The sequence below is a fragment of the Cynocephalus volans genome, chromosome 15 (genome assembly GCF_027409185.1).
Source record: "Cynocephalus volans isolate mCynVol1 chromosome 15, mCynVol1.pri, whole genome shotgun sequence".
NCBI classification, from domain to species: Eukaryota; Metazoa; Chordata; class Mammalia; order Dermoptera; family Cynocephalidae; genus Cynocephalus; species Cynocephalus volans.
The window spans coordinates 56036891-56108979 of record NC_084474.1 but is presented as its reverse complement, the minus strand read 5'-3'; the positions used below and the strand labels follow the sequence as shown (position 1 = coordinate 56108979).

The window sequence follows — 72089 nt, the reverse complement described above, 5'->3', positions numbered from 1 at the left end:
GAGGTGTCCAAACGCTCAGGTCTTGGCAGGCAGGAAGCAGTGCAGGCACTGCTACCCATAAGGGTCCAAACTAGCAAAGGGTGGTGGTGGGGGGGGGGACAGCAGGAAGTTCTCGCAGGGAATTTGGAGCAGAGGTCCAGGCAGGGGAACATAAAGGCGGAGAGAACTAAACCTGGAAATGGAGGACTTAAGTCATACACCACAGAGTACCAGCAAGATCTTAAGCCCTGAGACAGCGAGGGATGGCTTTCAGGACAACTTGAGGTCCGCTGGTGGGTTAACAGCAGAAGACAGCCCTGGATGGGATGAAATCAATTTGGGATGGGTGATCTAGCAGGAGATTTAGGAGGAGTTTAAAGAGGACTCGGGTGAGGCCGGGAGGCTTACAACCTGGCTTTTGTGTGGGCAGCATTTTACTGAGACGTAGTCTCCACTGAAGGCCCAAGATTCTGCTGCTATGGGCATAACTTTGCTAAATCTGGTACCTGAGAGGCTGGCCAGAGTGAACAGGGCTCCAGGTATTAGTTTGTGGGTATGGTTTTAGGGTCAAAGTGAGTTCCCAGTGGGGAAGACCAAAACTGAAGTCCATTCGCCAGAGGATGGGGGAGAGAAAGGCTGAAGCCCGGGAGGCTCTCAGGAGCCTATGGGAGCAACTAGCTCTGGACCCTTCCTACAAGGAGGGGGCGTCCCACTGTCTCACCTCTCGTGGGCAGGATCACCTCAGAAGCCAGGTGGGGCTCAGGGCCTGCAACTGAAAGGGACAGACGACTATGAGGTATGGGAGAAGATTCCATTGGTAACTGGAACACCAGTAGGATGGATGAGGTGGCTTATCTGCTAAATAAAGGAGACTGGATTACACCCCAAGAGGAAGGGAAGCTCCAGTGGAAATAACCACCCAAACCATGATGCTGTCTCTCATCTGACCGAGCGACACTGCTGCCCAAGAGCTCCTGTTGTCACTTGCCTTCCAACTGGCAGGATGCTCTCGGACAGTGACACCAGCCAGGGTTAGGCCTGAGCTTACAAGGCCACTGTGATCACCATGATTTATATGGGTACCACCAGGGCTACTCCTCCATACAGGCCTTCACGTGGTTGTCCCCATCGCCCGTGGCCCCACCCTTCCTGGCTTCCTCCACTTCTTTAGCAATCCCTACTGATAGGCTCCAACATGCCTCAGCCAGAAAGTTGTCATCTTTTTCCTGGGAACACCTCTCAAGAAATAACCATGATGGGATATGACGAAATTACACTTGTGAGGAAGATGATGTGTAACCAAGTCGGACTGTGGCACATGGGATCAAAGACAATGGAGGTCTGTGCTGCGATGCGGCAGGAGAATGCAGATGAGGAGGGAGAACTGGGTCCAAGAGGCAGTGGGAAACAACAAACAGACTTTAGTGACCACATGCGAGTGGAGATAAAGGGCTGAGAACAAAAGATGTCTCCAATGTGTCTGGATCAGTGTCACCAATCCATGGATCCAGCCTACAGCAAGCCTGGGTCCAGCCACAACCCCCTTTCTAGAAATGTGGAGATGCCTTCAACAGAAATGTCTGGAATCCAGTGTGATTGGCAAGTTCCACTCCACTTTTGACCTACAGAGTCTGGGGTGATGGCAGATCCTCTCCATGGGGGTGTCTTGCTGGCCTCGTTCACCTGGAGCCTATGGGGAAGTCTGAGCAGGGAGATGTTGATTTGAGAGACCTGGGTATAAAGGTAATCACAGGAAGTCACAAGATGGGATGATTTCTCTGAGAGACAAAGCAGAAAGAGAAAGAAAGAGGAACAGAGGACCTTAGGAGGGCACTCATAATTACAATGATGAGGTGACAAAAAAACTGGGGTGTCTCTGATTATGAGACAGATAGCCACCTCCAGTTGGACAAATTCCCATGGACCATCATGCAGTTTCTAGAGATGCTACCTTTGATTCCCTTCTTTTCCCTTTGTCCCTGCTTCACCTCCAAACCCAAAGTGCACATCACACCATGGGGCACACGCAAAATTCCAAATGCACGCCTAAATCAACTTGACTTCTTGGGAGGGACCAGCCCCAGCTGGAGTGGGGTGGAGGCTACAGGACCCTTATGTCAAGGGCCGAAACTCCAAGTCTGGCCCTGTTTTCCATTAACAATACTTGTATCAGTAAGGCAAATGTATCTGAATGGGATCCAAAGAACCCATCCAAAGACTAATATCATGTGATTGATATTGAGCTGGTAGCTCTGAAATGTATTTGTGCTCAGGGAAGATGTTTGCTAATGTTTGGCTTTTAGTTCTCCTGGAGCCTGGGGATAATGAATAACAGCATGGACAATAAATTTTAAAACCAACAAAATAAAGACTCAAAGACCGCTAATGCAGACCAGTGCTAGGACATGGCGTGTGTTACTAAGGCAGCAGTGATTACTCCTTGGTGAGCAGATTCTATTATCTACTCCTTAGAAACAGTAGGTGGCTGTCTGTTGATTGTGTTAGTTCCGGAGTTATAAAATTCTCAATACTTCACTTGCAAAGATGACAGATGGGGCAATAGGAAATTAGGGGAGGATAGAACTGGGAGGAAGAGGAATGGGGTCTGTGGCAGGGGCTGTTGGCTTTCAATCAAAATGCATCCTCTACTTCTCGCTGGGTGAGAGCTAGGCAATATTTTCCAGCCTCTCTTGGCAATCGGCTGCAAAACTGAATTCCAGTCAGTGGAGCATGTGGAGCTTTAGAGACAGCAGCAGCATGCCTCCTCCATGTCCTTGTTCCCCTTCCATTGGCTCAGGGCCCTTGGGGGATGATGGAGCCACAGCTGAAGAAGCCTGGGCCACTGAGTCCCCATGCAGCATAGAGCCACCTGCCAACCTCGATCACCCACCCTGGAGTGTTAGTGATCTAGAAATAAACTTCTCCTGAGTTTGAGTCAATACTTTTTGGGGCCCATTTGTTACTGTCATTCAGCCTATCCTAACTAAAGCAAGACCAACCCAGCTTGCCCACCACAGGAATTCTGGAATGGGAAGGAGGTGTACAGAAACTTTGCTTTTTGTGAGTTCACTCCTAGGGTTCCTGGGAGAAAAAGTGAAAAGGACACCAGAGCCGGTAGTCAAGACCTGAGATGCTAGAATCAGGGTCCCTGAACAGAGCAGGGAGGGGGGAGCTGTCCCTCTTGTGAGGTGGGAGAAGAGGCTGGGTGAGCAGGGCTTTTCTTGGGCCATACCTGTGTCATGAGGAGGAGAGACTTTGAGCATGATATGCCATTCAAAATGTTCTCTGGAAACTTGGGTCTTTTTCTTTCATGGAGGGCACCAGAAATGAATCAAATAAACCAGTCAACCACAACAGGCTTCCTTTGAGTAGCTTGGTAAGAATGGAAAACAGGGGTGGGATGGGGAGGGGGTGATGGGGAAGGGAAAGAAGCTGTCAGCTTCTGGAGTACCAGGAGCCTAAGACACCAGGGGCTCCTCTGGAAGCTGGTGGGAAGAGCTGGGGCAGGACTGAGGTGATGGCACCACTGTGATGTGAATCCAGAGATCCTCAGTGGTACAGGGAGTGTGAGGCCCCAAGGCACAGGGTGTGAGGACCTTGATGGCAGCAACGAGCTCATCTGGGAGCTCATGAGAAAGGCCTGGAATCCAGGGACTCGCCTGAGATTCAACTCATGCCTTTGATTATCTCTTCTAAGTCTGTGGCATGGGAAAGTAAATCCGGTAGTGCACTTAAATAGGTGTGAAATCAGTATGTTAATGACATTCTAGTGATGCTCATGGGTTCACACCTGCAAAGATTAAGACTTAGTGGAGAGACATTGTCAAACTGGAGGGAAAACAAGATAATTTTCTCCAAAATACTCACTCAATAAATGTTGCTTAGGCATTACAAAGTCAGATAAAGCTTGCTTCCTGCCATGTCTAGTTGATAAAATATGTGTGATATTCCCAATTAGAGGTTATGTGTGTTGAGAAGGGGTGGGGTGGGGGGGCTAGAGAGAAATTGGTAAAGGGCCACAAAAATGTTTACATTGTGTAATGATAAAATAAAAAAATTAAAAATCCACCAAGATAGAAACAAACAACAACAAAAAGGAGGTATGTATGTTGAGAAGAGGAAGGAGCAATTCTCCTTCAGGGAAGAGAAAGAAATGAATGTATCAAAATTCAGAAATCTAATAATGTGTGTGCAGTGAGTTCAATTATATTCCAAAATTATCCCAAAATTTTACTTTCATATTTTATTGACATTCTAAAATATTTAGCTTGATATAAATAAGATCTTTGTGTACACTCAGCAGGAACTGGATTTAACTGGTTTTAAATCCCATACAATCATTTTCCTGCCTTGGAGAAGGTATGGACCAGGCTGTTTGCATAGAATCCCAGCTTGGTGGGTCTGAGAGCAGATCTGCTGCAGCCAAGAGTGGGGAAGGACAGAGAGGCCTAGTGGAAGGGACAGGAGGGGACTCTGGACTTCAGAGTACTTTTGTACCCTTTTACTTAGGCAGTCTCTTGTTCTTATTGGGAGGACTGCAAATCCCTAGAACAAACAATCATGCTAAAACACTCCAGAGTAAAATTTACTTAAAATACTATTTGCAAAGCTAAACGTAGTCTCACCATACAATCCAACAGTCACACTCCTTAATGTTTACTCAAATGATCTGAAAACTTAACCTCATAGAAAAGCCTGCACATAAATATTTATAATAGCTTTATTCATAATTGCTAAAACATGAGGACATTAAAGATGTCCTTTAAAAGGTGAATGGGTAAATAAATTGTGGTACAGCCAGATAAAGGAATATTATTCAGTGATAAAAAGAAAGGAGCTATCAAGCCACAAAAAGACCTTACATGCATACTGCTAAGTGAAAGAAGCCAGCTGCAAAAGACTACATACATACATGACTATATGGCATTCTGGAAAAGACAAAACTATAGAGACAGTGAAAGATCAGTGGTTGCCAGGGCTTAGGAGGGAGGGAAGGATGAATAAATAGGTGGAGCACAGAGGATTTTTAGGCCAGTGAAACTATTCTGTATGTAAGTATATAATGGTGGATACATGTCATTCGACATTTGTTAAAACCCACAGAATGTACAACGCCAAGAGTGAACCTTAATGTAAACCACGAACTTCAGTCAATGATAACGTATCAATCTTGGTTCATCAATTACAACATATGTACCACACTAACACACAAAGGAAAGTCATCCTGATTATTTCTATTTTGTTGGTGCTAACGGGAGTGCTAACATGGGTCTGCACCGTCTGGCAAAGGCGAGGTGGTGGGAAGCCAGTCCCAGACTGCTGACCTGCTGGGAAGCCAGGTAGGTTTGCATTCTGGAGCTTGGCCAATTCAGCAGCCCAAGCTCTGGCTGTGGGTCCTCAGTCCCCTGCCCTTGCCTGCCCTGGCAGGAGGCGAGTGAGAGGAGGCAGGACTGACACAGTGGGCGGAGTGATGGGGAAGCTCACAGGCTCTAGGGGCAGCAGATCTGGGCTGGAGTCCCAGGCCTCCCCTTACTCATCTGTGAAATGGGGCAATGATAGTACCTACTTCACTGGAGATTCTTGGCGGGGATAAATGAGATGTTAGTTATAAGGCATTGTGCTCAATGTGCCTGGTGCACTGGAAAAGTTTAATGAATGTTACCAATTTATTATTATTATCCCTTCCTCATCCTTTTTTTTAAACAAGGAATAAATCAAAGGGGAGAATATATATTAAAAACATCTAATAGAGGTAAGGCATAGTTTACAAGCAAGAAGTGGCAGTTTTATGATCACAGTGCCATGTGATATTGTGCACAGTCATGACATAGCACAGGACAGATACAGATGCTCAAATAACCCACGGATAAATTCCCGCTGGGTTCTGTTCACCAAGGTTGCAGTTCTAAAAGAAAAAAAAAACGGAAAAAGAAAAATCTGCTGATAAAACAGCTCCCAGAAAATCCCATTTGGGTTTGCATTCTGTTACTTGGCTTCGATGGAGCAGCAATCTCTTGGGCTGCACTTCTGGAGCTGTGCTCCGGGGCACAGTCATCTCCTTCCCTGGCTGGCTTCCACACTCTCTTTAGTGGGAGCATCTTCTGTGAGATGACAGTAGACAGATGACTGCTTTTAATTCTCACAATGGGGGCCTAGCAGGCTATGGCAGCCCAGGAAGGGGATTACAGGCCTCCCCGGGTGACCAGCTGTACTGGTTATTAGCGGATTTGGATACCAGCAGGCTCTCCCTGGGGGCAGAAATGACCTCGGATCTCTGGATAGTTGGGCGTGGTGTCTTCGATACTTCTGGTTTTGCATTGTTGGGGTGCAGGAAGCAGAACTGGAGAAGACTGAGCTGGAATTCCTGTTGTTGTGGAGGTTGTGTCCATGCCCCAGGAGTCCCTTTTAAAAACTGGTCCAAGGAGGGATAACTGGGGGAAGCAGCTCTGGTCCCACATATAGAACCTGTCTGGTAGTTTGTGCACAGTCAACATCTCTGGAGTGTTCCTTCCAAACAATGCATGGGGCCCCAGTGTGTGACATGTTAACTACACGCTGACTTGGCTTGTACTGTAAATATGTACTTGGTGAATGGGCCATTAGGTATTTAGCTCTTACGTTGCTCTGCTAAGGACTTGCAAAGAGAGTTCATGGGGAAAGCAGCTCCCTCCACCACAGGTAACATAGGAATGTACTATGACTCACACTGGACAGGTAAGACCAAGGTCCCACCCCACCCCCAGCACTTTTGTGACTTTCCTGTGAGCAGAGGGAAGCAAGAAGGGAAACAAGCCTTAGTTAACTTCAGGGATGACAAAGCCCAGATCTGTTTAGAGCCATTGCTTCTCTGAACACTCCTTGGATGGGGGCTATTCTAGGAGCTGCAGAACTCAACGTGAAAATAGTAAAAACAGTGGCTAATGTTTAGTAGTGCTTACGACATGCCGGGTGTCACAACCATCTCTGCAGGAGAGTTAGCAGGTACACTCTGGTATTGGCTGGCATCCATTTAATAGGTTAGTGCCACAGCTGGTGAATAAATGTTCTCAATATCAGCCCTGGGTAGTAGCATTTGTCCCCATTTTACTGATCAGGAAATCAAGGCAGAGAGAGGGTACCAGACTTGCCCGAGATTACACAGCCTGGTATGTGGCAGAGCCTTGGATTCAAAGCCAGCCTGTCTGATGCCAGACCTTAGCACTTAGCCTTTGCCTCCATGGCAGCCTCGACTTACCCTTGGAGGACTGGCCAGTGAGCAGGACTCTGGCACAGATGACATGAGGAAAGAGTTGAACAAACATGCCCCTGAGTGAACACCTGGGCAAGTGTGCTGTCTTCTTTGCACAGAGATGGGCCTCCTGTGCTTCCCACGCCTCTTGCAGTCTTACCATGGCTGGGGTGAGATTGGGGGCTGGGGGTGTGGTTCACTGTCTTTACAGGAGTCCCATGGGGGTAGGGCACCAGTTCTTCAACAAGAAAAGACTAGTAGGCCTAAGGAGAGAGAGGGGTTTTGTTGGGAAGGAGGGAACCAAGAGAAATGAGGTAAGAGGGCTGTCAGCCCCAAGGCTTGTCCTCTTGGAAAAAAGAGTGAAGTCTGTGAATCACCTTCCTCTAGGGTCCTGAGGCTTGGATTTATCTGACGCATTCTTCCACATGCTTATTACGTGTGGAACATTGAGTATTTCTCATGAATTATCTCGTTTAAAGCTGAAACAACCCAGTCTGGATGAGTTACTACTATTATGCCCATTTTAATAGATAAGGAAAGTGAGGCTAAGAGAAGTTCAGGGACACACTGCTAGTGAGTGGCAGAGCTAGAACACACACCAGATCTGACTCTTGTCTAAGCCTGTGATGTTTGTGATCATTATTCTATATTGCTCACCTTTGGAGAATTTCAAAAACAGAGAGGGCATGATTTGGTCTGTAGCTTTCAGACAAATTTATATTTATTTAGCACCTGCTGTGAACCAGGAACATCCATTCATTTATTCAGCTGGTTTAGTAAGCCTTTCTGTGGGCCAAGTCAGGTGCTGGGCACACACTGTTGCAGGAGATCAGCAGTGGTCCCTGCCTCTTAGACCTTGCAGTGGGGGTGCGACGGGAGGGGGTTGGAGGGGGAGGAGATGGTGGGAAGACTGGTTCACAGTACCGAGCCAAACACTGTGTTCAGTGCTAAGTGACTATATCATTTAAACCCCCCAATAGAACTCAGGTAGATATTCTTATTTTCTCTGTTTTACAGATAGGGAAATTACAACCTGGGAAAGATAGGCAATCCATGCAAGTTCTCATAGCCAGTACATGGTGGAGCTGGGATTTGAACTCAAGTATCTGACTCCAAAGCGTTTACTTTTATTTATTTTATTTATTTTTAAAAAGATGACCAGTAAGGGGATCTTAACCCTTGACTTGGTGTTGTCAGCACCACGCTCACCCAGTGAGTCAACCGGCCATCCCTATATGGGATCCAAACCCGTGGCCTTGGCGTTATCAGAACCACACTCACCTGAGTGAGCCATGGGCCAGCCCAAAGTGTTTACTTTTATTTGCTGCCTAATTTGAGTATTACCCCTTTTGCATGTAATATTAACCTCCATACCTGCTGGGTTGCCATTTTCAGCCCCATTGAACTGATAGGGAGGCCAAGGCTCAGAGAGGGGCAGCCACCTGCCCTAGGTCTCTCTGGGATGGAGCGGGGATCTGAACCCAGGTACTCCGATGCCAGGTCCACAGTGTGCTTGGTACACCTAGGAACTCTCCCAAGCCTCCTGGCTGGGCCTCATTCTGAGCAGTAGTGTAACGTATATTGTGTTCTGCTAAAGCGTGCAGGGCTGGGATCCGAACATATCTTGAAGCACTTTAGGAAGAGGGGTAGGCAGAGGAAATGAAGTAGGGGTGGGGAGTACAGAAAAGCCCTTGACCAGAGAAGGTGACTTTGGAGGCATTAGTGCTGTTCACCTGTGCTCCATTCCCGTGTTGTTCCCTGTGACTGTCATCATTTCTATATGAGAAGAGAGCGGCTGCTGACTCACCATGAAAGGAAACAGCATAGGTCCTGAAACTTCCTGTTTGTCTGGTATCGGCAAAGATATCTGTGTTACGCGAATACCCTCACTCCCCCAAAACGCAGGTGCATATACACACGTGCACACACGTGCACACACACTGCTTGGCCCTGTGCAGTCTCCTTTGCATCCAGTAAATTGAAACATGATTCCACTAACGTGGTAGCCAGAACACTGGGGAACCTGCTGTAAGAATTTCTGATCATTGAAATAGCAGCTTTTGCATTAGATTCAAGGAGCTTAAGCAGATGTTTCTTCCAGGTACGTCCTTTCTCTGGCTCCTGGCTCAGGGCTGGTTAGGTGCTGCCTGGCAGAGCTGGGAGTCAGGACTGCAGACATGTGAGGGGACCTCTTCCAGCCCAGGGACTCCATCTTCTGACTGTGCTATACGCGGCTCCCAGGCCAAAAGAGAGTCCAGATAATGAAAGACTCTGATTGTCTCTTGTTGGTTTATTGTGACCTTTTGGCAGGCCTTTCTTTCTTTCAAAATAAGTTCAGGTTTGAGCCCAAGACTGCAGCTTGCACAGAACAATGACCTCTGGCACAGGCCTGAGACCCAACCCACACTGCTGGCTGCTGGCTGCCTTTGCGCTGCCTTTTTACAAAAGCTGAATGTAAGCTTCGGTTTTAGTAGGTGAAAGTGAAAACAACATGTGACTTCTAGAAAATTCTCATAGATTCAAAAGAATTGTTTTTTGTAATGAGTTAAGTAGCATTCTTGCAACAGCTGAGTGCTTTTCTCGCATTCAGTGTTGCCTGAATTTGGGGAAATGGTTACAAATCGCTGCAAGAGAATTTGTTAGCTATATTTACATTTTTTTAAAAATTACATTTCATTCTTTAGTCTCTTGCTGCCCCCACCCTAAAATCCTCACCTGGGCAGTGGGAGGCCTTTCTTCCCCCAATTTAGAAAGTGATGAAGCTGAGTTTCCAGCAGGGGAGTGATTGCCTGGCTCAGAGCTGGGCTGTCAAATTCTAGGCCAGTGTCTTCCCCATTCCCACAGGGAGTGGCCAGGGGAGAGGGCATGGGCTGGGGCAGGTCAGCCTGAGTGGAAATCTTGGCTCTGCTATTTACCAGCTGTGTAACCTTGAGCAAGTTACTTACCCTTGCCAAGCCTCAGTTTCCTCATCTGTGGAATGGGGTTATCATGGGGATGAAAGGACCTGGAGCTCAGGTCAGGGTCCATAATGGGAGGTGTCCTGATGATAACATATGATTGAGATGCTTACTGCTATTTCTGATAAAGCCTCAATCACTGCACCAGATCAATGGCACCTGTGGGATATTCAAAGTGTGTTCCTAGAACCTGTCTTTGAGGCATCCCTTGCTTTAGGGAGATCTATGGGGAAAAGGGTAGGATGAATAGTGAAAAATTTTGTGAGAAAAATTCTCTCCACCCCTTTTTAGGCAACTGAGAATGGCCAGCTTCAACTCCTATGCTGACCGGTGAACTTGTCTCTTTGCAGGCTCAGGCTCTGAGAGAATGAGGAGTCAGCCTTGTACTTCTCCAGTCCTGTGGATTTGAGACAAACCCGTAGAAAAATGTAAATCAATGCCCTAATTCATAACCCACACGAGGCAACTAAAGACAGATGCAGCCCATGTAGAACTGAACATGTATTGTGTACCACAGAATGCCTGTGTCATGCTGAGTGCGGTGGAGACTTATCATACATAACAGCTGATGTTTGTGAAGTCCCTACTGTGCACCAGGCACTGGGCTGGGTGCTTTGCAAATAGGGTTTCATTTAATCCTCCCAGGAGCCCCCCAGGCAGATTTGAATCCTCACTAGACCCATCACCTCCAAAATGTCTCTTGAATCTGTTCTCTCCTCCCTTGCCACGTCCAGCCATCTCATCCAGACACTGTTTTCTCTGCCTCAGCCACTGCAGTGGCATTCTAACTTGTCCCCCTCCCCACACCCCCACAGTTGGCGCTTTACAAGCCAATCTGCCCAGAACAGTCAGAGCAGTAGTTATAAAACACACGTCAATTCACCTGCTCATTGCTGCCTCCCACTTAACCAAGGGGGAGAAGACAGGTTCCCCACCATGGCCCAGAGGCCTCCCCTGACTGCTCTGTTCATTCATTCCCTCGTTCATCCATTCATTTAGCACACACGAGCTGAAGCCCTATTACACGCCAGGCTCTACTCTAGGCACTGGGGACACAGCAGTGACAAAACAGACAAAACCCCTGATCTCATGGAACTAAGTTTCATCAGATGAGAGGGGAGAGACCATCAGCATCCAAGATTACAAGATGGTAGATGGTAAAACTGGGAAGAGACCAGAGCAGGGAAGGGAACTAGGGGTGCAGGAAGTGGGTGGGCTTTAGGGAGGGTGACATTGAGGTAGTGACACTTGAACAAGGACCAGAAGGAAGTGAGAGAGGGAGTCATGGGGACTTCTGGGGAAAATTGTTCCTGGCAGAAAGAGCAGCAGTTGTGCTGTGAGGGGGGAACATACCAAGATGCTTGGGGTATTTTTGAGGTACACTCCATCTCCTGTTTGTCACTGTCAGATTTTTTCATCATAGTATTTCCTCAATTTATAATGATGCATTTATTAGATTATGGTGTGCTTTTGCCCAAAGGCTATCAGTTCGGTACAATCAGTGACATGTCTCTCTTGTTGGCAACTGTCTCGTTCATGTCTAGCATTAAAGAAAAATACGTCATTCAATACCACTTATTGGAGAATGGCAAGGCAGACTTCATTCAAGGTGAGACCATTGTGATGGGTGTAGGGACCACTGCAATGGGATTTTTCAGTAGGGCAGAGAAATTGGGCGCAACTCCAAACACAGCATAGGCAAGTGGCAATTTCTCACCAAGGAGCAGGGTGGGGTCAGTGGATGGTGTAGGAGAGAAAAGTGGTATCTTTTCTTTACCCAATGCAAGGTTCATGGCTAAGACCCCTATAACAAAAGACATTAGCAAGAGAAAAGCATACAAATGTATTTCTTTTTTTTCTTTCTTTTTTTTTTTTGCAAATTTATTTAATACAAGTTTTACATGACATGGGAGTCTTCAGAAATGAAGAACCAAAGAAACAGGGAAAACTGTATTTTTATGAATGGTCACGAAGAAGTGTGATTGGATAAAAGGAGGTATAATCTAATGGTAATAAACTGGGGGGAATTTAGCAAGGCCTGTTTGTTCAGATTCTTCTTGACATCTCTGTGTCTTCATTCCTTTCCTCCGGGTATAGGGAAAACTCCCTCTGGAATGAAGGTCTTATAACCTAACTTAGAGGAAGGTCAGAAAATTCTTTTAGGGCCTACTTAAGGGGAGAATGGCAGGAGAAGTTCAGAGAGAACTTCCTGCTTCTGCTGCCTCCTCATATGCCAAGGGGCCATATTTTGGGATAGTGCATCCTGAGCCCCATCAATGGAAAGTTACTAAGAGAAACATCAGAAGCAAGGGAGGATTCTGACGAAACCGACCTAACAGGATTCTTGCTGAAGCCAGGCCAGGGTGATCAGACATCAGCTGGGGATTAGTGGGGGATGATATTGAGGGTGGGAGGTTCTGTTTAAATGGACTTAGCAGGATTCTTGCTAAAATCAGACAATGCAGACAGAACACAAGAGTCCAAACATCAGGCCTAGATGAAACAGAGTTCAAAGGACCCTGAGTAGAATTTGGTCAATGACAGAATTTTTGTCACAGCTCAGGCCTGTCATCTCCAAGGTGCTCAATAAATTTGTGTTAGATGAGGCAATGAACCTGGCAACTGGCTCATGTGATCATCCCTTTGGAAGCTTCAAGAAAATAACAGCAGCCCCTGTGAAGGGAGTGAAGTTCTACCTGAGCTGGTGGTGATGTGTACGGTCGGGGTGGGGGTGAGTCACTGTGAACTGGGCATTAAGTGGCCCTACCGTATGCACAGGCCGGCGACCTTAGGGCTAGCCAGCCATTCTGCTGGTTTGTGGAATAAAAGGGTAGCCATGCCTCCTTACTAGCTCTGACTACCTTGTAGTGCTACTACAAGGACTCCCTGTTTTAAGAAGACCTCCTCCCATGGTTCACGTCCCTGGGATGGGATACAACCTTCTAATAGGGCAGACTGAGTCTCCTGGGAGCCCTCTTGTTCCAGCACCTCTCGCATCCTGTCCAGGAGGGCAGTTCTGACTTGTATACACATATCACTCCACTCTCCCAGCCACTGGTATGAAAAACCTGAGAAGCAAATTCTACTTTATGGGAATTTCTTGCAGACCCAGGTTGGTTCTTCTTTACTGAGAGTAAAAAATCTGGTTATAGGAATGTTAAATACTGATAAGAAAGAGAAGATAATATCTCAATACCTCCTGGACCTGGAATTTCTCCATTCCTGAGCCCTGGCTTCCCTGTGTGAGCTGGAGACTGCCAGTCGCCTACCCTGTGCCCAATTTCCCCTTCTGCCTTACCAAAAGTACCTGACGGGGGGCGGGGGGGCAGTCAGCAATATACCCAGGTAAATGACTGTAGTTCCCAATTTTCTTGAAACCAGGAACAGCCAAGGAGGCATAAATGCAAGTTGTTGGCGGAGGGTGGAGGGAGAGGCTACTATGAGCTTCCAAAAGTGATCTGGAAGTGTGCTGCCCACCTGTCCGCACTGGCTGGCCCTCTCTCAGCTCTGCCCCAGGGTGCCTCCGGGGACCCCTTAGGCTGGCTGAGGGCCTCTTCCCATGCTCCCAGGGCACCCTGTGCCTCCCTCTACCATAGCTCTTTCCCAGGCTGTGTAGCGTTTCTTTATTTTGTGTTCATCCTCCTGCTGGCCTTCACCTCCTAAGGGCAGGACCGTGTTTTGTTTTATTCATCATTGCATCCCCCAACAGAGTCCCCAACACACGACGGGTATGAAACTGAACAGAAGGCTCCATTCCCCGCAGGCTGCCCCTTAACCTCTAACCACTTGAAAAGAGGTTATGAAGGATAGTAAAACAAAGTCTTCCGTGATGTCTTTCCTGTTTAGTTCATGTGGCTGGGGGTTCCCAAGGTCTTTATGCTTGAAGCTGTGGCTAATATCCCCTTCGGAAACTTGGTCCCCAAGAAAAATGTAGGCCTCTGAAAACCACAGGTGTATGAATTAGTGTTTAGTAAATGACTATTAAACTGAAAGTTAGGACTTATCTATATCTGGGCATCTCAAACTTGAATAAGCTTTCAAATCACCTGAAGAGCACACGAATTCCGACATGTAGAGGCTGGCCAGCCTCATAGCTGCTCAGAAAAGCAGATGTTGAACCCCAGACCTACTTAGTCATAATCTCTGGGGTGGGCCCAGGTGTCTGTAAAAACTCCTGGTGGGGAAGGCCAGGTTCCCTGAAATGATAAAACAATGGTTAATTATGGTAAGAGCTCCCACCTAACTCAGGGTGTTTACATCGTTCTAGGTGATTTACTTAGTTTCTGATTTCAGGACAACTCTACCTGTGCTAATGGAAGCCATTGAAAATCGAGACTTTGAAAAACCACAGAAATGCTAATGCTGATACCTGGATGATGGTGACGGTGATGATGACAGCGGTAGGCATGGTATACGAGAGCTATAACTATGTAAATGTGTAGGGGGAAACATCTGTAAGGAAATAAGCTAAAATGCTCACAGTAGCTGGATTATGACTAACTTCCCCCGTCTCTAGTTTAAAAATAAATATTTGTATGACTTGTATAATAGAAAAATATATGGATTCAATTTTTAAAATATGTTCTTATTTTACACTTTAGGGGACAAAAGGGGCTGTGAGTGGGATGGTTCAGTAGCCTCATGGCACCTCAAAAATCAAGCATTTTATAATGAAAAAAAAAGGAAAAAAAAAAAAAACAAGCATTTAAGTCTTTCTCAAACAATGTTCAGGGACAGGCAGGTATACGAGGCGACAGAGCCTCTAGACTATTTGTTGGAACAATTTTAGTGCAAGAAACAAAAAGGAAACTCAAACTGGCCAAAACCAAAATAAATTGAGAAGAGAGGGAGAGAAGTGTCAAAAGACAAAATTATGATAAATCTAGTTAAATGATTTAATTGGTGGCTTTTATTTGCTATTCATGAATCAGGGCAGCATCTCCTCCAAAAATTTAGAAAAGGTGCTCTAATGAGCTGAACAGAGGAGGTGGGATTTACAGGCAGAAAAGGGCTAAAGAAAGCAGAAACAGGGAACAAAAAGCATATTGGTTGGCATCAGGTTACTTCAGGTCACTTTCCTTGTAAGAGTTAAAGTAGAGGGGATTTCCTTATCATGACGGCTAAAACTGGCTTGTTTGGAAATTTGGTTATCTCTCTCTCTCTCTCTCTCTCTCTCCCCCACCTCCCACCCCTGATTCTCAGAAAGTCAGATAACAACTTAGTTTCAGTTTGGTGAAGTGGAACTTTAGCATGAGTGACTCCATTTTGGTTTGACCTATTGGTGGAGTAGCTCAAACAAAATCAGTGGCCTCCTATAAATTTTACTTAACAGAAGAAAGAAGGAAGGAAGGAAGGAAGGGAGGGAGGAAGGTAAAAGGGAAGAAATGTGCTGAAAAGCCCAGCTGGAGCCAGGAGCTCTGAGGTTGCTTTTGGGACTCTGTCCCTGTCTCAGCTTTTCTCAGCATCAGCTCCATTCTCAGACAGGCTCTGTCCTATACTCTGGTCTAGCAGTGGCTGCAAAAGGTGACTGTGGCTGGCCCAGCTTAGGCTACGTGTCCATGCCTGTGGCTGGAGAGATGTACTGCTGTGATTGGCCAGGAGGGGAGAAGAGCTGCCTCCCCACAGGAAGACTGAAGTGCTGCTGTCAGAAGGGGACGCCGGGCAGAAAACATGCTGACAACATTTGCTCCGATCAGTCAGGTTATTGGTGCTTGGCAGATTCACCCCCAGGTCATTTTTCAAATTTGGACCGAGAGCTTGGATAAGACCTCACTGCAGGCTTCCAAGAGAAAAGCTGCCCCTGGAGGCGTGGGGGAGGGGACATCTTAGTCACTGGGGTCAACACCGCGTGCACTGTTCTCTGCAGTGGGCATTTCCAAATGGTGCGTTCCCTTCCCTGTACAGTGAATTACTATCTTGATGAGAAACCCGTGGGCAGCTGATTGAGAAGAGAAAGATTCTCTGAATGAGAGAAAATGTACCAACTTCCTTTCAATGGTGACAGTTTTCTGATGTCACCGCAGGATGTGGATTGATTAATACACAAATACGTACATCCACGTAGACACCATACCGCTAGCCTCTACTAAATACGTGCCTGGAGATCATTCCGCTGCCCAGGATATGTCACCTTTGTCACAACCACTCTCTCCACCACCCCCACACCCTTCAGGGGCCAGGCGTGTAGGATGGGAGTTCCCCAGCTGGAGGCCTGATGGGAGGTCTTTGTATGGTAGGGTTTGGGGAGGGTGGGGTAGGAATGGGGTAGTAAGCTGGCTGGTGGTGGCCAAAGTCCCATCCAGTGTCGATCCTAGGCCTCTCTCCTGGGCTGTCTTTCAGGCCTCTGAGGTCATTAATATCTCATCCCTCTGTCCCGGGTGTTCAGACTTACGTCTCCCCTGAGCCCCTAGTGCTCAGATCCTTGGCCATTGTCCTCAGGGTTCCATCCTCACAACAAGGGGACAGAAGAAACACAGGATCCACTGCTCTGGATTCTGAGTTGGAGCCAAGAAACTCCATCTGTTCTTCCTTCCCCTTGAATTCTCCCCTAAGGGCCATCAGACCTTGAAGTCACCTGCAGAGGGCTACAGCTGTCTCAGCTCCCCATGACAGATATCCGGCTCTCTCCTACCCAAAGGAAAACACGGGTCCTTCCTCAGCCCGGAATTCCCCACTCTGCACTGAACTCCTGTGTGTGGCTGAGGAGATGTGAAGGGTGAGGGCTGCGGAGAGAGGTGTTCCCTGCCACCAAGTACCAAGGGCTTCTGCCAGACCCCCAGACCCAACACCTGTTTCCCTGGGGCCATCTATAAAACCTCTGCCCTGACCTCAACAGCTGAACTCTTACAGGGCCTAAGTAAACTAAATCATGGGTAAAAGTAAATTACAAAAGGACATGAGAAAATGCCTGGTGGAAATCCAACAGTGAAAAAAATCATCAACACTTGCAAGAAACTCACAATATTTTGCTCTGTATTAAGTCATTTCCATCAACATACAAACATGTTTTTGTTTTCCCTGTATTCTTTTTTAAAAAGCTTTCTCTTGTACCCACTTAGCTTGCCAGCTACCCTTTTGCAAGAGTGCTGAGGGAGTTGTCTGCACTCACCATCTCCTATTCCACCCCACATATTCTTTCTGAAGGCTTTTGTTCCCATCGTGCCATGGAAACTGCTCTCATCAGTACGGCAGTGACCTCCATGTTGCTAAATCCAATGGTCAAGTCTCATTTCACAGAAACATCTTTTCTGCCCTATCAGGAACATTCCATGCAGTTTACTCCTTCCCTGAAGCACTTTCTTCCTTTGGCTTCCAGGACACAAGACTTCCTTGGATTTCCTTCTACCTCTGATTACTCTTCCTCGGTCTCCTTCGCTGGATCTTATCTTCCCAACCTCTTAATGCTGGAGCCCTCAGGATCCTCTTCTCTGTGCTCCCTCCTCAGGTGATTTCACCGAGTCCCAGGGCTCTAAGTTCCCTCTATATGCTGAGAATTTCCAATTATGATAAAGAATTTCAATCTCTAGCCCAGACCTCTCTCCCAAATTGTAGAATCCTAATTCCAATTGTCTACTTGACATTTCTCTGTGGATGTTGAATAGACATCTCAGACGCAACACATCCAAAACTGAGCTCCTGATCTTCACCAATAAACCTGTTTCACCGCCAGTCTTTCCTATCTCTGTAAATGGCCCCGATGTCTTACCATTTGCTCAAATCAAAAACCCAGGAGTCATCCTTGCCTACTCTTTTTCTCAGACCCCACTAGGTCTACCTTCACAATATATCCACTGCCCGTCTAATTCTTTGTTGTCTTCACTGCTGCTACCCTGGTCCAGCCACCACCATCTTTCACCTGGATTATTGGGACAGCCTCCTACCTGGTTCCCCTGATTCTCCTCTTGCCCTCCTGTTCTCTGTTCTCAACACAGCAATGAGTGATCCTTAAATTTAAGTCAGATCATATCATTCAAAATTCTATAGTGAGTCTTCATTTCTCTCAGAATGGCCCTAAACGACCTGCCTCCCCCCCCACCTCTGTGATTTCATCCCCCAATGCTCTCTCCTCTCTAGACACTGGTCTTTTCGCTGTTTTTGAATGTGTCAGACACATTCCTGCCCACCAGGGGGCCTCTGCTGTAGCTGTTCGCTGTCTGGAATGTTCTTCTGGCCAACTCCCTTGCCTCCCTCAACTCTTTGCATACAAGCCCACCCAGATCTCACCTTCTCAATGAATCCAGCTCTGACCCTGAAACTTAATGAACCTGCCCCACCTCCAGCGCCCCTTAGGTCCTTACCATCTTCTGTTTTCTCCTTGTTTCCATAGCCCTCACCGCTTTCTAATATACGGTTCAATCTGCTTGTTTATTTTGTTTACTTTTTACTGTTTGTCTGCTCAAGGGCAGGAATCTGTTTTGTTCACTGCTGTACCGCAAGTCCTAGAACAGTGCCTGGCACGTAGTAGCTGCCCAATAAGTATTTGTTGAATTAATTAATGAGATATCACCAGAGGCAGCAAACTTCTCACCTCTATCTTATCAGCCCAGGTCTGACCAGACTGATCCAAAGAGACTACTGAGCAGAGGTGGATCCAGAGGGATCCACCATCTCAGGACCAAGAAAATTGGAAGAGACTTTGGACTCTTCTCAAATTGTTTTTGGTTGTGCCCTATGATCTCAGACAGACCAGGGCCTCTGGTTTGCTAGGTAGCAGCTATGATCTCAGAGCTACCATCAGCTTCCTAGAGTCGTATCTCGCAGGGGATCTTCCAAGAATACTCACTTAGATGGCATTTGTCTATAACTGCTCTTTGCAGCATAGCAGCCACCAGCCACACGTGGCTACTGAGCACTTGAAATGTGACCGGTCTGAATTAAGATGTATCGAAAGGGTAAAATTTCAAAGGCAGTACAAAAAAGAATCTAAAATATCTCATTAATAATTTTTAATATTGATTACATGATGAAATGATGCTACGTTGGATATATTGGGTTAAATAAAATATCCTATTAAAATTAAGTTCACTTATTTTTTGTTACTATTTTAATGTGGCTACTAGCAAATTTAAAATGACATAAGTGGCTTGCATTACATCTCTATGGGACAGCTCTGGTCTATGAGGAAAAACTACTCATCTCTAGAAATCAAATCCCAAGACCTTGAAAATCCCCATTTCTTAAATCCAAACCCATGGCTGCTTTATTTCAAGTAATACTGAGATATAGCCAAATTCCATTATGACAAAAGCCCCTTTAGGATTTGGCTAATTGGGTTAATGTGGACATTTTTAAAAGCTTTGGGCTTTGTTTTTATTCTTCCATCATCTTGCAATGCTTTGCCTGTGGGGCAGAAAGCCCTCACAAAGAAACACATGGTCTCCTTCATTTACTCCTCAGACTTTCATTGAACTCCCACAATACGCCAGGAACTGGGTTGGGAGTGGGGATTCAAAAGTAAATGAGGCCAGCTCCTGCCTCCCTTCCCAAAGCACCCATCCTAATGCTGCACTTGGCGGCTCGCCCACTGAGGCTCACATGGGCAGCTGGGGGCAGGTGCATGATCGTGCCTGGGGGAGTGCCAGGGCAGGCATGGGAGAGGAGCAAGTGGCCTGAGCTCAGACCTGTAGGATGGCTGCTGGTGGACTGTGGGGTATCCCAGAGGGAAGACGCAGGGTGAAGGGGTCCAGAATGTGCCATGGTACAGTAAGGATTATTTCGAGCTAGAGACATCTGAGAATCAAGAGCTGCAGCAAGAGGCTTTTCTGAACTCCCCATATCCTCCTAAAAGCAAAGCCTCCCAGAAGAATTCAACTATCATAAATCCCTTCCCTAGGTGTTTCACAAACACAGGTTGACTCTTCTCACTGACGAGCAGTCAACACAAGTCAGCACCTGGAAAAGAAATCGCCTAAACAGACATTGTCATTAAACTGTCATCTCTCCCACCTATTCTCCTAAGGGCCTATTTATCTCTCCTGTCATTTGTTCTCCCTGAAGTACTCATCTGCCTTGCCCTACCCCCAATTAAGATGGCATAGAAGCCTCGGATTCTAACTCCTTGAGTCACTTTTTTGTGAATTCCCATGCATGTACATATGTAAATAAAAATTTGTCTTTTCTCCTGCTAATCTGTCTTTCATCGGTTTAATTTATGGGCCCCAAGAACTGAAACTAAGAGGGTAGAGGAAAAGTTTTTCCTTTCCAGCAATGGCCAGGCTCTGAAGCTGCCTATGGGCTGCTCAGAGATCAGCATGCTTGGTAGGCCAAGGGAAGGGGTTTGTGTTCTCAGGACCAAACACAAGGGGCCTGTTGACTTTGGGAACTGATTTTGGGATGGAAATAAGAGGTTGCAGGAGTGTTTCAGGACAGATTAGCTCTGAGAGCCTGGGGAACACTGCAGAGCCGACTTCCTGGAGGCCAGGCCCAGGGGAAAAGGGTGCCCCAACAAAGCTAGGAGTCACAGAGGAATAGAGAAGACAGAATGAGGGGCTCAGTGACCTAACAGGGCCTGGCACCTGGGAGATATATGATGGAAGGAGGGAATGGGTTAGGCAGACTTCCTCCTATCTTCCAAAATTCTGTTATCTTGCCATATTGTTTTTATATTATTAAAAAAAAAAAAAAAAAAAAAAGATGAGCAAGGTTATTCAACATCTCCTGAAAAATTGTCCCTGGATCTAAGCTCTCTGACCCTGGTCTTTCCCAGAAGTGACTGCTCCTGCCTGACTCAGGGCTGAAGATCTGGACTGGGAATTATACTATAGGTTTCTCATGAAAAGCATAAAAGAATTTACCCTCTGTTTTCTGCCTCCTTCTTACTGTGCCAACTATAGGTAAAAAAGAAAAGAGTAAGAAAAGCAAAGAGGTTCACAAGAGACTGCAAGGGCTAGAAAGGGAATAAGATATTAAAACAACAAAATAAAATGTTATTCTAATTTGCTTAAATAGCAAATTAGGAATGCAGGTCAACCACTTACAAGATGCAAGTGGGTGTGATTGTGCTGGATGCCCCAGGGATGGACTCTGGGCAGGAGATGATTTAGAATGAGGACCAGGAAAAACATGTCCCCAGACAACTCGCCACTGGGTTATGAAGAGCCTCCTCAGGGAAGGCGGGGGTGGGGTGGGGGGAATTGTTCGAGATCTTGCCAGAACCAGGCATACATATATCTACTGGGTGGGGGTGAAGGGCTCAGCCTCTGGGGCGGGAGTTCTCTCTTCCACCCCAAAGCCGTTGTCTGCGTGTGAACGTGCTTTCATCAGCTGCAAACTGTATTTACGGCTTCTTGGAATTTTCCGAATGAAGTAACTTTTTTCCCCAGACCACTTTCTTCACAACTGAAATTGGATCTCCACAGACCCTGGAGACAAACAAAACACCATGACATCACCCGCTTGGGAGTTGTCATTTCAGACACCATTGCAGCCTTTTGTCTGAGATCAAATGGATGTGATTTGCCCGGTGGAGGTGGCAGCCTGCCTGGACAGAGGAAGGATGCTTCTTTGAGCTCCTTCTCAAGGACCTGGGAGGCCAGGAGGGCAGTAGGTGCCTGGGCTGCCTGCAGGGCAGGACTGGGCGAGGAGACAGGCAATGGTGGGTCCTTCGGCTTCCCCTCTAATTGCACTGCAGAGCTTCAGAGATGATGCTCCAAGACACAAGTCGTGATGGTGTCAGCCACACCTGTGAGGGATACTGACGTCTGTGTCCCTCCTCTCTAGGCCTTTGAGACTCGGGGGATAGCAACCAGGTGTAGAACACTAACCTGGAGGTTAGACGGCCTGGATTCAGCTACTGTCTTGCCTTGCAAAGCTTCCAAGCCTCCGTTTCTTTCTCTGTAAAGGTGAGGAAGGTGAAAAAAATCCCAGTTCTGCTACCCTGCAGAGGTGTGCCAGGACCGTAAGCTGATAAACATAAGGAACTAGAAAGCACAGATTTGCTCATCCTCTGCTTACCTCAGCTCTCACAACACTCACAGGGAAGGGTGCTGTAGCTCCACAAATGTCCTCATCTTCCTGCAGGGAACATTTGGGGAGACTGGCAGGGACTGTGTTCAACGTCCCCTTGAACTAATAATTAGGCTCAAAGGAGAGCTAAAACTACCTGGGAACCCAATCAGCCAGTCTCTGTGGCCTGACCAATTATGTGAGAACAGAAATTGTCCTGTCTTTTGGCAAATAAATGTCTCAATGTAGGCATCTTAACGTAGCAGGGATTGCCAGAGTTCTAGGTACTGACTGGTCCAAGGGGGAAGTAATCATAAGTTATACTAATTATTGAGAGCTCCTGTGCATCAAGCCCTGCACTGAACATTTTACATACGTGATCTCATCTGATCCACCAGTTAGTGTTACTATTCCCATTTAGCAGACGATGAGCCTGAGGCTAGGGGAGAAGGGGTAGGAAACCTGCCAATGGCCACCCCAATATAATGTAGGCTTGGAATCCACACCCAGGTCTGACTCCAAGGCCCATGTGTAGAATCATCACACCATTCTGCCTCCTACTCACAAAATAGGGTGTCTGTGAAAAGGTGCCATGCTTATTTTCATACGAATCTGTAAATGGTGAGGTGGGAAACCAAGTTGTGTGTTTCCCTCAGGGCGCTGAAAGTGTGTCTATTCTTGTAACTCAGATGCACTACGTTGACCCTCTGTTACAACTTATTTTATCCAAATTAAATGGTCAAGAAAAAACTCATATACACATACATATTTTAAAAGGCTGACATTTACTGCACAGCTGGGAATGTGATTTGAGCAGTTGTAAATCAATAAACGAAAGTCAGGCTGCTGTCTGAGTAATTAGGACTCCATTAAAGACAATAAAGAATTTCAATCAGCAGGAGAAAAGGGTTTCAGCCACATAACTTCGGAATCGGAATAATTTATTCCGAGGCTTTTGATTTAATAGAAGCCGTATTCTGAGCAGGGTCACAGGTGTTTAATCTGTAAAAGAGCATCATAATGTTGGGGTGTGGGGAGTTCCAGCACCCTTCCATTTATAGCCCTCTCTGACTCAGGGGCAGGAAACAAGGTAACTGCTTACTTTCCAAGTCTCTCTTTCAACGGCCGCTCAAGGCCAGGGCAGGGCAGGCCTTGGAAAGGTGTCGCATTTGTCAAAGGGACAATAAGACAGCGCAGAGCTCCTTTGCACTGGCAACTGGGGCTGCCGTTTTCCAGAATGGGAATTCCAGAGTGGTGATTGGACAAGGGCCGAAGGTTTACTGATGGAGGACATAGTGCATTCCCATTTCTTGTGACCAACACATAACTTTTTGAAGATCATAAGAATAGTGGGTTTCTGAATTCAGCCATTAAAACATTTTTGTAATTAGGCAAGACAGTGTCACCACAGCTCTGGGATGTTATAGTGCTGACATAATCACTGATACGTACGAAAATCATGAGCACAGTTTCATGGTTTCTAAGTAGAAACAGCATAACCAGAAAGAAAATATAAGCTTTCATAATTCTCATTTACATTGTTGGCTCTAAGAGTAGTTCTATTAGAAGAATCTCTTTTGAAAGAAGTTAGCAAATGTGACTACTAATATCCAAATCTTTTCTCATGACACTCAATTAAAATCATCCTCTTGAGTCTTACAGGGTGTGCATTTGGCATTTAAAAACTTCACAACTGGTTAAAAAGGTATATGCTTCTCTGTTCAATGTAAACCTGAGATTGGCCAGTTCGGAGGTGATGAGCCTGGGCATTTCCCCTTTCCCTGTTACTAGAGACGTCTCTGGGCTCTATTGATAGTTAAGAGACTTCTTTATTGAGGAGGGGCTGCCAGAATTAATGAGATAATGCCTGGAAGGTTCTCTGGGCTTACAATGCCATTGTTATGAAACCATGGAAAGGGTTTATAATCAATAAAGCAGTTGTTAAAGTTTACTCAGCAAATGAAAAATTATGTGATAGTATGTAGATTAGTTTAACATGAAAAGCTAGAGTTCAGTCAATAAAACACATATTCTGCCAAGAGGAGACATAACATATTGAAACAGATAAAAGTACCAGGTACTTGCAGATGTGGTCTCACTCAAGAGGAGCACCACGAATGCTGTAATGGTTAAGCAAATGGTTGGCTAGATGGACTCTGATTTGAAAACCAACCATACTCCATGACTTTAGGAGATATACTTAGCTTTTAAAACATCATTTTCAATATGGGGAAAATAACAGTATCAACACTTATAGGGCTCAGAACACACACAGCTCTAAAATAACATCGTTTTTGTTTTTGTTAATGATAAGTCTGTGAGGTCGGTATTCTTTGTTTTACAGATGAAGACAGAAATTCAGAAAGCTTAAATTATTTGACCAAGGACAGTTCTTTTTAAGTAGACCTGGAATCTGTCAGCTCCAAGTCCACATGTTTTCCAGTATAACCACAGCCTCCAAAGTCTGATCCCAAACTGGAACTTACCTAAAATAACAAATAAATGGGGACTGTTCAATTAGGTGAAATATAGAACTGAGATATGATTAAATATGCCTGCTCCTCTCCTGAAACCAGGGGATCTACTAAAATAAAGGAGAATTACCCAAACCCAAACTTACAGAGTAAGAATGCAGAGCTCTTTTTGGCATAGGGCGACATTTGGGGATTCCTACATTTTATTTTCTCCTAAACTTGAATCACAATCTGAAAGAACAGCCTGTGCTGGTGGAATTGTACTAACTAGGACTATCCAAAGTAAGTTATAGTTTTTTGCCAGTGTTCTGTGCCAGTGACCTAGAAACTATTTCAAAACCTATTTTTATTTCGTAGGGGCTGAAATTTCAGTGAAACATAGTCCAACCAACTGTGACCCAGAGTTTTCAAATTTAGAAATTAGTCCCCAAGGAAAGGAAACAACTTATATTATGGCAAAGAGTAACCTTTTCATAGCCCAGTTACAGGGATAAATAACTAACTCTGCAATGCCACACTTCTAAATATTTGTAACTGACAGTATGAAGATGCAAGAGAATGAGGCTAGCAATTATCTTTAACCTCCAAAAAAGAATTTGGCCTATGGACACATACAAACATATAAGCATTCTGTAGAGCTAACGTTGCATACCATAAAATTTTAAATGCACATAAAGAGGGGTGGCTGGTTAGCACAGCTGGTTAGAGTGCAGTGTTATAACACCAGGACCAAGGGTTCAGATCCCTGTTAAGCCAGCTGCCAAAAAAATAAATAAATAAAAAATAAATGCAGATAAAGGGATGCTGTGAAAGAGAGAGGAAAACAATTGAAATTTGCTGAAATATATTTATTTGTAAAATATATGGACACAATTTGTAATGATTCCAGCAAATAAATAATTTACCTATTTTCTTTTAAATCTCAGGAGATTAACTGTTGTGCATATCAAGTTGAAATTTCCCTAGGTCAGAGCTTATTTTTAAACTGATCCTTAAGTTGAATGAAAAAGCAACTCAGCTTAAAAACAACAACGGAACAATAATAAATCTTTATGGAAAAAAAGGGAGAAAAGTCTCCCGAGCACCCCTAAATGAGCGATTCCTGAGCAATTACAATGACAGGTTTCTTCCGCGTGGGTTGTTCTCCTATCTTTGCACATATCTTATTTCCATTTTAGAGAGGCTTGCAAGGATGTGGGAAAGGAGAAACAGAAGAACATATTGAAGAGCTCAGTTAACACCTGCAAGACATCTCAGGCACACTGGAGAAGGAGGCAATGAATGTTTTTTTCAGCACCATCCAGAAAGGCATTTTAGAACCCCAGGGCTTAAGTTTTCAAATATTCCTGCAGCCATTGATCTCCTAACTTGAATCAAAAGTATGCAGCACACAAAGAGCTTGAAGAAATAGTTGCTCTTATAATAAGAAAAACACTCTGACTAATCAGTGAAAAATGCAATAGCATGCCTGCTATTGAAACTCTGGAGCCTTCTGCTTAGCTCCCTCAACGCATTTCCATGGTGTAAGGTGCTTTATAAAGCACAGTATGTATTTGATATGGATTTTTTTTTGAGAAGTGGAAAGATTTCTGAAGAGAAATTTATCAGGAGAAGATGATAGGTTTATGGCCATTCTCTTGTCGATAAACAAATGGAGACCAGGTTACAGAAATCTACATGCTTGGCTTATGACACTAACAGCTTGATGAAAAGATCAGTATTTTGCTTAGTTACTAAAGTACACTGAACACAGTGGCAAGAAAATCTGTCTTTATGTATCTAACACCAGATAGCTCTATTTAAAAATAGCACTTGGAATGGCATATTGGGGTGTGGGCGATGAAGATGTGTACGGGGCAGTATGGCAGAGGGATGTGTCTGGATTCAAATAATTGTTCTGCTTCTTTCCTAACTGCAGGACCACAGTGCTTCAGTCCCTCTTGGTCTCCACCCCTCCTCTTAATTCTAATGTCCCTATCTCTAAACTTCTATGATTACAGTAACTTCTTAATGTTCATTTTTCAGGCTTCACTCAAACGAGTCCTCAGAGTGCAAGAATAGAACAACCCAGTGCATTTTATTTCCGTCGTTTAGAATAACACCTGCTATTCAGCTTAACTTAAATTCTTTATTAGAACAAAGACACGTAAATAAGGTAAACTGACATTTGCAGTTATGCCAGAAACCATAATTGCACTTTGAATAGGAGGCAACACATTATTGCTCCCAATTGCAAAAGGTCAAGACATTTTTTGCTGTTAGGTTCCAGAAATCAATAGGTAGTTTTGTGGTAGTCTTATCAATTCATACTAATAACTGTCTTTACTATACATCCCCCCTCATGATTTAAAAGCAAATTTAAGGGGGCTTAAATAATACAGAATAGCATAAAAATGTTCTAAAAGTGAACATTTAGATCAGGAAAATAAAAGTAAAGATGAAGATACAAAGTAAACCAGGAATGAAGTTCTAATAAATCACCATAATGACCTGTATTACAATTGCTTGCTGGAACCCAGATTTGGCAGTAAGTTTTTCCTCATTCAGTGTGAGAGGAATTCTACCTGGGCAATTACACAATTCCTAGAGAATGTAAGAGGAAAGCAAATTAACTGCTCAGCAAAAATGCAGTCGTTTGTGGTCGTAAGAAGCAAAAGTACCTCCTCAGGGGTCTTCATAAAAAGAATTGTGCCAATGGCATCCTCAGTAACTATCTGTTGGGAAAGCATAGAAAAATGGTCAGGGCCCCTCAGATGTTCAGAATCGTGCCGAGCATTTGATGTATATAAGCACACGTGCTTAGGTGTTCCTTGGTTATTGTCTAATGTAATTGCGCAAGTGCACCCAGGTGTCCTGGGTTATGGACTTAAGTATAAAGGACTAATGGCTCTGATACATGGTGCTTCTCGGGATGATCTGGGAGGCCACTAGGGTGGCTGCTCCTAGCTCTGAATAAAGCCTAATAATATTTTACCTATGGCTCCCAGGACCTTTTCCTATTACTTAGCTCATAGACCTGCGTGTGAAGGGTTTGTGACCCAGTCTGTACAACGGGCTCAAGGGGTCTGTGGGCCCTAGCCCTAGCTCTATAATTGGTGTAGCTGGCAGGAGTCTGAGCAGGTATGGGAGCCAACAGCTCCTTGGGAGGAGGAGGAAATGTGGCTACTCTTGAGTATGTGGTGCCCAATGGCCATTTTCCTGTTGACAGGGATCTGGTTGCTGCTCACTATACTGCAAGTCAGCATAGACCAGGCACTCCATGAAGCAGTGCAACTTCGAGATTTGCAGCAGAAAGCCTCTTGGGAGGGGGAGGAAATGTGGCTATCCTTGAGTTTGTGGTGCTTGGTTGCCACTTTTCTGCTGACCAGAGCTTGGCTACTGCTCACTATACTGCAAGCCGATCGAGATTTGCAGCTGAAAGCAAAGTTTTTGGAAGCACAGATACTTGTCCTGGAGGATGATATGCAGCGGCTGGTCAGCCCTGCTTCTCACACCAGGGAGGATGACAAACCCAGTGGTGAGTTGGGGGAGACCATGCGTCTCCAGGCATGACCTGTTGTACATCAGAAAATGAAGCACAAGCAGCCAGTGGGACCAGATGGACAACTGGTGGGCAATCCACAGGTGACACAACTCACTACTGTATTAGTCTGTCTTGTGTTGCTATAACAGAATACCTGAAACTGGGTGATTTATAAAGAAAAACATTTATTGCTTACAGTTCCTGAGGCTGGGAAGCCCAAAGTCCATCTGGTGGTGGCAACAGTGACCCAGGGGTCTCACATTGCAAGATGGTGGAAGCAGAGAGAGAGAGAGAGAGAGAGAGAGAAACAGACAGACAGACAGACTCTCCTCTTCTTTTAAAGCTTTCAGAACCATGCCTCTCACCACCATTTCTAACCCATTCACTATGGCATGGTCCTACAATCCAATTGCCTCTTCAAGACCCCACTTTTCAATTACCGTGATAGAATTTCCCACCCTCTTAACAGTCACACTGGGGGCTAGGTTTCCAATAGATAAAACTTGGGGGACACAATTCAAGCTTCAGGGAGTTTTAGGGGGACACAATTCAATCCACTACAACCATCTATGTCCTGTATACACAGGTTGAATTAGTTGACCTGGGGAGACAGTTCTGGCAGAAACAGGGAGCCCCTGGCTGCCTGGCTGCTGCAGTTATGGGACCTAGGGGAGGATAGTGTAATGTGCTCTGGCGAGGAGATGTAAAAATTGGCCTCCATTACCATGTACCTGTCCCTAAGGCAATGGCTGCAGAATAGCCGCAGATATGCACAAGGGCCAGGTAATCACTCCTTAATGGACTGGGTGAATGCAGCTGCCCGAACTGTGTGGGCGAATGCTGGTGAACTGCCCAAAATTGTGAGTAAATGGCAAACATATGCTGAGTTGGTTCAAATAATTTGAGAGCTGGGGATGCGGCAGTCCATGTTTATGTGAACACTTATGGCCCAGATGATGAAGACTTTACAGGCAGCATGAGAGACATAGTGCTGCAAAATGCCCTGTCAACATCCTTTGGGTCACTGATGGCCATACTGGCCCCATACATTGGTCATCTTATACATGAGGTAATGACCATGACGGCCAGCTTGGGTGAAGTAGAGGATAGCAGACAAGCAAAAGGGGTCCGAAAGGTGGCTAAGACCAAACACCCAAGACATGCTCGAGATTTTATCCTGAGGGGACCAAGCAAGACCAGCCATAAGCAGATGTGGCTTGACTTGCTTGCAGCAGGGGTTAATAGCAAGAGAATTGACTGGCAACCAAATGCAGTCCTGTTTGCCTTGTGGCAGCAATTGTGCCCTGAACAGTGTTTCACTAAATGTCCACAAACAGGTAACAAGGTATGCCCAGTGGATTTAAAGGATTTTTTGGTTGCTCCCAAGGAGGAAGATGAACTGTTCTATTTTGATTAGGGAACAAGCCAAGGTGCTTGTCTTTTGGCAGAGGTGAGGACCAGAGGTCTCACGTTGAACTGGCAATACATTGGTCAGGGACAAATGTGCAGTGTATATTGGCATTGGTGGATATGGGTGCAGAATGTACCCTGATATATGGCAATCCAGATAAGTTTCCAGGGGCCACAGTTCGTGTAGATGGCTATGGAGGACATACTACTGAGGTCAAGGCTGTGTCACTGCCATTGGGCATAGGAAGATTACCTCCTCGTGTATATACTGTATATATATCTCCAGTAGCTGAATACTTCTTGGGTATGGATGTACTTTATGGTTTGCACCTGCAAACAACAATCAGAGAGTTTTAGCTGTGAATATGGACAGTAAGGCCTGTGTTACAGGGATATGCTAAGTATGACTCACAGGTATTACCCAAGCCAAGATGTATAGTTAATGTAAAGCAGTATTGCCTACCGGGAGGACATGCAGAGATAGGTGCCACTATAAAATGGAGTTAGAGAAAGTTGGCATTATTCATCCAGCTCATAGCCTATTTAATACTCTGGTATGGCCAGTGAAAAAGCCTGATGGTACCTGGAGAATGACTGTAGGTTATTGAGAACTAAACAAAGTAGTGCCTCCTTTGCATGCAGCTGTGCCTTCAGTTCATGACTTAATGGATCAGCTGATGACTCAGCTGGGAACTTGTCATTAGGTATTGGACCTTGCAAATGCTTTTTCCTCTATTCTGATCCCAGCTGATAGCCAAGATCAGTTTGCCTTCACCTGGAAAGGGAGGCAGTGGACCTTTCAAGCATTGTCCCAAGGTTATCTGAATAGCCCAACCATCTGTCATGGTTTAGCAGCTGGGGACCTGGCCAAGTGGACTAGGCCCAGCACAGTTACAATGTTTTACTACATTGAAGACATGTTACTACCTTCTGATTCTCTTGCAGATTTAATCCAGGCAGCTCCAACACTGCTAAGTCATTTGGAACAATGTGGGTGGGCTGTGAACACAGCCAATGTGTGAGGACCTGGGCTGTCAGTCAAATTCTTGGGAGTGGTCTGGTTGGGTATGATGAGAGTCATCCCAGAAGCTATTATAGACAAGATACAGGCATACCATCAACCCACAACCGTAGCTCAGCTACAGACATATTTGGGACTTTTGGGGTATTGGAGAGCTTTTGTGCCCCATATGGCCCAAATGGCATGCCTGCTATATGCATTAACAAAAAAAGGAGCCCCTTGGGATTGGACTGAGGAAGTAGAATGGGCTTACTGGGCTACAAAAAGGGCAATAAAGCAAGTATAGACTTTACAAGTGACTGATCCCACTAAGCCTTTCGAATTAAAGGTACATATAATCCAAGAAGGGTTAGGGTGGTGTTTGTGGCAGACAAGACCAATTCTGAACACCTGTAGGATTTTGGTCTTAGCTCTGGAAGGGCACTGAAGTGTGTTATTCTCTAATATAAAAACAGCAGCTGTGTATTCTGCCTTGATGGCCACTGAAGCTATCACAGGAACTGCCAAAGTCCTGGTAAAGACAACATACCCCATACATACTAGGTTGGCTGCACACGTGGGCAACAACCCCTAAAACTAAATGCTCCCCATTTAGTCCCACTCTATCTAAATGGGGAGCATATATAGAACAAAGGAGCACTGTGTCAATGAGTCCTCTGTCCAAAGAGTTGCAAACTGTGCTAGGACCAGTAGAGGTTGTGGAGGAAACTTTGACACAACCCTTACCCATGAAGATGGAGGCTACACTTTTCCATGAGGGGACAAGGACCTATCACAGAGCAAGCTTGGTATACAGATGGCTCTAGCATGGGACTCTCAGCATCATGGACAGCTGTTGCCGTCCAGCTCTTAACAGATACCATGTAGTATGAAAATGGCACAGGGCAAAGCAATCAATAGGCAGAATTGAGAGCAGTATGGATGGTGATAAAAAATAAGCCTGGGCCACTAACCATCTGTGCTGACAGCTGGGCTGTGTACAAAGGTTTAACCCTTTGGATCTCTACTTGGAAATATCAATGGTGGATGGTAGGCCACCAACCCCTGTGGGGACAAGCCATGTGGCAAGACTTATGGGAATTGGGACATGAGAAAGAAGTAACTCTTTTCCATGTGACAGGACACTTCCCCTTAGCCAGTCCAGAAAATGATGAAGCCAATGCCTTGGCTAAGGTAAAATGGCTGGAGAGAGCCCCAGCTGCTGATGTAGCCCAGGAGTTACATCAACAAATGCAGCTGGCGGGAAAACCATGTGGATGGCGGCTCAGAGACGTACCCTGCCTATAAAATGGGAAGATGTAGTGAATGCCTGTCATGCTTGTCCAGTATGTGCCGAAGAGAGTCCACACCCCCGGTGGGTGCCCCATACAGATGGGCAAATAACTCGAGGAAGGGTGCCCTTGACTCGATGGCAAGTGGACTCTGTCGGACCATTGCCAAGGTCAGAGAATTACAGATACACCTTCACAGCTGTTGATACGGCTACTGGTCTTCTGTTTATATGGCCTTGTAAGGCCCCAGACCAGGTAAACATTGTGAAGGCAATGAATAGCCTTAGGTCTATGTATGGCCGACCTGTAGTTATAGAGAGTGATAATGGAACCCACTTTTCTGGACATGAGGTTCAGAAGTGGGCTTTCCAGTTGTCTATTCTGTGAAAATTACATATGCCATATCATCCCCAGGCAGGGGGAGTGATTGAATGGTACAATGGTCCTTTATTTTATTTTTTTAAAGATGACAGGTAAGGGGATCTTAACTCTTGACTTGGTTTTATCAGCACCACACTCTCCCAAGTGAGCAACGGGCCGGCCCCAATGGTCTTTTAAAAAAGGGACTAAGGCTATCTGCCCAACCCCCATCCCTGAAGGGGTTGACACAGCAGTTATGGCTGACAGGATTCTAAATGAGAGATTCTGCAAGGGCGGACCCTCTCCAGTGGAAGCTCTGTTCCATAGGGCTGCAGCACCTATACAACTGCAAGTCAGTACTAAAGCTTTTGAAGCCAGGATATGGCAGGAATGGAAATAGTCTCTTACCGGCCCCATCCTGTTTGCAACAGGGACAGAGAGTACAATGGGAATGGCCTTGGTGAATAGAAGTCCCCCATATATGCTGGGTAGGCCTAATAGGGCCTTGGGGGAAAAGATTAGAAGAAGACTTGTAAGTTTCACCGTGGGTGACAAGTACCTGTCCTCCCTGAGTAAAGGTAACATGGCCTGGAACAGATAAGCACTCTATTCCAAAGGGCGCATTTGTATTACCATTATCACCAATTATGAGTTCCCTATACTGTTACATGTAGAACCTACAGATCCAACAGTGCTGGTGGATAATGTATGGCATCATAAACCAGGGAAGATACCTATTCCTGCAACCATCCTTTCTCAGGATGGCAAACTGGCATGTATCCTACCAGAGGGACGAGAACTGCCCCTATTGGTACCAATAACCCTTCTGTCTTTTCACCCATAGTGTCTGGCTGTGGGCACCAGAGTCAACTGGGCACATACATGTGTTCGTGTGGCCAATGTGTCGGCTTACTGAATATACACTGAACTTCCATCAGTATGACTACAGGATCCCCATGGAAGATCTCCCCAATGATGCTACTAACCAGACATGTGTAGCTAGTAAGTGAAAGGACAGAACTATAGGACAAGCCTTAAGGCATACTGAACAGACAATAGGTTATATAAATGTAAGGGTCATTTATCCCCACTAAGGGATCATCATGGAAGATTCTGAACATGTAGATTGTATGGCAAGGGACCCTGAAGGGGTGAATTGTTGGCAAAATATAGGAAAATGGTCAGGGCCTCTCAGATGTTCAGAATCTTGCCGAGCGTTTTACATAAATATCCACATGCACCCAGGTGTTCCTTGGTTGTCTAATGTAATTGCACATGTGCACCCAGGTGTCCTGGGGTATGAACTTAAGTATAAAGGACTAACGGCTCTGATACATGGTGCTTCTCAGGATGCCCTGGGAGGCCACTAGGGCAGCTGCTCCTAGCTCTGAATAAAGCCTAATAATTTTTTACCCACGGCTCCCAGGACCTCTTCCTATTACCTAGCTTGTAGACCTGTGTGTGAAGGGTTTGTGACCTAGTCTGTACAATGGAACCAAGGGGTCTGTGAGCCCTAGCCCTAGCTTTATACCAGGTGAAGAACACAGACCCTATGCCTAGGGCTATGGAGCAGTCTGGTCATGCTGTAACAAGCAACCGAACAGAAAGCCAGCCTACGTGTGCTGCAAGGGAAGCCAAAGCAAGGCCAACATCCTCACTAGAAAATTGTTTTGAATCCACTTCAGAGCACAAAGAAGTGAGCTTGATCCCAAAGTTCTACTCCATCTAGCACAGCTGGAACTGCTTTGGCCTGAACAATTTTAAAGGGTGGTTTAATCAGATGGTGGCCTCATTCCCCGCCCTAGTATTCTATTAACTTTGGAAAAGCTACTTCCTGGTGTACCCTCCAACATAAACTATTTGGAAAAGGTACACCAAGATGATTAAATAAGATAAGCTATACTACAAGTCCCAGATAAAAAGGAAAAACAATTCAAGTCAATAAAATAATTTTACATGAATCACGTAACAAAGTCAAAATAAAGAGAAAGTAATCTATAATAAAATGTGCTTTCAATATGTAAATGTTCAGGCACAATGACATTACAAGAAACAATGAAGTCACTGATGCCTATAACATAGAATTATATTGGTGACAATATTATCAATAGCACTGTTGTCAATAACAAGATTTTTTGAAACAGGTACAATTCTTGGTCAAGTTTTGAACAAAATAAAGTAGGATCTTCCCTCAAATATCTGGTGGTTATATATTCTTGGAGAATCCATGACACATTAAAACTATACAAAAAATACCTTGTTTTAAAATGTAAAATGGAGTTAGGTTTTATGCTCAGATAATCAACAGGTTTTTTTTTAACACATGAATGTCCAGCAGAACATTCAAGAATCACATGGCATTTAGAACAATTCTTTGTTGTGCTAAACTGTCCCATGTGCTGTGGGACATAAAACCTCTTTGGCCCCTGCCCACTAATTGCCAGCAGTGGCCCCAGTCATTTCTAAAACTACTAGTCCAAGCCAATCATATTAATTTTACCAACCCCACCCTGGCCAATGACTGGCTACTCAATCCAGGTCTAAGTCAAAAAATCTTGGGCTGTGAAGCAGACCAGTCATGCCGTGATGAGCAACTGAACAGAATGCCAGCCCAAGTGTGCTGTGAGGGAAGCCAAGGGGGTATCTAAATATTTTCAAAAAATCTTATTATTGACAACAGGGCATAACATTAGTTGATCTGAGAATAGGGTACAAGATGTAATGTCAGCCAATGAAAGACGTTCGCTGGAGGCTTCACAGCAAAGTTTCCTAGGATTCACAAGAAAAACTGTCTCTCCTCTACATGGTAACAAATGGATGTGTTGCCTAGAAATTCTGTCCTCATCTCAGAACCAGCTGGAGGATACAGCCAACGAACAGGACAGCAGAGCCGAAAGCACAGGGGAACTGAGCTTGACTTCGGATTATGTCACCCTTGGGGTCTACCCTTCCTCTGGATTTCCAGTTACATCAACCAATACATTCCTTATCATTTAAGCTGCTTTGAATTTGAATTTTGGTTCTTGTAGCTGAAAGCCCTTTGATACATACATAAATAATTTCACAAGTCAAAGACTGAGGCCTGGTTTTAAAAAACACACCAGAAACAAAACAACAAAAGGTGAGTATTGTTCCTGGACTTCCATACCAAGTGTAAACCTGTGGCAGGTGATGCTGGTTGAAAGACTGCGTGCTCCTTATGTTAGGGAGCCACACAGTATGAGCCCGTGTAGTGGGTAGTTCACCTGTCAAGTGCAGGCACACTGGGAGAAACACCAGCACAGTTCACTCGTGCAGCTTGTTGGGGGAAGTGTGTGAAACGCAAAAAGCTATTTAATCCAAAAAGAAAAAGTAGAGCCACAGGTAAAAAAGTAATGCCATCAGTATTTGTGCAGACAGAACTATAGGATGCACCGTGGACAGACTGGGCTGTAAAAGCAGACCAAGTCCCTGCTTTTGTAAAGCTTATAATTAAAGAGACAAAAAACTAAACCAAAACAAAACAAAAAACATGCTTATGGAGAAACAGATCAAAAAATGCAAAGTAAATCTAATAAAATCGAGTATGGCAAGTGGTGGGGAAACAATGGGTAGAGAAGGGGATAGTCAGATATGGTCAACCCTGAAAGGTTATTGCAATATGCCAGGGCAGGAGCTTGAATGGTAAAGGTTATAACAATGGGAGGACGTGTAAATACAGTGTATTAGAGGAGGAACAGATAAGTATATAGGAACAGGAAAGGAGAACTTAGTAATGTACTGCTGAGATGGCAGCGGGCGAGGATCTAGATAAACACGATTCCACTGCCAGATGCATGACAGACAGGAAAGAGCAAACTTGTAACTGGGGATAGAGCCTCATTCTGAATCCTTGTTCCACCGTGCCCTAGCTGTTTGATACTGGACGAGTTACTCAACCTTCCCTGCGTCCGTTTTCTCATCTTATAAAACGGGGACATGTAGTACCCAAGGGAGCTATTATAAGGATGAAATGAGATGAGGCATGCTAAGTGACTTGCATAATTGGGAGGTGCTTAATCATGGTAGTTATTATCACTCTTAAATCCACAGGCAATTCACTCAAATTAGTTTCAGAGCATTTATAAGGCAAACATATGAAACTCAATATACTGATTACATCAGGTTTGAAAATCTGATTACATCAGCTTTGTGTTTTAAGCAGCCAATTGCAATCCATTACAAAATCCCCAAATTAAAAGAAAAACCATAATACACTAAGAAAACAGACTGTGATTAAGGGATTTATAAATACATTTATTAGTATTATTGAATGATAAACTCAGCGAATAGAATACAAAGAAATCAGCACTGAAAAGGAAACGTTAATCTTAAAAAATGTAATATATTTACACATATATTGATGAATTTTGTATATCTGTTTAGATTTACAAACAAATGTAAAGCTAATTTCAAAGATTTCACTCTGAATATACTCCAAATTTGAGTTCTAGCATACTCCACAGTCTAAATCCAGCTGCCTTTTGCTGTATTTACACCACATAATTTTTTTTATTTGTATCTTACCTAAAAGCAAGACTCTGCAAGCTGATCCTGAAACAGCCAGTTAATCAGGAATTTTAAAACAGCTCTTTAAAAGAGGATGAAAGCCACATGAAAGAAAAAGCCTCAATACTAGATATATAAATACATAAGAGAAAACATCAAGAAGCAAAAAGAATCACAGAAATATCAATTCTGTTCTACACTATAATTTCTAATTCTAGCAACAATTTAATTAGCAACAGCTTAGATGTCTTTGTTCCATAAAATAAAACCATTAGCTCTTTCACTACAATTTTCTGACTTCGTCCAATGAATAATTATCAAGCCTTCATATTCTTTTTTAATAAGCCAAGAATATAATTTATACATTACAGAATCATTCACAAAATAGGCTTTCAAACATACTGTTGAAAGCTGCAATATAGTTTGGGGGCCAGATTTCAATTCACATAATATTACCATTCATAAAGAGTTTATAACCCAGTACAATATTGCTCAGTGCTGTTAACTCAGAAATACTCCATCCGTTCTTGCCCTCAGAGAATTACTGATGTGGATGAGATTGTTACAAAAAGTCTAACAGGGCCTCTAAACAGGAATTCGCAGGAAGTTAAGTATGAACTTACAGCACAGCTAGCTTACAGAACTGAATTTTTCACTTTATTAATAGCACTACAGAATTACAGTGACAGTTAAATATCAGAATTATTTTCCCCTGCTAATTATTCTATAGAAAAAAGAGTTTTCTGACTGTAGTTTTGATGACTAAAATACCTTTAAAATAAACACTAAGGGAGATTGAAAAGTTAACAAAATGAACTCAAGTTTATTTTTCACAGATATTAACAACCAAAGCCATTTACAAAAAAAGAAAAATTATCCTAAATACAAATAAATATAAGATCAAATAAATCATTTTTGAAGAAAATATAGCTCATTTTCAATAGTTCTGTTTGGTTTGTGACTAGACTTGAAAGTATTAAAATAAACCAAACAGTCTAACAATGCTAATTTGCTATATATAGGATTTGAAAAAAGTACTTCAAGTTTTAAGCTGAAATGCTTCACTCTCTCCCCTATTCCCAGAGAAAGTCAATAAAAAGAGAAAAGGGGCTCTTGTAAAAATAAACATACCAAACCAAAAACAAAACCACCAACAAAAGCTAATCATATAAGAAACTCTTTTTTTCTTTTTTGAATTACTTCAATTGATCCTATATGAGGGTAAGGTTTCTATAGCAAGGACTTCCTAGCCTCTTCCTTTGTTTTCTATTCTCTAGTCATTTCCATGTTTTTATCAAGCAAGGCTCTGTGTAGGTTTTCCTAAGAAGTCAGGTTGAGTCAGAGGTAGCATTAGGATGCAGTATACTCGACTATAGCATGTAGTTAATTCAAATGAACACATCGTCTTTCTAAAAGGATTACAATAAGTAAAAATGCAAACAGAAAAATGTGCAGCCCTCACTGCCTTGCACTAAGAGAATTTTAAGAAACTGAGAACAAATACTGGAAGCTAGGAAACAGGCATCTGCCTCATCTCCCATAAGCTCCTTTAATGCACCAGTTCAGGCTGGTTTTCCACAAAGGGTAGCACCCCACTCACATAGTAGGCAATGCCAAGAGACAGCAGAGCAATGACAAAGATCAAGAGCAACACCCTCCAGAAGCCCAGATCTTCTACAAACTCCTGCCATGTGGTTCGAAAGCTGGAAAGGACTCCTTCGCCCTGCTGTAGGTTGGGATTGAGGAGAGAATGGCTTTCCATGGCACTGTGAAAGAAGACAAAAGAAAGGGGCATGAAACAACATACTCTACTCATTTCAAAAACATAAAACACAGGAATTATATTATTTGGAAAAGACCAACCTCATAACGCAACACTTACAAGAAGAAAACTGACATATATATCAGTGTTATGTGCGTATGCATATACACACACACACTCTCACACTTACGTGCTGACTTATACAGCCACATGTATCTGAACAATCTACCTTAAGCTGTAAATTGCTAAACTGTAATAATTATGCTTCTTGGTTTACTATCTCTGTTTTAGAGTCAAGTCAAAAATCCTAATAAAGAGACCCCACAAGCAGAAGTCTTGAAATAGGTCAACTGAGTTGTTTCCATAGAGATCCTAAACCAAACATATTTGGGTTATTTTAAGTTTAAAAGATTAAAAATGAAGAATTGTAATTTAAGAATTCTTGTTAATAAAAATAAGCAAAGATGGGTAAATCTTAAAAAAAGCATTTATATATAGTGTGTGAATCTTAAAGTTAAAAAGGAATTTTTATTAGTTCAGTTCCATAATCTGACCAATGAAGGAATTCTTTCTTTAAGTGTAATTCTCTAATAATGGAAGCTTACTCCTTTCTGTTGTACATGTGGACTGGCTTAGTCATTAGGAATTCTTAATAGTTTCCTCTCCTACTGGTTTTTCTTCTATCTTGTACAACAATACAGAATAAGTTTATTTCTTTTCTGCATAAAGGCTCAGTCTACTTGAAAATGAGGTAGTGCAAATAGCATAAAAACACTGATTCTGGTTTTCTCAGAACTATATCAATAAGAAATATGACCACCACAAAAAGAAAACGGTACATCTGACTTTGGCATCTGGAAGTCTGCACTGTGAAGAAGTGAGAGCTCTAAGGAATTAGCGCCCATACTTACGTCACAACATACAGACCTATAAACCTATAAGAGGGTAGCATTTAGATTAAAGCCACAAGGACCATAATCATATTTGACTACTATCTATTAGTTATAAAAGATCATGAATACCTTTCCTGAATCCCTTCTCTTCATATTCTTCCAACCTTCTGGGCACAGAACGATGAAAACAGCATAAACTAATGTCTTAGAGTCTTGTTCATCATGAACTATGAGTAACCACGTGCAAAACTGGCAGTGTTTTTTAACTTATAACTTTATTTTACTTCTTGATACTGTTAACCAAACGTCCTTCAGCCTTTACCAGTATTAGAGGTCTTCTTAATCATGGGAAGATGGCTTCCTAATGGGCCAGGACTGTTTGACATCAAACCATTTTTTTAACATTAAAAGATGCTTATTCTCTGAATAAGAGAAGACATTTCAGTGAGAATCTATAATACAGAAAGTTAAGAAAACTCAAGCAAGTTCAAGAATAAGATTAGAACTTTGAGAAGGCCTAAACAAGTAAAACCATAAATATAGAAGTTCAGGAGAGGTTTAGTTTGACCTATATGAAATTTACTGAGTATGTCTGAGTTGACATGTCCTCATATTCAAAGATTTAGGTATAAAATGAGAATTCAGTGAGCACTCCCTAGGGACTCATGAAGCTCTGCCAATCAGAATTTTCAAGAGACTTTATCTAGTGAAATACTTTCTACTGTGACTACCTGACTTCAGCATAATGGGTGGGTGTGTGGGGGTGTGTGTGTGTGTGTGTGTGGTGTGTGTGTGTGTATTTTAAAGCATGTGTCATCTACACTGTCTCTGTCATCCCATACCTACAAAGTAAAAAAGAACTAAATTAAACTTAGGATAATGCAGAGGTATGGGGAAATATTTCTCATCAACTTGATTTATAGGACTTTATAAGGCCCGGAGAAGTTGTGCTATGTTTCAGGGAATCCTAAGGGAAATGGAAAATATTGTAATAAATACATTTAAAAGCTTGCTTTCTCTTCTGCTCTAGAAAAGGTTGTTACACAGCTATGCCAGAATGCCACGTGCTCGCCAATTCCTTCAAACTTGTTCCCCCCACTTTTTAAATTGAGATATAATTCATATACCATAAAATTCGTCTTTTTAAACTGTACAATTCAGTGACTTTTAGTATATTCACAAAGTCGTACAACCATCTCCACTATCTAATTCCAGTACACATTTATCACCTCTGTAAGGAACCCTGAACTCAGCAATCACTCCTCATTGCCCCTCCCCCCAGCTCCTGGCAACCACCCATCTACTTTCTGTTGCTATAGATTTGCCTATTCTGCACATTTCATATGAACTGAATAACATAACAGATGGCCTTTTATGCCTGGATTCTCCATGTTTTCAAAATTTTTCGATGTTGTAGCATGTATCAGTACTTCATTCCATTTTATGGTGGAATAATATTCCATTGGATGGATAGATGACATTTTGTTTATTTATTCATCAATCAGTTGATGGATGCTTCGGTTGTTTCCATGGCTATTACAGATAATGCTGCTATGAACATTTGAGTACAAGTTTTTGTATGAACATATAGTTTCAATTTTCTTTGGTATATACCCAGAAGTGGAATTGCTGGGTCAGATGGTCTCTATGTGTAGTTTTTTGAGGAACTGCCAGACTGTTTTCCAAAGTGGCTGCACTGTTTGACATTTCCACCAGCAATGTATGAGGATTCCAATTTCTCCACATCCTCAATAACACTTGTTATTGTCTGTTTTTTGATTGCAGCCATGCTAGTGGGTGTGAAATGGTATTCTACTGTGGTTTTGATTTGCATTTTCCTAATGATGTTGCCTTAAACTTTTTAATCTAAGTTTTAACCTCTGCATTTTTACCATGACTCTCAGGGACAGGAGTCAGAGAGGAAAACTAAATAATAAAAGCATTAATAATTCAATTTTTGAAGAACTGGCTTTATACAATGCTGTAAATAATAAAAATTCTCATGCTGAAGAGAAATGTTAGGGATGTAAAAGAAACAGGAGTGAATATTTCATATTGAGCTGCTCAGATGACTAATCACTTCTTAGCAATCACAACTGAGGCAAAATAAAGTTTAAAGTATATTTTTGATAAAGAGGTGCCAAGAAACTGGTTATTAATAAAATAAGGGTCCAAAAATAAGGGTCCAAAGCAAAAACACACTCTTGGATATTTTTCATGGAAAAAAAGCATAGAGTAATTTAATATTATTTTATAGAAAGATGAAAATAAATTTCAAGTTATTTTGGAGGAACACGATCTTTAGCAAATAATAGTTAACTCAGTATTAAAGTGCTTATGGCATTCTGACTGTCAAGAGTATACAGTTGAGAGAAAAGGCTTGCAAATGCATCTTTGACTTCTTGCTTATTTTGTCAGCATTTGGTGATAACTCATGAAGAGCATGCACCATTCTAGAAGTAAAACTCTTTAGGACAGTAATGAGTGCTTGAAAGTACCTAAACAAAATTGACCAAAGCTTGAGAGTGAACTTAATGGGCCCCAAGAAGTATACCAGCCAGCACATGAAGAAGGAGGAAAGCGATCATGGGTACAATGGAATCAAATAAAGGGTGAGCTATGAAAAATGGTAGGATTTCACTTAGAACTCACAGAAATAATGATCCCAATGGTCTAAGTGGTCTATGAGATCCTAAATCCAAGTCCTGGTCAATCAGCTACTAGGCCAACAGCTGATGTGAGCCCTTGTTTGTTCTACTTATATTCCACTGAAAATTTTGGGAAGAGACTATAGCAGTCTCTTCACCCTTTTTACCTCACTTGTATAATCTGGAAGGCTGAAATTCCACGACAGGCAACCAAACTATATGCTACTGCAACTAGGTCTAGCCTACTAACTTTACCTGTTGAACCAGTAAGACCAGGAGGAAAGGATGGTTTGCCACCTTTTCAGAGCTCCCTGAACTGTTTTCCACTGCTTCTAGATGAAAATGATAAAATACTAAAGACCCTGTCAGTTACCACATCTTAGCTTTAATTACTTATAGGAGCCCAAATTTCATTAGTTCCAAACTCACATGAAAATTGCTTTCACTTTTACATTACTGGATTTGTGTATGTGTTAAATCTTGTCTTACCTTCACTCTCCTGTTCTATTGTTTCTCAGCATTCCAGTTCCCTACCCATGAAACTACCTTTCAGTCTGTTCTAAAATTGTCTAATTTCTCAGGCTTATCTCTCTTCCTTTTTTGAAATTCCATTCTTTTTGTGACTTGTACTTAAAATTCTCAAACTCCTGTTTCCTTCCCTCAGATTCAGCTCTTTACTACCTCTTCTCCCTTGTACCGCTCACAGCAGGTGGCTAACAGAACATTATGTGCATGTGGGCACGTAGTACTTTCTGTTAAAATAGCTTCCCAATTGTAACCTGAAGCCACAGGACCAATATAAAGTTCAAAGAAAGTATCAAAACTCTGCACTTGAAAGCAAATAAATATAAAATTCACAAGGTCACTACAAAAGATCCAAGTACTTAAAGTGACTTGCCCCATAAAAAATTATATCTTTCACTCTCAGTACCTTTCACTCTCAGCTGTCTGCATGGTCTCCAGTTTTGAGTGGGTTCCTCTGTTAAATCCTTTTACCTCCTGCTCTTCCAAAGATTCCAGCAATCGGATGACATCTTTATTCACTCCCCTGCGCTTTGCCAGAACTAAGGGGGTAGCACCTTGATGATTGCTAAAAAAGTTCATAAAAAGAAAAAGATCATCAGAGCAGTTACACTACATTGTTAGTACTCATTTGTGTAGTTATCAGTGAAGAAAGAATAGGTCTAACTAACACAAAATTAAAACACAGAGCAGAGTCAAAGGTCAAGCTGAAAGCTGAATTTTGAATTAATCTTTTTCCTTCCAGGGAAAAGGAAAAAACACATAGGCAAAAGAATGGATAAAGACAGTAAATAAAAGAAAAAGAGAGCATCTTCTCAGAGATTAATTGGAAAGTCTAATTCTGGATTCATTCTTATTTGACATTAACATTTTATGGGAAGAATACATATATTAAAAAAAAAAAATCTAAGAATTAAAAAAAGGAGCCAAATAAACTCTGGTTCACTCAGCTATTTAACACTAATAGTAGAATTCCAATCACACTGAATCCTGCCTTCAATTCCCACCACAATGTGTCCTGAAGTAGTAGAACCATTTACTATCTTATTCAGATTCAGGGACTTTATAGCACCAATAAATTAGGGCAGCATGTAAGTGAAATTTAAGGGTCAAACTCAGTTTTAAAGGTGGCCTGACATCTTTTCCACTCAAGAAACAGAGTACTGGGCCGGCCCGTGGCTCACTTGGGAGAGTGAGGTGCTGATAACGCCACGGGTTCGGATCCCTTATGTAGGTATGGCCGGTTAGCTCACTTTGGAGAGCGTGGTGCTGACAACACCAAGTCAAGGGTTAAGATCCCCTTACCGGTCATCTTTAAAAAAAGAAAAAAAGAAAAAGAAACAGAGTATCACTAAAACAAACAAACAAAAAAACCCCATGACTTCCTCAAATTGTTCTATCTTAGGACTCTGGACTCCAGAGAGATTGTGACATTATATTGTATGACAGAAGGCACATGAGCTTTGGAGTCAGCAGAACTAGGTTCAAATTCCAGCTCTGTCCCTTATAAGCTGTGTGACCTTTGTCAAATCATTTAATCCTTTTTGTCTCAATTATCTCATCTGTAAAATGAAGATAACACCTACTCCAAGAGCTACTTATTCTGAGGGTTAAATGAGCTAACATAAGTAAACACAACCTAGCCCATAGTAAATTTTCAACAAATATTAGTTTTCCTTCTTTTTCCCTTGTCTTATACTACACAATTAGTTAGTAGCAGAAACTGGTCACTACTTTCACTGGAAAAATTAGCATAAATCTAGAAGTCAGCCCCCTGCTCCCTCGCTTGCCTAACAAGATTCCACTGTCTTCAATAATTTTCTGAACTTGTCATTACCAATAGACTCCAAGATTAGAACACTGGTTAAGAGACTAATGGGAAGAAATGACTAGACTTCAAAAACCACAGAAAACTTACCAAATATCAATTTTGAGTCCATTGGAAACTAAGAATTGAATAGTATCCACATGGCCACAGAGGTGAAGAGCTGTGTTTCCTTGGTAATCTGTAGCCAGAAGATCAGCACCAAATTTATGCAATAACTGGCAGATGTCTACATTCCCACGGGCTGCTGCAAGGTGAAGGCCTGTTCTGCCTCTGCTGTCACGAATATTTGGGTCAAAGCCACTTTCCAAAAGCCGCTTGGAATAGTTAAAGTCTCCATCAATACAGGCTTGTAGCAAGGGCACATTAGTCTGAGAAGAATCATTTACAAAAACGTAGGACATTGTTCTGATGTGGTGGATGAAATATGCCTGCAATGAAATATGAGGTGAGTGAGAACTGCTGAAGCCAAACTAAATCAAGACAATGAAGTCATTTAGAAAAGCACTATTTCTTATCCTTCTTGGCCTTCTGTCTCTATTAATAAATTACCTCACCAAACAGAAACAACAACAAAGTTATTAATTACATATTATTTTCCATTAAAATGTTTTATTTTCTTCACATCTGTTGGATCCAAATTGCAATTAAATTACTATAAAGCTCTGTTTTGCTTTTTACTACACAAAAAGATTCAGATATTTTAAAAGTTAAGCAAGATATAATTGCTCAGATTTGTTTATTGCATTGTCAGAAGACACAGAAAACGTGATCTTTAAATTTTGAAGAACTGCCTCTCTCTCTCTCTCTCTCTATATATATATATATACATACACATAAATACTACTGCAGGTAAACATTCTTATTTTTATTATTACCTTTCATATATTTGCTTCTTGTATTTGAGATATATGGTAAACAAAACTACCATTAAAAAAACCCAAAAAATAACTCACGCTAAATAAAGACCAGCTAAAACACTGTGTTTATAGCACAAATTTCAAGTTTTCATAGAAAGAAAAAACTGAAGAAAGGTAACAAACCAAATTTAAAAATTGGAAATATCATGAAATCAGTTGAGATTATCCTTCTTTTTACTTTATTAATCCTATTCTACTCTGTCCTGTGGTTATCTTAATATGTGATTTTGCCAAACTCCCATTGTCTGAAGACTAGGAGATGAGGGAAAGTAGGTCGGTCTGGGAAGACAGAGGCAGGACAAAAGCAGCAATCCCAACTGTGCCAATATTAATTTCATCTCTCTGACTCACCCAGCTCACTACCAGTTTGCCCACACCTCTTTCACTGATCCTTCCCTGCCCCACTGGCATGCCTGTGAGCTCTCAGAACATTCTGCTTTACCAAAGTGCAAACAACTAGATCTCTCTTTCTCTTTCTTCCCCTTGGTTCATTTAAGAAAAAATTAAAGCCTGTTAAAAGAAACTTTTCTAGGAAATTTAGGAGAAAACAAACCAAAAGAAGAAAACAGAAAGGCAGAGACCGATGCATTTACAGAGGTGGCTCTCTTACTCTAAGGTTACAAAAGTTTAGTCACAGATGGGCTTGGCTTATACAGTTTATCAGGTCTTTCTTCCTTTCTGGAACACTGATGGAATTGGACACTAGGCCAATATATTCTTGTGCCTAACCTCAGGGGATTCAGGAAAGGAAAGCTGCCGGGTTTGGTGAGATTCTTGACCCCTGGCCCCTTTCAGCTTGGTTTCCCAGTAGAGCCATCATCCCTCTAGTCCTGGGCCACCTTACGCTAGAGCTCTGATGCTGCCATGGGTTCTCTGTAGAAAGGAAGGCATTAACACATACTGAGGACCTTTTCTGAGCCAGGCACCAACTAGTGGCTTTGGATGGATTTTATGTAATCTTTCTAACAACTCCATGGTAAGGTTTATTATACTTGAATTTAAGTGAGGAGTCACTGAAGGATTTTAAAGATAGAATTAGACAAGTTAATGACTCATTGGAAGGGCCGGCCCGTGGCTCACTCGGGAGAGTGTGGTGCTGATAACACCAAGGCCACAGGTTCAGAGCCCTATATAGAGATGGCCGGTTAGCTCACTTGGGAGAGTGTGGTGCTCACAACACCAAGTCAAGGGTTAAGATCCCCTTACCAGTCATTTTTTAGAAGAAAAAAAAAAAAAAGTGACTCACTGGATAAGATAGGTGAGAAGGAGATGTTAATGATAATTACAAATAAGGGAAAAATATGATTAAGAATTACAGAGATCACGGTAAAATAAACTTTAGATTATGATACTATATAATGATTTTTTAAAAAAAAATTAACTCAATGAGAAGAATTTACTCAATAAATGGTCAAGAATTCTTTTCTTAGGGTAATCTCCCTATTTTCCCCTACACTATTCACTGGATTGGATCATAAAAAAGACAAAGCTATCATAAACACTTTTTAAAAATAAAATACCACACACCAGTGCTTTTCAAAAGGTAATTTTTCTTGGTTAAAGTCTGTAAGAATAGATAAGCAATCTAAGAATTCTGGGGTTTGCAGAATGGGATTCTACTGAATGACAGCTCAGTAAAAATATAAGCCTTTCTTCTCTATTTTCTAGGTTAGAATAAGTACAGTGTATTTCGTCAGTTTCTGTGTCCTTGACAAACTGTTACCCCCACCCCCACATTTAATAAGCTCAATGACAGACAACATTTTTTCATCTTGATCACATAACTGAATCTACAGCAAGGTCACAGTTCACTGAAGATTTCATATATTGTGAGGAAGTCTACAGTAGAAAATACTCACGTAAGCCTTAAGATTAGATCTTTCAGTGGTCACTCAGCAATTTCGTTGAATTCTTAAGAAGGTTCAACAAAAATATTCAGTAATGTTCTGGCAAGGATCTACAGTACACAGAAAATTCAGTTATAACAAAGGTGTAGCACGGAAAAAGAACTTGCTGTTCTATTAAATGCAGACAGGCTAATGGGGCCTGTGGTATTCTCCAGAAAATCTGTGGGTGAGGCATCAACTTGTAAAGTAACTGATGAGTAATAAATTAGTGAGAAAGAAGAACAGAAGTGCTTAATATGGAGCTGCTCTATTGCCCACAAACAAGAACGCATGGACAGAAAGATTAAAAAAAAAATAAAGAATCAAAATGTGCCATCAGTAGAGAATAACCTGGGCTCCAAAAATTCACTCTCAGTCATTGTTTAGAACTGAGAATGCATATTTTTCACATTATAAATGGAGGCTACATCCCAGATTAGATCACAAAAACATTTTTAGAAATAAAATACAACTTGTAATTGGAAAAAACCAGTAAAAACAGCCAGTACTTTAACCAAACAGGATAAATTTTTTTAAAAAGTTTCTTATCTATCTTGAATGCTGTAACTTACATCTCTTTCTGAGATTGTCTCTTCCTCTTCTTTTCAGTGTCAAAGAAAATCTGGCCCAAATCTATCTGAAGTGTCCACATGGCCTGACCCACTCAGGCTGCAGCTCTGTGCACTGAGAGACACCATAAGAGTACCCTGTCTGTCCACTCAACTCTCCTCTGGAGGGACTACAGGAGTGGGGTCATGGGCGGGCAGGCAGTACAGGCCACAGAAAAAGCAATATTAATTTGGTAAACAAGTATTTACTGCATGCCTAAAATGTGCCAGAAATGTGTTGTGGGCAACAGATAAGAACCATGCTAACTGGTGGGATATAAAGTCCAAGTACAAAATTCTTGGTCAGGTTGAAACTCATATTAACCTTTTACTGCCCATTAATGCTCACTGTTATCAAATCCTTTTAAATAAATTTATATGAGGCTCCTTTTACAATATGTAAGTCAGGCTGTATCCATAAGGCCTATCAGTGCTAGGCTGAAACTGATCACGATGGCTGACACACTGTATGTTGAGGACCAGTCCCACAATAGTGTCAATCAATATCTTAAAGACATGAAAAAACAAGTGCCCTTCGACGTATGAAGAGGTTCCATTCTCATAAACCCATTATCAATTGAAAACAGACAAAGCTGAAAGTGCATTTTTTGACTGATATTTTCAACTGATGATGGATTTATCTGGATGTAACTGTATCGTAAGTAAAAGAGTGTACTAAATGCATATTGCTTTCACACCACCATAAAGTTGAAAAATGATTAAGTCAAACCATCGTAGATCAGAGACCATCTATACACAAAACTTCTATCCTCCTTAACTGTTTCCTAGTTTTCTCTGATTCCATAATATCAATTTAGACAAATTTTCTATTACTGAGCCACTTAATTCTATTTCCTTGAACAAATATTCTGAATTCACCCCAAGCCTAGTACTTTTCCTCTCTCGTCCTGACCACTGGAGTCTTTATGATCAAAGCCTCTCATATCATTTGGCTTCAATTTTCAATGTTAAAAATGGTAGAAGGGGGTTGTTCTTCAGAGTAGAGCTCACATTTTAAAAAGAACAAGTTTTGCTTTTCATCTGGAGATAGAATGATAGATCATATAGTTATGCACCCAAATAATCCTAATGTTCCCTATACTCATAAGAAAAACAATGCTTCTGCCATTTTCTTTTGATATGACAAGGCCCCATAAGAAAACACAATTGATCAAATTACAGATTTATTTATATGTGATTTCATATTTAATATTATCAGATGCACTGGACTGTATTGCTAGAAATTTGCCAAGAAAACTTCCAAAACCTCAGTTAGACCCCAATCACTAGAAATCTATTAATAGCTCCCCCAAGAAGTCATAAAGTGAATACAAATCAGAACACATATTAACTATTGTCAAGGGGTGAAGAGGACTAACAATTTTTTAATGAAACTTGAGATAACTGTAGGTTCACATGCAGTTGTAAGAAATAATACAGACAGATCCTGTGTACCCTTTACCCTGTTTCCCCCCAAAATAACATCTTGCAAAACTATAGTATAGATTGAGTATCCCTTATCCAAAATGCTTGGGACCAGAAGTGTTTTGGATTTCAAATTTTTTCAGACTTTGGAATAATTGCATTACACTCATATACTTATTGGTTGAACATCCCAAATCCCAAAATCCAAAATTTGAAATGCTCCAATAAGCATTTCCTTTGAATGTCATGTCGACAATCAAAAAGTTTTGAATTTTGGAGTATTTCAGAGTTCAGATTTGGTATGCTCGATCTGTACATCACCACAACCAGGATACTGACATTGATACAGTCAAGATGCAGAACATTTCCTTCACCACAATAATCTCTCATATGTTGCCCTTTTATAGCTATACTCATACTTCTCTCCCATCCCCACCTCTCCATAACCCTTGGAAACCACTACTCTGTCTTCCATTTCTATAATTCTGTCATTTCAAGAATGTTGTATAAATGGAACCATACAATACTATACATGGAACCTTTTGAGACTAGCTTTTTTTACTCAGCATAATTCTCTGGGAATTCATCCAGGTTGTTATGTGTATCAATAGTTTGTCCCTTTTTTATTGCTAAGTAGTATTCCATGGTATGAATGCACCACAGTTTAACAGTTCACCTATTGAAGGACACCTGATTTTCTCTAGTTTTGGGCTATTATGTTAAAGTTTCTACAAACATCTGTGTACAGGTTTTTATGTGAATGTAAGTCTGCATTTCTCTGGTATAAATGGTCAGGAGTGCAACTGGTGGTTGTATGAAGGCCTGAAGATTTTGACCAAAAGACTGTTACACCTGAAGGTACCTATCTTCCCCATTCAAAAAAGAATGTAAGGTCATCTTTGGAGTCATTGTCTGAGTATCAGGTTATTTACTGAAGACCTTGTAGGACCAAGCCTTTGGAAGGGCACAAGTGGATGCCCTAGCATTTACCAAAGGGAATGTTTAATAAGAACCATTCAACAAGTAGAATTAGAGACACAAATAAGAGTGTGAACAGTGAACTACAGATGGTCCCTGACTTGCAATGGTTCAACTTAACCATTTTCTGACTTTACAATAGTGTAAAAGCAACACACACACAGTAGAAACTATACTTTGAATTTTGAATTATGAACCTTTCCCGGGCTGGTGATATGTGGTACGATACTCTCTTGCGATGCTGGGCAGCAACAGCAAGTCTCAGCTCCCAGTCAGCCACATGATCACGAGGGTGAACAACAGATACTCTACAGTATACTGTGTTGCCAGAGGACTTTGTCCAACTCTAGGCTAATGTAAGTGTTCTGAGCCCCTTTAAAGTAGGCTAGGCTAAGCTATGATGTTCGGTAGGTTAGGTGTATTAAATGCATTTCTGACTTACAGTATGTTCAACTTATGATGGGTTTATCTAGACATAACCCCAATGTAAGTCAAGGAGCATCTGTAGTATCTTTCAAGATTCAGAGGGCTGAGTCTGCTTCCCTGTGAATGGATGTGAAAGTCAAGCATAATGAAGGCTTCTTTTAGAGGCAGGAAAGCAGGAGAGAGAGGGATGCAGTATAATAGGACTCTCCTAGGAGGGCCTACTCTTAGGAATGTACAACAGAGAGGCAGTTTCCTACTGTTGGATGCTATTAAAAGAGCTTGGCTACTCCACCCAGAAGGTGTGTAGAGGTGGGCTGCCTGGGTATGCTCAGCTACTTACCTAGCTGTATGACTTACGCACTCAAAAAATAACAGTTATTATCCTCCCCAGGCTGGACACAGCTCTGGAGAGACTGTCCTCTGCTGTACTGAAGAAAGCTTGTGTACAACATTAATCCTTTGGCAACAAAGCAGCTTCTAGTAATGCGGTGACATCTAGTGGAGAGTAAAGACCTCCAGGAAAGAAAAAAAAAACTGATTCCTGGCAGAGAAAAAAACCACATAGCCCGGTGCAACAGTCAATAGTGGGAATAATCAAGCCCCAGAAAGCATGCTAGTTGTTCTTTAGGGCCCTGGTTCGTAAGGGGCAGTGTCCATTGACTGGTTCAGAGGCAGACTTGCTGAGACAGTTAAAAGCAGAACTCTAGGAAGTCAGGTCTTAGAGGGCTGGCTCAGCATAATAACACTTAAAACTCTTCACTCTGTGCTCTGTGTCACTGCCCTAGAGAGTGCATGAGGATGGAGTCATTCATCCTTTGGGATGAGGCAGTCACCTAGATCTTAGCAATCAGAGCTCCTAACGTCAAACAGTGCTTGCGTCTCAAACCAAATAACAAAACAATAAGGAGGTTTTGGTGGAAGCTTGTGAGTCACTGACTGGACAGAAAGTTCCATCTAACATTCTTTTTCTTTTATATCTCAAACTCTGGATCCACAATATTAGGTCAATCTACAAAACTTTAAGATAGTATTCTTGATTTGTTAAGAACTAATGGGGAGAACATGTTCCATTTTAATATATACTTATAACTTTAAATTGTTCTTCTATCTAATATCAATAACACATATAACGTATTGATTTATTTTTCATTTTGAAAGGTCACTGCGTAAGACAAGACTAACTGCTGCATCTTGGTTCAAATGGACGGATGCATTATGCTCACACGGCAATTTCGATCAGAGATCAAAGCACCAGACACTTCAGAAAAATGCCAAGAAAAAATGGCATAACCAGAGAGAATACACTCTGTTAGATCTTACTGCCTACATTTTCCAACGTCAAAGAAAAACTGAGAAAATGAATGATGTACAGGAAATGGAGTTCCGAAATCTGGATTCTCTCGCTTGGTTATATTTATCCTTCTAAAGGGATATAGTTGTTTCAAAATACAAAATAACCTCCAAGAACCATAAAACAAGAACTTGCAATGAAGTCACTCAATCTCAACCGCTAGTACTTTAGAATGACTGTTCTTAAAATCTAAGCTGTACTACAATCCACAGGTACTGGGCACGGAAAAAAGCCATGTCTAAGAGATCTAGCTGTGAGCAAATTAAGAATTTTAATAACTATTGAAAAATCCTTCTGAAGAGGGTAGTCAATGGATAGAAAATTGTAGAGAGATAGGAATAAGATCTAGTGTTCGATAGCAACATAGGGTGACTGCTGTCAACGAACTACTGTGTAACTTCAGGCAGCTAACTGAGAGGATTTTGAATGTTCCCAACACAAAGAGGTGACGAATGCTTGAGGTTACGGATATGCTAAATATCCTGATATGCCACTGCACACGGTATAATTGTACCCACATATCACACTGTACTCCATAAACATATGCAATTATCATAGGTCAGTTATGAAAAAAATAAATTAAAAAGCAAAAAAAAAAAAAAAGAAAGAAAGAAAGAAAAGAAATAGAATAGAATAGTGGTTACCAGAGGGAGGGAAGAGGAGGGGGAGGGAGGATGAAGAGAAGTTGGTAAATAGGCACAAAGTTACAGTTCGAGAGGAAGCATAAGTTCTGGTGCTCTAGAGTGACTATAGCTAATAATACTGCATTGTATATTTCAAGATAGCCAGAAAAGAGGATCATGAATGCTGTAAACTACCAAAAAAATGATAAGTGTTTAGGTGATAGATATGCTAACTATTCTGACTGGATCATTATACAATACATACATGTAGTGATAAAATAAACTGTACCCCATAAAAATGTACTGCTGAAAGTGGCAGAGTGGAGCTTCACAGTTAGTCTATCATATCTCCAATGTGCCATGCAGCCTCCACACAGTTATCAAAATAATCAGGAGAAAACAGTTTATATAAAACTTTGTTGCTTGCTCACAAATGTCTTAAAATTCTTGCCAGACCATGTTTCTAGAAGGCAAGAAATGGGTCTGATCTGTCTGTATATCCTGGCAGATTGCACAGTGCCTGGCACATTAATGTTTAATCTTAAAGTCTCGACAATTAGAGTTTAGAGAACTCAGTAATTCTTTTCTGAATGTACACTTAATTAAGCTCATTGTCACAGGATTTTAAAGTAACACTTTTTCTTATGACTAGTTCTATAGTTCTTCGTAAAAATTTTTAGAAAATAAACATGAGAGAAGAAAATAAAAGTAACCCATAATCCTACCAACTAGAAATAACTATTACCAATATTTTGGTGCTATGGTCCTCTAGCTTTCTTACCCTATACAAATATGTATATTTAATTCATAGTATAAATACCCATGTTAAACTTTTTTATTTATCATATTGTGAACACCCATGTTACCAGTATTCTATAACGATTTTTAATGGTTGTAGAGTATTCTGTTGCATATGTACCACAATTTTTGTAGTGAATTCCTTAGCACATTAAAAAAGAATTTGCCCTATATTTTTCTGATTACATAGATTTAAATTCATTGATTTTTTAAAGCCAATCAAAATGCAGAGAGTCTACAAGAATTTTAAAATAATCTTTTTGGTCAAAATTTGACTATCACAATGAGTTCTTAGGCACAGATGAAGCTGACAGTAATATTGGCTGTGGAACCAGTCTCGTTTCTTTACGGGTAAATAGTTTTACTATGACAACAATATTAAACTAAGCTGAAGATCCTTATTTCTCTGTTTTTTGGAAGATTGTGTTAGAAGGGCCTGGGAAGTAAATTCTCACAAATCACATGGCTAGAATCCCGATTTTAACCTTTGCGCTATCTGTTCTAAATAAAGACAAAATATGTAAATATTTACTTTGAGTTCTTTAAAAAAGGAGAAGTGTCACCTGCTTTCTGAAAGCTTTGTAGCACATGAATAAAAAAAGGAATTGAGAATACTATCCTTTCAAGATATCCCAGGACTATGAGAAAAATTGGAAGAAAGAAGTTTATAAGTAGAACCTTCTGAATTTTAGCTCCTAGGCTAAAAAAGTTTCAAAAAGTAATTTTTAGATTGATCTGGATCAACCACAAACACACACATTTTTACTTGATATCTAAACTTGTGGAAAATTCACATTTTGTCATATTTCCAACATTTTAGTCTAATTTAATCATGTCTAAAATTCTTAATTTTATGGGCTGCCCAGTTAGCTCACTTGGGAGAGCATGGTGCTGGTAACACCAAAGTCACGGGTTTGGATCCCTGAACTGGCCAGCACCCCCCCCCCCCCCCCGCCCAACCCAACAAAAACAACAACGATAAAATTCTTAATTTTGTGATTTCTTCAGTGCCAAGCTACCACTTACTTCACAGTTAAAATTTCCTTAATGAAGTAAAGGTGAGGTTAATTTGAAACGTGTGAATTACAGAATGATAAAAAAGGCCAGTTCACTATGTTTAAGTTCATATAATAATTAAAACTGGGTTCATTGGGTATTACTTAGATGTTATTAGTGAACTAAGCTTTAATGAAAAGGGAAGAAAGGATTTCTTATTTGTATGTCTGTTATTACTATGCAAACAATTGCTAAGCAACATTTAAAATACATAATATTTGACATTTAAGCTATTATACTCCAGACACTGTTCTAAGTGCTTTTTCTGTAATAACAGATTTAATCCTCACAGATAACCTATAATGTACTATTATTATCCTCATTTTATGAATGAAAAAAACCAAGTCAGTAAGTTTGTTTCATAAGGTTCTTTTTTATACAATGAATTAGTTTAAGCAAAACTTTTCATCAAAGATTACACAAGAGGAAACATTAGTCTAGCATACACATTCTGAATCAACTCCTTACAAAATCATTTCATTCAAAGTGAACTTTTAAATTGCAGAAAAACAATAAATACCTGGAAGCATTTCTCAACAGTCCAGCACACATATTCTGAATTAACTCTTTGTAATCACCTCAAAGTTAATATTTTAAAGTGTAGGAAAATAACAGCAAAATATTTGGAAATGTCATTTATTTTACAGGAAATGGCTTAATTCCTGGACTCATTATTCTCAAGTATTTCTTACTGGTTGAGGTAACGAGAAAACACTTACCTAAATTTTTCTTTCTCCATCAGGAAATAAACGCCAATCAAGGATTTCTGATATATTTCTGGTAATTTTTATATTACTTAACTACTATTTGTTTGTATTATTAAAGTTCAGTTACCATTCAACTTTAGAAAAACATATTGGTTTAAAATACTTAAAAATTAATTTTTCACAAAAGGAATGCTGTTATTTTGGATATTTTAATTTATTCTAATGCCTTTCAGTAACTTCCAAAATCTTTACTACGTAATTTTACCATGTTTAAAATTCTTAGCAAGGGACTTCCTCCCTAGGAAGTTTCCAGTTTATAATCTATAATTATATAACAAAGACATTAAATGAGCATTGGGAGGTCAATCTGAAGTCTTTCATGCACACGTATTTCTTTTGTAATAACGTTACTTGATTTTTTAAAAATCGGTTTCTTTTAGCTACAACAGCACTTTATTTATATGGCTTAATAGTGCCACCTTGTGGCTTACCTAGGTTTCAGGTTCAACTATACCATCTAGTACAGGTATAAAGCAATATGAGCACCTCTGAAGTATCTGTTTCCTTATAATTCTCACTAATTGTGAACTTGTGAAAATTCAGAATTGGGGTGAAGTTCAATTTTCCTTTAAAAAAAACTTTACCAAGAAAATTAACAGCATAAATATGATCCCAGGCCTTTTCAGAAATCTAAACCTCATTAAACCTACCTTAGCAGACTTAATTTATATAAAATGCTACTTAAATGGCATTCTTAACTTATTTATTCAGTGTTGTTTCAAAATACAGGAATTAAAATATTCCTTATTTTCTAAATAGTCCACAAAATTTAACCAGACATCCCCTCAACTAGTTTGCAGGCAGAGATTAATTGTGTTCTTAGAAGAAACTTACTTCCGTCAAATTTTTAAGAGCTGGAACGGTCACCCAGTATCATCTAGCCCAACCTCATTATTTTACAAATAAAGATACTGATAACCAGAGAGGCTGTAACTTTACAAGCTACTCTACATGCTCCTCCTCCCTTCCCCCCAAGGTTCTAGTCCTATTCATGATTCATGGTAGAAATATGAAGTACATCATCTTCTACAAGATAGTTTATTTTTCACAATTCTATTGTAATCTGTCCCCTTTCACACTCTAAATTATGTGCTAGGTTGGTGCTAGCAGGTACCACATCCTTCATGCGAAACCTCCATTCTAGTGACATAGGATAGACAAGTGCCTCCCCTCTGTAGGCTATACAACCCCAAGAGAGGCTCTGGTAAACTTCTTTGAGGTGTGGTCTGATTTTGTGTGACATTATGTGTTGGGAAAATATAGGAAAATGGTCAAGGCCCCTGAGATGTTCAGTATCTTGCCAAGCATTTGATGTAAATATCCACATGCAGCCAGGTGTTCCTTGGTTACTGTCTAATGTAATTGCATATGGGCACCCAGGTGGCCTGGGTTATGGGCCTAAGTATAAAGGACTAACGGCTCTGATACACGGTGCTTCTCAGGATACTCCTGAGAAGTGGGAGGCCACTAGGGTGGCTGCTCCTAACTCTGAATAAAGCCTCTTAATTTTTTACCCACGGCTCCCAGGATCTTTTCCTGCTACCTAGCTTGTGGACCTGCGTGTGAAGGGTTTGTGACCTAGACTGTACAACGGGCTTGAGGAGTCTGCGAGCCCTAGCTTGACACTATGCAAATCACTCTAGTCCATGCCTACCATGATGTTTACATTTACGGCCCACGTATACTCTTAAAATTCAGAAACTCCTTACATATACTTATTGGACCCACAACCTATTTCGCTCACTCCAATCTCTAGGGTCCCTTGTAAATAAGAAGAATATACAATAAAAAACAAAGGAAAGCAAAGGAACCAACTTAGCCAAACAGGCTTTAAAATTAATATGGTTATAGTATAGACACAAAATGACTGAGAAATGGTAGACTGACTCATCATATGGAGTATTAGATATTTCCTCTTTCTCCCCACTAAAACAAGATTTAAGATTGAGACCTTTGGCAGGTCCCTCATATTTAATGAAATATTTCTCATTTAAGTCTCTCAAACTCTCCTTTAATCCCCTTTTAGCTAACCCAAGCAGGAAGAAATCTGCCTGCACAGCTGTCCCTAACTCTCTTCAGGCAGCTTTGGGCTCCTTCTAAAGCTCAATGCACATCACTCCCCCTTACACCAGCAAAGAAAATGCTTTCCTCATCCAGGGAACCAGGATATGTAAAAGTAAAGACAATGAGTGTAAGTATAAGGTCAGGAGGAAGTCCTAAAGGGACTAATAATTGGAGAAAAGGCTATAATCAACTTCTAAAAGGAATTGAGAATTGGATCACATCTCTGTGTCAGGGTTCTGCTAATCTAAAGATACCACTTCCTTCTCACTCTAGACAAGGTTGAAGCTAGAAAAATAGCCAGGTGGGTGATCATAAGCTGTAAACAGTGAGGGCAGACTTAAACAGTTGAATCAAGAGACCTGTGCTCCATGAATTTATCAAGAATTATTCTTTAGGACAGACACTGAGGACTAGATACCAATCAGAAGATTTGTAACTTAGGTCTGCCATTTTATAGGGTATGATCTTACGTAGTCAAGAGTCTTAGTGTCGTCATTTACAAAACTGGGATAATAATGTCTGCCTTATCTACTTCACAGTGTTTTTGTACAGAAGAACTCTGAAAACTACAATGCAACATAATATGCTAGATTTTCTTTTCTTAGTTTCCCAGTAAAAGTTCCCCTTAAAAATGTTCACCTTGAATTACGCGTAAAAGGATTTCCACATCTTGGTAACAACAGGAAAAATCTATCTGCCCTGCAGGAGGTCAGGGGCAATGATGGGAGCAACTTTCAGAGCTTGGTGCTCTGTGAGGACACAATGAATGCGCAGAGATCTCTCCAAAGAGATAAAGAGAGTACTGTACATTAGGTGAATATAGGGCAGTTCTATAAACAGTCCCATATGGACAACTTGCCATGGCCTCAATATCACACCTAAAACCAAACACTCCATACACACACCCCAACAAAGACACTGCTCCAAAATTCTCTGCCTATGGTACTAACACCTCCTTAGTAGTGCAGGCTTCAAACCATCCTTGATGCCTTCTTTTCTCCTGACAATCAGACACAAAGCCCTGTCAATTCCTCCTCCATCCACTGTCTCTCAAATTCTTTTTCCTTTTGGGCCGAGCCCGTGGCGCACTCGGGAGAGTGCGGCGCTGCGAGCGCTGCGACCGCTGCGACGCTCCGCCGCGGGTTCGGATCCTATATAGGAATGGCCAGTGCACTCACGGGCTGAGTGCCGGTCACAAGAAAAAGACCAAAAAAAAAAAAATTCTTTTTCCTTTTCATTCACACTGGTTCCACTCTTAATTTGTGCTCTAACAATCTTACATATGAAGGTTTCCAATGCCTTCCTAATTGGTCTCTCAGGCACATTCTTTCTTCACTCCCACCCTAGTCACTCTACATTAAGTTACCATGTTCATTTTTTTCATCCCACGTTTTGTGAAGACCACTTCCAAGCTAGGAAATTTTTTTAGTGGCTCCTATGGTCCAAACATGACCTTTAAGCTAGCCTACTATAATAATTTCCTAGCCATTCTCCATTTCCACTTTCACCTCTCTGCAATCCGTTCTTCACACAGAAAAATATTTTTTTCCAAAAACATAAATCATTTCATGTGAGTATAACTGACTCCATCTTAGGCTCTTACCACTTCTTATGTCTTTGCAAGAGCTTTGCTCATAAAGTTATACAGTAACTAGGGGAAAGGTAGAACAATAGAGAGCAACCTGCTGACTGTAAAGAGGGAATAATTAAGTACCCGCATGGTGATAAGCCAGCCTGGCCACCTGAATCAACATTTGGAGCTAGTTTTGATAAGCTTGTTTACAAACTGCCTATATAAACCTGAGCTCAGCCTTGAGCTAGCACGGAGAGAAGCTTGGCATATGCCTTTGGGTTGCCATCTGCCTGACCCGTTACTCTGTAAGTTACCCTGTAATAAAGTTCTTTGCTTTATCGCATTGAAGGGCCTATTTCATTGTTCTGCCTTGAGATATCTTTCCAGTTAGGCAGATACCGCCCTTGGTATACCTTCACACACTCTGCTTTAAATATTTCATTGGCAACCCAATCCATTTAAAATAACATCCAAAATCCTTAACATGGCCTACAAAGCCCTCGAATGATTTTGCTTCTGCCAACCTTTCCAATTTCAACTATTCTCCCTTCTTGTTTACTATACCCTAGTACCACTTGCCTCCTTCATGTTCCCTGAAGCTCTTTCCTACCTCAGGGCCTTTGCACTTACTCTTCCTTCTGCTCCCATGAACTTCCTGGGGATGAGCTTCGCTTGACTGGCTCATTCTTATCACTCAGGTCTCTGCTCAAATATCACCTACTCATCCCAAGTTACTTCTCACAACACCTTGTTCACTTCATCACCTTGTTCACTTCATACTTGGTTCATATCACAATCTGTAATTTTGTTTGTCTATTTGGTTAATTATATATCTCCCCAATTAGAATGCAAACTCTGAGGGCAGAAGTTCCACACTGTTGACAGCGTCTAGCAGTACCCATTACGCACTAAGTGCTCAATCTACTCTTTTAGTTAAATGAATGTATGGTCTAAATGTAAAGTATGCACTCAAACAAGTCCTTCAATGGATTCTGGAAGTTAGCATAAATGCCTAAATGGTGACAATAGAAATGAAGGCACTCAATGAAGTTGGCCAAAAAATATAACTAGAATAAAAATGTATGGCCAAAAATGAGGCACAAAACCATCACATTTAAAAAGAAGTCATGTACATATGACTACTTCCTGAATGTTTTTAATGCCTGAGAAGTAGGAATTATTTAGAAATAATAAACTAACATTTGTCACCTCCTTCCATAAGCAGACACATAATAGAAATGCAATACTAAAGCAAAATAACAATATGGGTACTTCAACACCTATTTAATATAATATGAAAACATTAACATTAATATTGGTTATTTTATTTTTAAAAAGTCAGAATTAATGTCTTAACAAGTAAAATTAAATGTTCAATACATCTCGAGTAAAAAATTAATAACATTTCAGAACATCAAATGAAAACATAAGTTGATGGTTAGCTCAGTTGGTTAGAGCACTGTGCTACAACACCAAGGCAAGGGTTCAAATCATACTGGCCAGCTGCTAAAACAACCCATAAATTTATAAAAATACAAGTGTTAAGCATACATTATCATTCTTATATAAATTAGAATAAGGAAAAATATTTTAAAATAAACCATCTAAAAATGAAAAAAATTTAAATCATAAAAAACTGAAAATATACAAATTTGATTTTTTCAAAAGCATGATTTTGCAAAAAAATCCATGAGTCACAACTGAATTGTGAGCATATTTTAAAATTATTTTATCCTTTTTAAAAATACACTATTTTTTAGAGCAGTTTTATGTTCACAGCAATATTGATTTCCCACATACCCCCCCACTCCCAACAAGTATAGCTTCCCACCCACCCCATCATTTGTTAAAACTGATGAACCTACACTGATGCATCATTATCATCCAGACTATGAATAGTCTGCATTAGGGTTCACTTTTGGTGTTACACATACTATGGGTTTGGACAAATTTATAATGATATGTGTCTGCCATTACAAAATCATACAGCATAGTTTCACTGCCCTAAAAATCCTCTGTGCTCTGCCTATTCGTTCCTCCCCACTAACTCCTAAACCACACATCTTTTTGCTGTCTCTATAATTTTGCCTTTTGTAGAATATCATATAACTGAAATCATATAGTATGTTGTCTTTTCAGATTGGCTCCTTTCACTTAATAATATGCATTTAAGTTTCCTCTACTTCCCTTCATGGCTTAATAGCTCGTTTTTCTTTAGTGCTCAGTAATATACTATTGGTTAGATGTACCACCATTTATTTATCCATTCACCCACTGAAGGACATTTTGGTTGCTTCCAAGTTTTGGCAATTATGAATAAAGCTGCTATAAACATCCATGTGCAGGTTTTTGGGGGAACATAAGTTTTTAACTACTTTGGGTAAACACCAAGGAGTACAATTGCTGAATCATATGGTAAGAGTATGTTTACTTTTGTAAAAAACCACCAAATTGTCTTCCAAAGTGACTGTACCATTTTGCATTCCCACCAGCCACGAATGAGAGTTCCTGTAGATTCACGTTCTTGTCAGCATTTGGTGTTGTCAGCATTCTAGACTTTAGCCATTCTAACAGGGATGGAGCAGTATCTCATTGCTTGAGTTTGCATTTCCCTGATGACATCTGATGTAAAACATTTTTTCATAATACTTATTTGCCATCTGTATATCTTCTTTGGTGAGGTGTCTGTTAAGGCCTTTGGCCCATTATTTTTATTGGGTTGTTCTTCTTCTGTTCAGTTTTAAGAGTTCTTTGTGTATTTTGGATAACAATACTTTATCAGATATGTCTTTTGCAAATATTTTCCTCCAGTCTGTGGCTTGTCTTTTCACTCTCTTGATGGTATCTTTCGTAAAGCAGAAAATTTTAATTTTAATGAAATCCAGCTTATTGATTCTTTCTTTCATGAATCATGCCTTTGGTGTTGAACCTAAAAAGTTATTGCTGGGCTGGTTAGCTCACCTGGTTAGAGTATGGTATTAGTAACACCAAGGTCAAAGGTTCAGATCCCCATACTGGCCAGCCACCAGTAAATAAATAAAGAAGTAAAATGTTATTGCCAAATCTGAGGTCATCTAGATTTTCTCTTATCTTCTAGGAATTTTATAGTTTTGTGTTTTACACTTTGGTCTGTGATCCATTTTGAGTTAGTTTTTGTGAAGGGTGTAAGGTCTGTGTCTACGTTATTTATTTATTTATTTTTTTGCATGTTAATGTCCAATTGGTCCAGTACAATTTGTTGAAAATTTATCTTTGCTCCATTGTATTACCTTTGCTTCTTTGTCAAAGATCAGTTGACTATATTTATGTAGGCCTGTTTTGGGGCTTTCTATTCTGTTCCATTGAAGCATATCTGTTCTTTCACCAATACCACACTGTCTTGATTTCTGTAGCTTTACAGGAAGCATTTAAGTCAGACAGCATCAGTCCTCCTATTTTCATCTTCTCTTTCAACATTGTGTTGGTTATTCTGGGTCTTCAGCCTCTCCATACAAACTTTAGAATCCACATAATAACTTGCTGGCATTTTGATTGGAATTGCATTGAATCTGTAGGTGAAGTTGAGAAGAACTGACATCTCAACAATATTTAGTCTATCTATGAGCCTGGAATCTCTCTCCATCTATTTAGTTCTTTGATTTCTTTAATCAGAGTTTTGTAGTTTTCCTTTGATAGGTCCTGTACATATTGTTAGATTTATACCTAAGTGTTTCATTTTGGGGAGTGCTACTGTAAATGGTATTGAGTTTTTAATTACAAATTCCACTTGTTCATTGCTGGTATATAGGAAAGTGACTTTTGTACATTAACCTTGTATCCTGCAACCTTGCTATAATTGCTTACTAGTTCCAGGAGTTTTTCGTTGATTCCTTAGGATTTTCTATATCAATGATCATGTCATCTGAAAAGACAGTTTTATTTCTTCCTTCCCAATATGTATACCTTTTATGTCCTTAACTTGTTTTACTGCATTAGCTAGAACTTTCAATACGATGCTGAAAAGCGGTGGTGAGAGGGGACATCCTGGCCTTGTTCCTGATCTTAGTAGGAAAGCTTGGAGTTTCTCACCATTAAGTATGATGTTAGATGTAGGTTTTGTAGATTTTTTTTTTAATCGAATTGAGGGAGTTCGCCTTTATTCCTAGTTTACTGAGAGTTTTTATCATTAACGGGTTTTGGATTTTATTAAATGCTTTTTCTGCATCTACTGATATGATCATGTAATTTTTCTTCTTTAGCCTGTTGATGTGATAGATGACATTAATTGATTTTCAAATGTTAAACCAGCCTAGTATACCTGGGATAGATTCCATTTGGTGGTGGTAGATAATTCTTTTCATACATTGTTGGATTTGATAAGCTAATATTTTGTTGAGGAATTTTACATGTACAATTCATGAGATGTACTGGTCTGTAGTTATCTTTTCTTAGAATGTCTTTATCTGGTTTTGGTATCAGGGTAATGCTAGCCTCATAGAATGAGTTAAGAAGTATTCCCTCTGCTTCCATCCTCTGAAAGAGATTGTAGAGAACTGGAATAACTTCTTACTTAAATATCTGGTAGAATTCATCAGTGAACCCATCTGAACCTGGTGCTGTTTTGGAAGGTAATTAATTTTTGATTCAATGTCTTTAATAGATATAGGCCTTTTTAGATGGTCTATTATTTCTTGTGTGAATTTTGGCAGACTATATCTAAATAAGAATTGGTCCATTTCATCTAGTTATCAAATTTGTGGAGGGCCAGCCGGTGGCTCACTTGGGGGAGTGCAGTGCTGATAACACCAAGGCCATGGGTTCAGATCCTATATGGGGATGGCCGGTTCACTCGCTGGCTGGGCGTGGTGCTGACAACACCAAGCCAAGGGTTGAGATCCCCCTACCGGTCATCTTTAAAAAAAAAAAAAAGAAAAAAAATTTGTGGGCATAGAGTTGTTCATAGTATTCCTTTATTATCCTTTTAATGTCCATGGTATCTGTAGTGATGTCTTCTCTTTCATTTCTGATATTAGAAATTTGTGTGCTCTCTTTTTTCTTAGATTGATCTTATTGATCTTTTCAAAGAACTAACTTGGTTTCACTGATTTTTTTTCTATTGATTTTCTGTTTTCACTTTGATTCTAGGAATGAAATCAATGTGTGTGCTGATTTCACATCAGCAACCTTGCTACTCTTGAGCAACTTCTTACTAGATCTAGTAATACATCTATATGTTCTCTTGAATTTTCTATGAATTAATCATATCACTTACATAAGTGCAGTGTGATGGTTTAAAAATATGCCCAAATACTTTGATACACCTCCCTTTAAGAGATGGAGCTTAAATCCTCTCCCCTTGAGTATGGGCTGGATTTACAAATCTGCTTCTAACAATATTGTGGAAGTGTCTCCTGAGACTAGGTCACAAAAGACCCTGCAGCTTCCTCTTTGCTCTCTCTTGTATTACTCAATCTGAAAGAAACCAGTTACCATGTCATGAGGACACTGAAGTAGCACTACAGAGAGGACTATGTGGTAAGGAGCCAAGACCTCTTGCCATTGTTAGCCAGCAAGGAACTGAAGCTTTCTACCAATAATCATACGAGTGGGTCACCTTGGAAAAGACATGTAAGGAACATCTTTCTGTTATTGTCGTTTGGTAAAATTTTTTTTCTTTATCCTTAATGTTCTATGGTTTCAGTAGGATCTACCTAGGAGGATTTATTTATCCTGCTTAGAATTTAAAGTTTATTTGTAATGTAAGTACTTATGTCTTTCTTGAATTCTGGAGAATTGTCACTTATTTTCTTTTCAAATATTGCTTCTCAACCATACCTTCTTCTGGAATTACTACTAGATAAAGGTTAAAAACTCAATTTATCCTTTTTTAAAAATGCTTTTCCGTGCTATATTATAGGTGTAGTTCTAGCACTATCTTTTTTATCAGTAATAAAAAAATCCTTTACAGACTATTTTTAGCTACTTTTATTCTTTAGAAGGCAGGCAGGCACTATCTTTTTTTAAAAAAAGTATATTATATTGTGTATATTTAAGATATAAACATATTATGGGATACATATGCATAGTAAAAAAGTTACTATAATGAAGCAAATTAACATATCCATCATCTCACAGGTTATCTATTTTGTGTGTGTGTGGCAAGAGCAGCTAAAATCTACTCATTTAGCATGAATCCCAAATACGCTACAATTTTATTACCTATAGTCCTGATGTACATTAGATCTCAAAAACTGTTCATCCCACATATCAGCCCTACTTTGTATCTTCTGACCTACATCTCCACATTTCCTCCCCACCCACTCTCTGCTCCTGGTAACCACTAGTTTGATCTGTATATCTGAAATTTTGGTTTTAGATTCCACATATAAGTGAGATAATATTTTTCTTTCTGTATCTGGCTTATTTCACTTAGCATAATGTCCTCCAGGCAAGATGTGGAGGACATCTTGTGGCAAATGACAAAATCTCATTGTTTTTTGGGCTGAATATTATTCCATTCTGTATATATATCTCAGTTTCTTTATCTGTGTGTCCGTCGACAAAAACTTAGGTTGCTTCTGATCTTGGCTATTATGAATAATGTTGCAGTGAACATAGGAGTGCAGATATCTTTACTAGGTGGTGATTTCAGCATTATCACTCTAAGTTACTTATCATCTATGGCTGGACTGAGTCTAAAAGTTTATTATATCTTATCTTTTATTTTTTTCAAATTTCCACTACCATACTTTACATTTCAAAGAGTTCTAATTGTTTTTTCATATCCATCTGCTCTTGTTACATTTGATTTTGTTTCATAATCTATTGTTTACTTTTAATAAATGTGAGTCCTCTCTCTCTTTGAGCATAAAAATACTAAGAATCTTTGTTGGATAGTTCCCTAAAATTATCTACATCAGGATTAAATTTGTGTTCCAAAGCTATATTGTTGGGTTTCTCCTTAGCACTGAGCCTTTTTCATTCATTTTCAAATTTTTGTTGCAAGGTTATTTTAGGAGAAAAGTTTGTTTTTGCTCTCTATTCTTCCTCTCCCCACGCTTACTCCCTGATATAGTTGCCTCCACCTGGCCACATGGAAATGCAGGTCAGAACCAGGGTTTATAAAAGATGAGTTTGAGCCTATCTCTAAGGGACAGTGGGGCTATTACAAATCTAGTCACTGACCCCAAGTTTGGTTCACTTTCTGACTGTGAGACTATGTCTGAGTCCTCCCACCTAGCTAGGCCCAGCATCTTTAAGTTATTAGATTCTGGCAGCAGTCTATAGCATAAAAGGAGGCTGAACAGAACTGCTAAGAGAATTCCTACCCAAGGCCCTAACTTCAAGCCATAAACCTTACTCCGGTCTTTTGTCTTGGTACCTACCACCTGGCAGGAGCCAAATTCGTGGCTGCTACTGCCACTTCCAGAATAGCCATAGCTCCACTCATTACTTTGTGCTTCTACTCTATAGAGAAGTTTAACTTATTTTTCTGACTACATCTTTTTGTTTTTCTCTTTTTATACTTTATCAGTTATTGCCATGTGCCAAAAAAATGAACTTATACTAATTTAATTTTTAAAATGTGTTCTTCATTTTCTCGGATGCCTGGTGACATTGTAGTGGGCATGACTGATTGCTTATCTAGAATCTATTCACCTTTTTCTGACCCATTGGTATCCAACTCTGTTACTCTTTGCTCTCCATGTGCTTTGAAGGTGTCAGCCCTGATGATTTAAATCCATGTAACACATTATATTCCCCTACCTAGAGTGGTTTATTTAGAGGTGGGCAAGTGACCAGTCCAGAAAGACTCTTGCTTTGCTTGGAATGCTAGTGATACATTCTCTTTTTTTTCTGAAAATATGATGTGTAAACATGACATCTAAAACTGCTTTAGTCATTTTGATATATATTTCATAGATAGACAGATAGATAGGAAGTATATAGAGTAAAGCAGAACAGAGAAACAGGGCCAAACCTCGATTAAACCTGAAGCTCACACTAACTCTGAACTTTTCAAATATAGGAATCAACAAAGTGTCTTTTTATCAAGACAGTTAAAATTAGGTTTTCTGTTATTCAGAACAAAATATGTAAATGACACAATCTGAAGTGGTCATTACTAATGGATACCTACTGCTTCTATCATTGTTTTCTAAAAAGGAAAAAATATTTCTTGTATTACATGTTTCAGCAAAAGACAAAGGTCAAAGAAAGGGTGGGGTACAATAATATCTAACTCTCTTTGAGCAGGAATTGAAAAGTCTAAGAAATCTCATGTTTAAATGGAAAAAATGGCACAGGAGATTGAAAATTGACTGTGAGCTGGGTAAACTCTAGGAACCAACCAAGGAGATAACCTGAAGAACAAGTTGAAAGGATACTATGAATAAACAAGTGAAATAAAAATAAGCTTACTGTGGGAAAACTCTTTTATAAGCAGTCCAAAATTTTGTTTTGCTTAAGAAAATATTGGCATAACAGACAATAGGCAAAACACAGCCTAAAGATAGGGAGAGGGCAGAGAGACAGATTTAAACTAAGGAAGCAATGCCATTTGGCTACTGGAAAAAACTGATTGATATTAGGGGTAAAACTGCCACCAAAGTTAAAATGCCCAGATAAATTGTTCCAACAATGAAGTATCAGTCTTAAAATCTTATAACAGACAAGCAATTTTATTTTGTTATTTATTAATTAATTCTTATAACAGAAATGATGCATGCCAGCATTGTCAGTTCTTAATACTACCAATAGCATACTTCAAAATAAATCCTGATCTCAATTTCTGTATGTTTTGTTTTTAAATATACAGTTTGTAGCGCTTCTGAGTTAACCTAAGAACAAAGATAAGTATAAAGGAACATACTCCACCCAAGCATTTTTATGTGCCCTGAAATGTATTATGTAAAAAGGACAAGCTCCATTGTGTACTGACTTTGGAAGTTAATTATAATTATTATTATTAGCAGTAGTACAGTTATTTTATTTCCACCAGTCACTGATAAAATAATCCAAGTCTAATTGCTAAGTAGCCGAGGTTAGAAATAAAAATTATTTACTACGGGAATAACTATAGTGCTTTCAAACAATTTATACAAGAAAAATCTGCAGCTAACTTCTTCCAGAGAGTTGTCCATACTTGCAACCTTCAATTCCTCTCCTCCTATTGGCTCTTGAAACCACACTAATCAAGTTTTCTCCCTCACTGCTCTCGTGAAAGTGCTGTTGCAAGGTCACCAATGACCTTTGTATGGCTAAATCCAATAGTCATCTCCTAGTCTTCATCTTACTTAACCTGTTAAATCAGCAGGAGGCAATACAGTCGATCACTTTCTCCTTGAAACACTATTTACTTGGCTTTCTGCATTCCACACTCACTCCTTTTTTCTCCTACCTTCAAAAGCTTCTCCTCCTCAGTCTTCAGTTCTCCAATCTCTAAACATAGCCCTAGGACTCAATCCTCTTTTCCTTAGACTAGACTGCATAGTTTCATGGGTTTAAATACCACCTTTCGGCTAATGACTCCGAAATTTCCATTTCCAGGTGGACCTTTCCCTTGGACTCCAGTCTCACATAACCCCATCTGAACAGGCACCTCAAACTTGACTAAAACTAAACCACAGATTCCCTCGCCACCTACTTCCTGATACCTCTCCACCCTCAGTCTTCATCTCAGTAAACAGCAACTGCAGCCTTCCAATAGTTCAAGCCAAAGGCCATGGAGTCATGCTTCAATCTTTTACTCTCACACTCTACATCCAACCCATCAGCAAACCCTGTCAGTGATACCTAGAATACGAGGGCTTCTTACTACCTCTATCACCACCACCACCTGGTCTAAGCCACCATTATCTCTCAGTTGGATTACTGCACCCACCTCCTAACTGGTCTCCCTGCTTCCATCCTTGCTCCTATAATCTATTCTGTGTACAGCAGCCAGAGTGAGCCTCTAAAAGCCTTAAGTCAGACCCCCTCACTTTTCTGCTCAAAACCCTCCAACCACCTCTCTTTTCACTCACAGTAAAAGCTCAAGTCTTTACCAGGACCACTAGCTTTCTGATCTTATTGTTCCCTCTCTCCTTCCCTACCTCTGCTCAAATGCACTGTCCTCCTTGCTGGTCCTCCAACAAGACTGGAGGTTTCTGGGCTTTTGCACTTACTTGCCTGGTAAGCTCTTCCCCTAGATAGCTATATGGCCATTCTGTCATCCTTCAGTTTTGCTCAAGATTCTTCTCCACGACACTGTTCCCTATTTTAAAACTGCACCTGCTCCTTCCCTGGGTGCTTCCTACCCCCCTTTGCTGCTTTATTTTTCTTAATAGAAATTGTTAACATCTGACTGGAGATTTGATTTTTAAAAATTCTTTTATTTTCCCCACCTGCGTCCAGTGGAAAGTTAGCTACATGAGGACAAGTACTTTGTTTTGTTCACTCTTACATCCCTGTTGCTTAGAACAGCACCTGACCGTGGAAGACACTAAATATATGTTTGCTATATGAATGCTGAATATGCAAACTCTTAAATCCTGATAAGGCTAAGAAATTTGGGACCCTATAATATCCAACCTCTTTCCACAATGGGAAATATGACTTCTATTCTAACAATGACAGGAACTGTGAAAATCCTTAATCTTCCATAGTAAGTAATTCAGTTTGCTCTAACATGCCAAAAATGTTTTCATTCCTCATCACTTCACACACTTTCTTCAACGTCTTCCCTACAGCCTATAAAATATTCACATACTGTCTGGAAAAAATCTTTGATTTCCTTCCGATACTGCTATCATAATACTGCTAAGGCAAAGTGAATTCACTAAAAACTGTATGGAAACACAAATAATGAAGAAAAGTAATGAAGCTTGTTAATGACCAAACAAACCCATTTCTACTTCAAATCAAATTGTACTGTAATGAGGACCAGTCCAAGTTTAACTTTATTAATTAGCAAACATTTTTATCATTAATCTCTTTTTAAACTAAAAAGGAGTGGGTACAGGACTCCTGCTTATAGACATAAAAATTAAGCCTGAGAGAAATCAGTTCAGGCTGCAAATCAAATTAATAAACAGAAATCTTATATGAGAGCACTACTGTTGGGAAAAATAGGAAAATGTCAGGGCCCCTCAGATGTTCAGGGTCTTGCCGAGCATTTACTGTAAATGTCCTCAGGTGTCCCTTGTTACTGCTTAGTGTAAGTTGTGTATGGGCACCCAGGTGTCCAGGGTTGTGGACCTAAGTATAAAAGACTAACAGCTCTGATCCACAGTGCTTCTCAGAACTCTCAGAGAAGCCACTAGGATAGGTGCTCCTAGATATGATTAAAACCCATTCATTTTTCTATACTCACGGCTCCCAGAACCTTTTTTTCCTATCACCTAGCTCACAGACCTGCGTGTGGAGGGTTTGTAACCCAACTGGGCAACAGACCCAAGGGGTCTCTAAGCCCTAGCTTTACAACTACCATGTTTGGATACATAACAGAAGCAGGAATACTGGAGTAAGGGAAATGAGGCTCAAATCCCGTTCACCTTTGCCAGCTGCCTGACAAGTTAACTTAGACTCTCGTGTCTCAGTTTTCTTATCTGCAAAATGGAAATGGTATCCGAGAGGGTTGCTGCAAGGATTAAATAAAGGCACTAGGTGTTTACAGCACTCAGCACAATGTCTGCTATACAGTAAGCATAGAAGATAGCTATTACTGTAATATAAAAATAATCCTCACACCACAGCTCTTTAAACTAATAAGCTCCTAGGTACCACCGTTGCTTTTTAAGGAGCAATACTACTATTCAACGGTATATATATACATATATTTTGACCGGTAAGGGGATCGCAACCCTTGGCTCGGTGTGGTCCGCACCACGCTCAGCCAGTGAGCGCACCGGCCATCCCTATATGGGATCCGAACCCATGGCCTCGGCGCTACCAGCGCTGCACTCTCCCGAGTGAGCCACGGGGCCGGCTCCAACGGTATATTTTTACCTCGTTATGTTTCGTAGCCAATTCTGAACACCACGGGACGTTTTAAAGAATAAGTACGTCTTGTCTTCGAAAGAGAGCAGTGGTGGAAAACCTGGAGAGAACTATCTGTTTCTTAGCAGTGCGTATGAATTAAGACTGGAAGTGCGTGATTACTCGAGGTGGACGGTGCACCTCGGGGCCATGTGCCTTCCGGACAGCTAGCTCACCGCTCCACAGCTTCTGCTCACGCCTAGACTGAGGGCTTTTAGTCATGTGCCATGCACTTCTGCGCCATGCTGCGAAAGCAAACGTCGAGTCCCGCCGCAACCCCCAGACATCGGGATGGGGTCTTCCGCGCCGACCTCACGATTAACCGCGAGCGAGCGCCCCCGCGCCGCCCCGGTCTCCCCGGCCGCGGCCCGCAAACCCAGGCTGGCACCGTCCGGCGGACAACCACAGCTTTAACCCGCAAAAGCAAACAACAACCCTCGCAGGCCTTTCCCCGGCCCTCAGGAATAACACAGCCCGCGAGGAAGCCACGTCGGACCCGCGACGGCTTCCTCGGCCCGGCTCCCTCGGGCCGCCGCGGAACGTGCGGGGAGCCCGGGCAGCCTCGGCCCTGCGGCCCCTCGGCCAGGCCCAGGGCCGGGTCTCTCCAGCCCTTCCGGGCCAGCGGCTTCCACCCGGGTGCTGCCCACCGGCCCCGACCCAGGTACCTGCGACTCAGACGAGCAGCGGCGACGGTGACAACACCTTCCCGGTGGCGAGGGGAGGGGAGGGGCCGGCCACAGAGGTAGGCGGAGCCCCCGCTGGGCCAGAGCGGCCTCGTGCCGCGGCGGCCGGCGCGCCCCCTGCAGGTAGGCGGCCCGCACGGCGGCTCGGCCTGCTCTGAATTAGGGCTGAAGTGTCCAAAGTGCGGCTTTGGTAGAGAAAGACAACCTGGAAGAGGTTTCTCCGATCTGAATCCGGGAGCGTTTTTCGCTCCTCAGGTCCTTTTCTAAACATACATCCTACTTCTCAGCTAAGTGGAGATTTCAGAGGCTAGGACAGTTTTATTAGGTGTTATAGGCATCAATGAATAGTGGTTGGACACTAGACAGATCTTCTATATAACCCAAATTGGCCTTTTAGTAATAGCAACTTATGTCCGACTGCTCCAATTCTAAAATATGACCCTGAGTTTTTGTTTTTTCAGAAACGGGTTGAATATTCACATCCCACTCTATAGATTCCTTGACTCATTGCGACATGTATAGACAAAACTAACTGAAAATGTGATGGGAAGTTCATTTACTAGAAACATTCTTTCATGCAAAATTATTATT

General features: G+C 41.3%; 1 protein-coding gene across 2 annotated transcripts; it reads right to left on the bottom strand.

Annotated features, from left to right (window-relative positions):
- Positions 1–36420: 36420 nt before the first annotated feature.
- On the bottom strand, positions 36421–71547 carry ANKRD46 (ankyrin repeat domain 46). Of its 2 annotated transcripts, XM_063079602.1 has the most exons (5): positions 71481–71547; positions 47123–47220; positions 44437–44774; positions 42928–43086; positions 36421–38459 (listed from the first exon to the last, which is right to left on the bottom strand). In XM_063079602.1, the coding sequence occupies exons 3-5, from the start codon at positions 44745–44747 to the stop codon at positions 38243–38245; spliced, it is 687 nt and encodes a 228-aa protein (XP_062935672.1). In that variant the 5' UTR covers positions 44748–44774; positions 47123–47220; positions 71481–71547; the 3' UTR covers positions 36421–38242. The 2 variants fall into 2 exon arrangements, with proteins under 2 accessions (XP_062935672.1, XP_062935673.1); XM_063079603.1 differs by lacking the exon at positions 47123–47220 and having other exon boundaries at positions 71481–71538.
- Positions 71548–72089: the final 542 nt, after the last annotated feature.

Bases quoted from the DNA above. Each gene is read 5' to 3' on its own strand.
- ANKRD46 (XM_063079602.1), bottom strand. From the start codon at position 44,747: ATGTCCTACGTTTTTGTAAATGATTCTTCTCAGACTAATGTGCCCTTG. The intron at 43,087-44,436 runs GTAAGTTTTCTG...GAACTTTTTTAG, and splicing joins GGACTCAAAATTGATATTTG to CAATCATCAAGGTGCTACCC. The intron at 38,460-42,927 runs GTACTGAGAGTG...CTTCTTTCACAG, and splicing joins CAGACAGCTGAGAGTGAAAG to TGCCATGGAAAGCCATTCTC.